The sequence below is a fragment of the Bos indicus x Bos taurus genome, chromosome 23, assembly GCF_003369695.1.
Source record: "Bos indicus x Bos taurus breed Angus x Brahman F1 hybrid chromosome 23, Bos_hybrid_MaternalHap_v2.0, whole genome shotgun sequence".
NCBI lineage: Eukaryota > Metazoa > Chordata > Mammalia > Artiodactyla > Bovidae > Bos > Bos indicus x Bos taurus.
In genome coordinates this window covers 29,029,801-29,097,937 of record NC_040098.1, presented here as the reverse complement: position 1 = coordinate 29,097,937, position 68,137 = coordinate 29,029,801, and the positions used below count along the sequence as shown (strand labels likewise).

The 68,137-nt window shown below is 51.3% G+C and overlaps 3 protein-coding genes and 1 non-coding gene across 17 annotated transcripts in view; 3 read left to right on the top strand and 1 right to left on the bottom strand.

Moving 5' to 3' along the window:
- Positions 1-22,004: 22,004 nt before the first annotated feature.
- Positions 22,005-39,681, top strand: DDR1 (discoidin domain receptor tyrosine kinase 1). Of its 10 annotated transcripts, none has more exons than XM_027524023.1 (20): positions 22,005-22,154; positions 24,548-24,649; positions 25,416-25,617; positions 28,371-28,497; positions 28,588-28,690; positions 28,903-29,131; positions 30,470-30,617; positions 30,882-30,990; positions 31,488-31,674; positions 31,886-32,132; positions 33,024-33,119; positions 33,241-33,392; positions 34,193-34,358; positions 35,126-35,236; positions 36,281-36,525; positions 36,684-36,811; positions 36,981-37,196; positions 37,645-37,879; positions 38,426-38,575; positions 38,688-39,616. In XM_027524023.1, exons 4-20 carry the CDS (start codon positions 28,413-28,415, stop codon positions 38,826-38,828), a joined length of 2,748 nt encoding a protein of 915 aa, XP_027379824.1. In that variant the 5' UTR covers positions 22,005-22,154; positions 24,548-24,649; positions 25,416-25,617; positions 28,371-28,412; the 3' UTR covers positions 38,829-39,616. The 10 variants fall into 10 exon arrangements, with proteins under 10 accessions (XP_027379824.1, XP_027379830.1, XP_027379820.1 ...); XM_027524022.1 differs by lacking the exon at positions 22,005-22,154 and adding an exon at positions 23,680-23,871; XM_027524024.1 differs by lacking the exon at positions 22,005-22,154 and adding an exon at positions 23,953-23,974.
- A 6,823-nt stretch (positions 39,682-46,504) lies between these two features.
- GTF2H4 (general transcription factor IIH subunit 4) lies at positions 46,505-53,150 on the top strand. Its single transcript, XM_027524340.1, has 14 exons — positions 46,505-46,726; positions 47,356-47,498; positions 47,765-47,869; positions 48,220-48,351; positions 48,613-48,709; positions 48,802-48,890; positions 49,325-49,436; positions 49,582-49,650; positions 49,851-49,934; positions 50,186-50,318; positions 50,510-50,640; positions 51,684-51,731; positions 51,907-51,985; positions 52,834-53,150. The coding sequence occupies exons 2-14, from the start codon at positions 47,359-47,361 to the stop codon at positions 53,004-53,006; spliced, it is 1,392 nt and encodes a 463-aa protein (XP_027380141.1). The 5' UTR covers positions 46,505-46,726; positions 47,356-47,358; the 3' UTR covers positions 53,007-53,150.
- Positions 53,151-53,282: 132 nt separating this feature from the next.
- VARS2 (valyl-tRNA synthetase 2, mitochondrial) lies at positions 53,283-65,676 on the top strand. 5 transcript variants are annotated; one of them, XM_027524335.1, is made up of 30 exons: positions 53,284-53,468; positions 53,867-54,103; positions 54,238-54,319; positions 54,435-54,535; positions 55,064-55,185; positions 55,298-55,364; positions 55,452-55,549; positions 56,431-56,512; positions 56,680-56,799; positions 57,550-57,661; positions 58,357-58,445; positions 58,947-59,037; positions 59,252-59,379; positions 59,497-59,600; positions 59,782-59,863; positions 60,143-60,219; positions 60,327-60,402; positions 60,670-60,775; positions 60,962-61,032; positions 61,163-61,288; positions 61,504-61,608; positions 61,771-61,839; positions 61,957-62,035; positions 62,145-62,272; positions 62,404-62,556; positions 63,588-63,794; positions 64,495-64,606; positions 64,752-64,927; positions 65,098-65,226; positions 65,342-65,676. In XM_027524335.1, exons 2-30 carry the CDS (start codon positions 53,903-53,905, stop codon positions 65,444-65,446), a joined length of 3,198 nt encoding a protein of 1,065 aa, XP_027380136.1. In that variant the 5' UTR covers positions 53,284-53,468; positions 53,867-53,902; the 3' UTR covers positions 65,447-65,676. The 5 variants fall into 5 exon arrangements, with proteins under 5 accessions (XP_027380139.1, XP_027380136.1, XP_027380137.1 ...); XM_027524337.1 differs by having other exon boundaries at positions 53,319-53,406; XM_027524338.1 differs by lacking the exon at positions 64,495-64,606 and having other exon boundaries at positions 53,283-53,468.
- Positions 65,677-68,070: 2,394 nt separating this feature from the next.
- Positions 68,071-68,137, bottom strand: part of LOC113882346 — a 107-nt gene continuing 40 nt past the window's right edge. The window contains exon 1 of the small nuclear RNA XR_003508355.1: positions 68,071-68,137. This exon is cut by the window's right edge and continues 40 nt beyond it. This is a non-coding gene — a small nuclear RNA (U6 spliceosomal RNA).

Below are 68,137 nucleotides of genomic sequence, written 5' to 3'. Positions count from 1 at the left end.
GAAAACTCTTTTTAAAAGGGGAAAAGGAAGTTGGGGGGGGCTGAAGTAAATAGAGAGTCCACTGGAGAAATTGAGAGTTCAGAGTTTAGTGGCTTTTGACATTGGCTGAGTTGTGACAGCCTCTCATTGGCTGAACTCTTGCCAGGAAGAAGAGGAAGTCTTTCTTCTTCCTGTTGGGTTTTGCTATTGTCATGGGGTATGAGAGCTCCCCCTTCTGGCCTCTTGACTATTTTAACTGAGGTTTCCATTTATAAATTTTTATATATCAAATTCTACTTTTAAAATTTTTAATTAATTAATTTATTTATTGACCGCACTGGGTCTTCATTGCTGCACAGGCCTACTCTAGTTGCCCTGAGTGGGGCCTACTCTCTAGTTGCGTTGTGCGGGCTTTTCACTGCGATGACTTCTCTTGCTGGGGAGCAAAGGCTCTAGGGTGTGTAGGTTCAGGAGTTGTGTCTTGCTGGCTCTAGAGCACAGGCTCGGTGATTGTGTCACATGGACTTAGTTGCCCTGCAGCATATAGGATCTTCCCAGACCAGGAATTGAACCTGTGTCCCCTGCATTGCAGGGTGGATTCTTAACCATTGGGCAACCAGGGAAGTCCCAATATACCAAATTTTTACATACAACTTAGATCTCTTTGTGGGCTTTAGTCAGCTTCATTGGTTAAGCGGTTTAGTACCAACAAGACTTGATTTTAACTATCAGGTCTTTCCAGTGTATTTTAACACCTAGTGAATGACACCCTTTCATTTCTTCTTTTTTTTTTTTCCTCAAAATCTCTTGAAAATTTATTACATTAAAAGTCCTCTTACTATTGTAGTTATCTTATATTCAAAGATAACTTGGGGGAAATTGATGTATTTACAACATTGAGGATTCACATTCAAGTACTTGGGGTATTCATATTAATGTTTATGGTCCTTCAAAAATATTTAACCTTCTTTCCAGGGATGTGAATGGCTGCCTTTATCTTGAGTATGTTTCTTACGTATTTTATATATCACTACTGTGAATAAGAATTTTCTGAATTATATTTTCCAACAGGTTGTTGCTGATAGAAAATCTATTGCTTTTATATATTATTTTGCAATTGTCCACATATCTGCATTTAGTTTTACAGTTGATACTCTTCGATTTTCTAGGCATATAATCAAGGCTGTAAGTAAGAATACTTTGATTTTTTCATCCTTTCCTGTATAACCAATATACATTCAAGTTCTTTAATTTTATATTATCTTATTGTTTTGGATATGTTTGTCTAGGAAATGTAAATAATAGTTAATGATAGTGGCTATAGTGGGAAATTTATGTAATCGTAGGAATGTTTCAGTATATATTATCTGGGTTGTTGATTCTTTAGCATGATTTTTAAAAATGTCTTTTTATTTATAGGTTCCAAGAATTTTTTTTTGTATACTTATAATATTGTTCAGTTTTATTAGCTATCAATAATCTAGATGATCCTGTGGTTTATCTCCTTTGGCTTACAGATATGATAAATTTGTATATATTTTAAAATATTAAGCTATCTTTGCATTTTTGGTTAAAATAATCTCATACTAAAATTTCATCTTCTGGATCGAGACTCTGGAAACCTTAAAATTTCTTCCAGAAATTCTATATATCCAGTCAGCTCCCAGAAAACCTCCTATGACTAACCTCTCAGAAAGAAGATATATTTCCCCTTTGTTCTTCGTCCAATATCAAAGGAAATCTCCAAATTCCAAGTAGGTCAGGCTACTTATACAAATCAATTCTGATAAAATCATCATACAACAAACAACTGTTGTTTGCTAAGTGATTACTTGGTGCTAGGCACTGGATTAAGATAAATATTATTTTATCTAAGACTTAAAATTGCCCTTAGTTTCTCATCAAACGTATACTATAGTTGAGACGGTAGGGAAGGGGGCGGGGCACAACCTTTAAAAGAATGCCATAGCTACTAAGGCTATGACAGAATCTGGTTAGAACCTGTTAGGACCAAGATGGCGGCAAGATTCAACTTACGGTAGACCTTGAGCTTCATTACATGCTCATTGTAAAACAGGGTTCTTCCCTATCCCAGCCCCCACCCCGTGTCCTCAGTCTGCCTTTTGTTAAACTTTAGCCAAAGAATAAGTTTAATCAGAGAAGTAAGAAAGCAAAGCAAAGTAGTCAAACTGGACAAAGCAATAACAGTTTAGTCATTAAGCAAAGTCAAGGATCTTTAGTTTCTCCTCAAGGACAGGCATCTGCCTGCCGCCTTCCCCCCTCCCCCCTCCCCCCATTGCTGGCCTCCAAAATAAAGCAAACTTTCCACCAACCTTGCCTCTCTAGTGTTGTCTTTAGAGAGACGAGCAGCCTGGCTGAAGCCTACTTTCAGTAACACAATGACACCCACAGTTGCCATGACAGTTCCGAGGCTGATCATCAAAAGCCGAGTGGGCTTGAGACTTTCTGCCTCTTCCCTTAAAACAATTGAAATAATCCTTCCACTTATTAGCCAATGAAATTATCCAGCCCATAAAAACTAACCACCCCGTATTTAGAGGCCACGTGTACCTTCTGAGACGGACCACTCTCTATGGACTGTGCATCTCTGCTCTCACTTTTCTATGGCTCTGATCTTGAATTCTTTCCTGCTCGAAGCCAAGGACCCTCACTTGGTGGCCCATCCCAGGAACTCACCGGAGACCTGGGACATGACCATCCTCTTGTGCCCCATTTTCCTGCAACCCCTTTATAAAAAATATTACTAAATCTACTTACCTATCATTTTGGCTGTCACTGGATTCCTTCTGTGCTGAAGGAATATAAAACATAAAGAACCTGAGCTTCATTAAGTCCTGAGATGAGCCATGTTAAAAAAAAAAAACAAACACTCTGCTTTTGATGATAATTTTCAAACCTACACAAAAATAGTAAGAGCACAGTGAGTCTCTTATCCTTCCCAAAGCTTCAACAACTGTCAAAATTTGGTCATACACACTTAATCTACCCATACTACTTCCCCTCACCCCAACCCCACCCAGGGATCTTTTAAAACAAATTCCAAACGTCATAACATTTCATATATAAATTCTTCAACATTATGCCCAACTTGTATTGCGTCCCTAGAAGCTGACAGCATCATGCCAAACCAAAATTCTTTATAAGAGATTCTGTAAAGGTTTGTAACAATGCAATCCAAATTCATAGTGCAATGAACATCTGTAATTGCACAGTCCACAGAACTGGAGGAACTGTGTACTCTTTGAGGAACCCTACATGAATTTTGTTTCCCTTAACTGAGTTTTTGATAAGAACTGGAGGGAGGGAGTGATGTTCAAGGTTATATACTCCAGCAAAAACTTAACAATGCACCGCAACTACCGGGACCTCATGCCACAACTACCGAAGCCCGAGCGCTCTAGAGCCCGTGCTCTGCAACAAGAGAAGCCATCACGATGAGAAGCAGGATTTTCTCAGTCACTGGGAGTTGTTCATGGCATCGTTATACTTTGCCAGGAAAAGGCAAGCCTGACCACAGCAGGAATTAGACGGTGGGTCCAGTGCTCCCCTAGGGGGCCTGGCGCCCCACTAGCAGTGGCGGACTTTACAGTCACTGCCTGCATGTCACTCTGAGGCACTGGGTCCTCGGCTTCACAAAACACTCCTGGCTCAAGTTCCTGGCCACTCTTGCAAATGTTTTAGGCTTCCTCTTTTCGTTCTCTCTTCTTTGGCGTCACTAATCATAGGAGTGGGTCTTGCCCACTGTTCCTGATTTGAGGGGGTGAGCCAGAACTGCCATCTTTTCATGGGTGGGTCCCTTCTTTTATTCTTTTTGGCTGTTCAGCTTGTAGAATCTCAGTTCTCTTGCCAGGGATTGAGCTTGGGCAAATGGCACTAAAAGCCTGGAATCCTAATCACCAGGCCACCAGGGAACTTTTCAAGGGTTCCTTTTCCCCTCTCTCTGTCAAGAGGTCTCTAACACCTACACATGATGTTCTCCTTTCCATTCCAACATTTTCTGTGAAATTTACTGGCATGCTTTTGGAGCTGTCCACAATTCTAAACCTTGTGTCGGTGCCACCCCAAGCATCCTGCCCCTGAGCCCACAGATACTGTTGGTGCAGCACCAATAAGCTTTGTATCAGTCCCCTTCTCTTTCTCCTATGACTGTGCTACTCCTCCAGTGTCTTAGAGGAAAGTTCTAGCCAGAATATTAAATGCTTTATTCTCTAGACTGGCATACTACAACCAGAAATCATTTTTGGTCCAAAGGCTTTGGATTTTTGGTGACTTGTGATAACCATTTACATTGTTACAACTATACACTAGGTAAGAAAAATCATGGGGCATAAAGGTGGAGACCATCAGCTACACAACAAACTCCTCTCTTCGTGGGGTACACAAACTACATTTCCCAGACACCCTTCCAAACAGGTTTGTTACACGATCAAGATATCACCAATGGAGACTAAGTTATCTCCAATGGAATGTGAGCAGAAGTGTACATACCAACCTCCAGGCCTGCTCTGTTAAAAAATCTCCCACATTCTCCTCCTTTCTCTTCCCCCTGTGGCTGACTGGGAGCTTGACACCAAGGTGACCGTAAGTTGACATTGGCAGAGCCACTATCAGTCCAAGTGCCTGATAGACCATGAGGAGGGCAGCTGCTCTTGGACTGCAAACCTTCTCAAGACTGTTATATAAGAAAAAACTTGTATTATATTAAGTGCCTTTTTTTTTTAAATACCACAGCCTAGTCTATTCTAACTAATAGAAGGGAGAATGACAAACTATTTTATTTTCATTTTTCTTTGTCCCTTTAAACCCATTTGGGGAGACTCATTCTACTTCTGCTCCTTGATGGACATTTAAAACAGGTTCCAGGCTTCCCTGGTGGTCTAGTGGTTAAGAATCTGCCTGTCAATGCAGGGGACACCGGTTCGATCCCTGGTCCAGGAAGATCCCACAGGCTGTGGAGTAACTAAGCCCATGTGCCACAACTACTGAAGCCTGAGCGCCTAGAGCCTGTGCTTTCCAACAAGAGAAGCCACCACAGTGAGAAGCCTGTGCCTTTTAACTAGAGAGCAACCCCCGCTTGCTGCAACTAGAGAAAGCCTGTGGACAGCAACAAACACCCAGCACAGCCAAAAAAAAAAAAAAATCTTAAAAAAGAAACAGATTCCACATATGTAATCAAAGGTCACTTGGTTTAATTTCCCCCAAAATCCAGTAATTAAATGGCCTGGTTTCACATAATAGTAAAAACTTCAAACTTTGTTTAAATTCAAGGCTTCTTCCTCTCTTTGTGCCACAAACAGACCAGCTGCTGTCACCTGGAACTGAAGTGTGTGGTGATCTCTCGTTTCCTGTTTCTTGCTTTGCGGCAGAAACTGCTATTGTCCCTCAATGTGCATTCACTTCTTCTTCCTTACTACTAAGACTCCCAAATTTTGGTGGACTTGTAGCCACCCTGAATAAAGACTACATTTCCCAGCACCCCTTGAAGCTAGGCGTGACCGCGTGACTAACTTCTGGGCAAAAGGGTCTGAGTAAAGTGAGTGATGGGAAGAACCCCTGGAGGAGGGCATGGCAACCCACTCCAGTATTCTTGCCTGGGGAATCCCCATGGACAGAGGAGCCTGGTGGGCTACAGTGCATGGGGTCGCAGAGTTAGATATGACTGAGTGACCAAGCACATAAGCACATAAACTGCGTGAGGAACTTTTTGGTAATGCTTTGACCTGCGGTGGGGGTGGTCCTCCCCTTCCTCTTTCCCTCTTCCCACTGGCTGGGACAAGGACCCAGCAGATGTGGTGGTGGGTCATTTAAACCTTTCAGGTAAGAATAGCATTCTAGCGAATGGCAGAACAGCCAGATAGAAGGATCCACCATCCTCAACCTGGTGCAATTAACATATGCAGCCCAGGAGTCCTCATGTCAGAAACATTCCATGAAAAATACTTCAACTTTTATCTCTAACAGAAGCTTTTGCCCCCAGCAGCTGCACTTGTATACGAACTATTCAGTTCATCCTGGATGCATGCTTCTGTCTTTCCTGCATCATCTTGCTAGCTTACCTTGGACCCCAACAGGGTTGAGTGTGAGAGGGAGGGGCTGAAAGGGACCAGGAGGGGACTTATTTGACTAGAACTCCCGTGAGATGGCCTAAGTTTTTAGGCAAAGCTGATCCTTCCTTTCATCAGGCACTTTTGTGGATTCTTTCAGAGACAACTCCTTCCCTGTGCTAGGATTTCTCACTCCGGTGATTGTTCAATGTGGGCAAGTGCCCTGCTCAGGCTAGTAAACTATATTTCTTTCTCCAGTCTCTAGGAGTTGGGCAGAACTCCATCAGTTCATTTCAGTTCAGTCGCTCAGTCGTGTCCGACTCTTTGCGACCCTGTGAATGGCAGCACGCCAGGCCTCCCTGTCCATCACCAACTCCAGGAATCTAACCAAACTCATGTCCATCGAGTCAGTGATGCCATCCAACCATCTCATTCTCTGTCATCCCCTTCTCCTCCTGCCCCCAATCCTTCCCAGCACTAGGGTCTTTTCCAATGAGTCAACTCTTCGCATGAGGTGGCCAAAGTATTGGAGTTTCAGTTTCAACATCAGTCCTTCCAATGAACACCCAGGACTGATCTCCTTTAGGATGGACTGGTTGGATCTCCTTGTAGTCCAAGGGACTCTCAAGAGTCTTCTCCAACACCACAGTTCAAAAGCATCAATTCTTCGGTGCTCAGCTTTCTTCACCGTCCAACTTTCACATCCATGTATGACTACTGGAAAAACCATAGCCTTGGCTAGACGGACCTTTGTTGGCAAAGTAATGTCTCTGCTTTTGAATATGCTATCTAGGTTGGTCATAAATTTCCTTCCAAGGAGTAAGCGTCTTTTAATTTCATGGCTGCAATCACCATCTGCAGTGATTTTGGAGCCCCCCAAAAATAGATTATGACACTGTTTCCCCATCTATTTGCCATGAAGTGATGGGACCAGATGCCATGATCTTCATTTTCAGAATGTTGAGCTTTAAGCCAACTTTTTCACTCTCCTCCTTCACTTTCATCAAGAGGCTTTTTAGTTCCTCTTTACTTTCTGCCATAAGGGTGGTGTCGTCTGCATATCTGAGGTTATTGATATTTCTCCCGGCAATCTTGATTCCAGCTTGTGCTTCTTCCAGCCCAGTGTTTCTTGTGATGTACTCTGCATATAAGTTAAATAAACAGGATGACAATATACAGCCTTGACGTACTCCTTTTCCTATTTGGAACTAGTCTGTTGTTCTATGTCCAGTTCTAACTGTTGCTTCCTGACCTGCATACAGGTTTCTCAAGAGGCAGGTCAGCTGGTCTGGTATTCCCATCTCTTGAAGAATTTTTCACAGTTTATTGTGATCCACACAATCAAAGGCTTTGGCATAGTCAGTAAAGCAAAAATAGATGTTTTTCTGGAACTCTCTTTTTCTATGATCCAGCGGATGTTGGCAATTTGATCTCTGGTTCCTCTGCCTTTTCTAAAACCAGCTTGAACATCTGGAAGTTCACGGCTCACGTATCGCTGAAGCCTGGCTTGGAGAATTTTGAGCATTACTTTACTAGCGTGTGAGATGAGTGCAATTGTGCAGTAGTTTGAGCATTCTTTGGCATTGCCTTTCTTTGGGATTGGAATGAAAACTGACCTCTTCCAGTCCTGTGGCGACTGCTGAGTTTTCCAAATTTGCTGGCATATTGAGTGCAGCACTTTCACAGCGTCATCTTCTAGGATTTGAAATAGCTCTACTGGAATTCCATCACCTCCACTAGCTTTGTTCATAGTGATACTTTCTAAGGCCCACTTGACTCACATTCCAGGATGTCTGGCTCTAGGTGAGTGATCATACCATCATGATTATCTGGGTCATGAAGATCTTTTTTGTACAGTTCTTCTGTGTATTCTTGCCACCTCTTCTTAGTATCTTCTGCTTCTGTTAGGTCCATACCATTTCTGTCCTTTATCAAGCCCATCTTTGCATGAAATGTTCCCTTGGTATCTCTAATTTTCTTGAAGAGATCTCTAGTCTTTCCCATTCTGTTGTTTTCCTCTATTTCTTTGCATTGATCGCTGAGGAAGGCTTTCTTATCTCTCCTTGCTATTCTTTGGAACTCTGCATTCAGATGGGAATATTTTTCCTTTTCTCTTTCGCTTTTCACTTCTTTTCTTTTCACAGCTATTTGTAAGGTCTCCTCAGACAGCCATTTTGCTTTTTTGCATTTCTTTTCCATGGGGATGGTCTTAATCCCTGTCTCTTGTACAATGTCACAAACCTCCGTCCATAGTTCATCAGGCACTCTATCAGATCTAGTCCCTTAAATCTATTTCTCACTTCCACTGTATAATCATAAGGGATTTGATTTATGTCATACCTGAATGGTCTAGTGGTTTTCCCTACTTTCTTCAATTTAAGTCTGAATTTGGCAATAAGGAGTTCATGATCTGAGCCACAGTCAGTTCCCAGTCTTGTTTTTGCTGACTGTATAGAGCTTCTCCATCTTTGGCTGCAAAGAATATAATCAATCTGATTTTGGTGTTGACCATCCAGTGATGTCCATGTGTAGAGTCTTCTCTTGTGTTGTTGGAAGAGGGTGTTTGCTATGACCAGTGCATTTTCTTGGCAAAACTCTATTAGCCTTTGCCCTGCTTCATTCTGTACGCCAAGGCCAAATTTGCCTGTTACTCCAGGTGTTTCCTGATTTCCTACTTTTGCATTCCAGTCCCCTATAATGAAAAGGGGGACATCAGGCTCACCAAATCCCTCCGGGTAATGCTTTTGGACAGGATCTAACATCTCACTGCATCAGGCTTCACATCTGGTCCACAGGAAACATCATAAATTCAGTGCTGGAATCTGGGAAGGCTGGCAGCTTCTCAGCCCAGTAACCTCTCTTGTTCCACCATCAGGGCAGCTAGCCAGTCTGTTTTTTATGATTTTCAGACTGAGCCAGCCACCAGTTCACCCTGTCCTCCACACTTCAGGGAACACACAGTGAACTCTCTGAAGGATACTATGAAGCCCCTTTCCCTGGGCTTGAAGGGAAGGAAAGGCCTGTCTCAGATTTCCTCAAGAAGCTGAACAGCTACCCCCTTTCTTCTCCCACCTATAGTCCCAGCTTTATAGGGACATTCCCGGCTCGGCACTGTAAAGAGGCTCTGGCCCCTTCCTCAAGATACCTTTCTTCTTGAGGAAAAGATTCAAATTTTTTTGTTTTGAAGCTCATTTGTCTTGAATAAGAGCTCATTTGTCTTGTTTTCCAAACACCAACCCCACCCACTTACCTCTTATCTTCCAGGGCATCATTGACAAATGAACATGTCCAGAAGCTCTAGTGAAACTGCATTCTGTTCTTCTGTTTGAACTTCCAGCCCACCTTACCCAAGGCTGCCTGCAGCAGGACTCCGCCACTGCCACTGTCCCCGACAGAACAAGGGACTCTCTCACCCCAGTGGTAGTCACTAGTCTGTGGTGCAAGCAGTATTTCAAGGTTGAGTTAAAACATGTAGCCTCAGTTTCCCTGGGTCTCACTAGCTTATGGGTGGGGTGCATGTTCAGTCACTTAGTCGTGTTTGACTCTCTGTGACTCCATGGACTGTAGCCCACCAGGCTCCTCTGTCCATGGGATTGTCCAGGCAAGAATACTGGAGTGGGCTACCATTTCCTCATCCAGGCGATCTTCCTGACCCAGGGACCGAACCCATGTCTTCTGCATTGGCAGATGGATTCTTTACCACTGAGTCACCTGGGATATGCAAATAGGGTCATCTTAAAATAATAAGCCAAATTTTAGCTTCTCTTTTCAACCCTTGCAAAGTCCCCTTCTCTAAGTATTTCTGGGGGTCTGAGTGAGGTCTCACAGGTCTCACAAATCTAGTCATCCAGTATATGGTAACTGTCTCCATCTCCCGCTGAGCATCACTCTCTGAACTGGAGCCCTGAAGACGTCAAATCTGCAGGAAGTGGGGGTGTCTGTGCCTAGAGGGGAGATGCTTTTCCTCTCTTTTGTGATCCACTTCATCTTGCAGAGCTTGTAGGACTACAGCTTCCAGGTTGCCATTCAGCCTTCTTTCTGCCTAGGATGCAGGCAGGACTGGACCAGGGATGCTGTCAAACATCCACTGACTCTCTTAGTCACCAGAAATTTCCTGAATTTCTTGTCCGCGCTAGTCACATGGTGAACAAGATAAATGTGGTCTCTGAAACCAAGGAGCTTTCAGCCTGATGCAAAACTGAAAACCAAACACCCCCCACCCCTCAAAAAAAAGCACTTAAAATGTAACGTTCAAGATTTTGCTTTTATTGGGTCAAGTTCATTGTACTTGGCTGTTGCTTCTGCTTGGGTGAGTTCTGTGCATGCAGCCTGTCAACCCTCAAGCAAATAGAGGCTGACAGCGGCTTACCTAAGGCACTCCTCCTCACCAGCTGCCACAGGAATCCCCTGGGGCCCAGCGCTGGAGATTAACCCTTACTGTGCTGTGAGTATCTGAAACTCTCCACGCCCTGCAGTAAAACTGCTTAAGAGACTGGCCAGGCCACTGTGATAACTTCAAAAATATAAAAGGAGGCCAGAGATTTTCTAATCCTGCGGTAAGAGGGGTCAAGTCAGGGCAGACTAGGCACGGGGAGGTGTAAGACCTTGAGAGAAGGTAAATGAAGGGGAATTTGTACAGAGAGAGGGGTCAGGTTGAAGAAGGAGGTATGGGAGAAACTGAGGGCAGTCTTGGAGGCCTATTTTCTGCTGGTCTAGGGAACCAGAGAAGGGAGAGAGAAAACCTGGAAATGAACTTATAAACTAAAATTCCAGAATACATGAAAACTAACACTGAGGAAGGCAGCCAGCAACATCAACACTCCAGAGACAGATTCATGCCAGATGAAAAGAGTAGAACAACCAGAAAGAGACTTCAGTATCCTCAAAGAAATGATTGAACATATAACGTTCATTAGAAAAAAACCCACAGCAATTAGGAAATAAAGACTAGCAGAAAAGTACCATCACAAAACAATGGAAGAAAAAAATATAATTCAACAACTATTTGGGGAGAAATGATTATTTGGGAAAATACATACATATGTGAGACATCTAATATACCAAAAATCCAAATATTTTCTATTATCTGAAAAGGAGAGGATGTTCTAAGCTGGCTAAAAGAATTAAATGGTCCAGTTAAAAAAAAAAAGGAGTATAGTCATAAATTTAACCACAATTTTGTTTTCATTTTTATAGTTTATGGAAAAAAATCAAAAGCAAACAAATAACTTAAGAAAATACTGGCCATGTTATAAGTAAGGACACAGTCTCTGAATCCAGACTTCCTGGGTAGGACCTTGGGCAAGTTCATTGACCTCTCTGTGCTTCTGTTTCCTCCATTAAGTACTAATTGCAGCTGCCTCATGGTGGGTCAGATTAACTGACCCAGTAACTACTCAGTTACTATGTGTGAAGCTCTTAGAACAGAAGCTATCACATAGCATCCAATAGCTATTTCCATTTTATTTTGCACCATGTAAGAAATTCAGACACAAACAATTCACAACAGAGAAACCATAACTAACAATTTAGTGAAAAGTTCAACTTCACTAAATAATGTAAGAAAATTAGAATTCAAATTTTACCTTTCTAGTTGATAAAGACTTTAAGATGACAATATAGTATTCCTTCTCTAACCATGAGGGTTATGTTCCTAAAAATCTCCTTGAATGAAAACATTGTGATTAAAGCATTTAGGATTTTATGCAAAGTTGGGATAGGAGAGATCAACATCTTTAGTAAACCTATGTCCTGACAGGGTTTTATGCCACTTCACCATTAGGATGGCTACTATTAAAACAGAAATAATAAGTGCTGATGAACATATGAAGCAATTAGAACCTTTGTGCACTGTTGGTGGGAATGTAAAATCATGGAGCCGCTGTGGAAAACAGAGTAGTGCTTCCTTAAGAAATTAAAACAGAATTACCATATGATCCAGCAATTCCACTTCTGGGGATATACCCAAAATAATTGAAAGCAGAGTCTCAGAGAGATATTTACACACCCATATTCATAGCAGTATTATTTACAATAGCCAAAAGATGAAAGCAGCCTGAGTGCATCAGTGAATGAATGAATAATCAGAATGTGGTTTCTACATAAAGTAGAATATTATTCAACGTTAAAAGAAAAAGAAATTCTAACACATATGCTACAACATGGATGAACCTTGAGGACATTATGTTTAGTGAAATAAGCTGCCTCTAAAAGACGAATACTTAAGATTCCACTTATAAGAAGTAGTCAAATTTGTAGAGACAGAAAGTAGGATGGTGGGTACTAGGGGAAGTGGGGAATGAGGGGTTGTTTCACGGGTACAGAACCTGTCATGAAAGATGAAAAGAGTTCTGGAGAAGGGTGTGATGATGGTCTACAGCAATGTGTACAGAACTAACACTACATTTAAAGATGGTGAAGGTGGTAAATTTCATGTTATGTGTATTTTACCACAGTTTAAATGTTTTAAGATTTTATTTTTTATGTTTAAAAAGCATTCTTTATTTTTACTAAAATAAGCTGATAAAAGATTACAACTTTTACCAGAGTAACTGCTGACCAAACAATGATTGTCCATTAACCCTCCCTTATTGGAGGGTGGCCTCCAAGTTCCTCCCTCTCCTGCAGTTTCGATGAGATGTTTGCAAATTAATTCCAGTTTATTACCGCTAATGGGCCTACAAAGAAGGATTTTGTTTGCATACAGTTCTTCATCCAAACACTCAGCGCCTTTCTAATTATCAGTAGGAACATATTATGTATTGCAATCATGTATTGCAGTTATGAAACAGAGAGAGTGTGGTCCAGGCAGAATGCAGTATCAAGGTCACAGCAGTAGAAGAGAAGCTTGTGCACTGCCCTGGGGTAGCCCGTGGTCCCAGCCCTGGGACTCCGATTTGCTGGAGGGGTGTGGAAAGAGGGCCCGGCTGGCTCTAAAGGGCACCTGCAGAAGGGGTGGGATCAGGAAAGGAGACCTGGCTTCCACTGGGACCCCTCCCTCAACCTGCAGTTCAGCCATAGATGAGAGTTTCCATTTCCTGGGTTTTAATGTCCTCCTTTTGTTATAAAGTGGAAAAGTTGGACTGAAGTCGGGTCCTCATTCCGTGACAAGACAACATGGTATGTGAGGAAAGAACACAGGCCTTAGGTGTTCTCTGTAATCCTCTTCCTCAATCTCCCCTACAGAGGTCCTTCCTGCCTGGAAGTCTGTCTCCCATCTGTCCCCACCTGCCTTTGGCGGCTGTCTTTACTCAAGCGTTCAACACTGCTCACTGAGACAGTTTCAATAGCCTCTCAACTATTTTTCCAGACACCAGTCTTGATTTTCTCCAACGCACCCTGGCACTGTCTCTAGCATCTTTCACTGTGGATGAAATTTCCAGCTTTATCGCAAGGGTGGGTTTGTTCTGCCTTATATACCATTTTATCAGATCATCAAGATATTAGCAATCACCAGAGAGCAATTTACATTTTTGCCATGTGGTTCCCATTGTGTTACTGTCTCCTTTCTTCAGCAAACACTCAATGATTTCCTTTGTATAAGAAGTGATCCAGTGGGAGTTTCTTGGTGGTTAGGATTGTGCAATTTTACTGCTGTGCTGGGTTCAATCCCTGGTTGGGGAATTGAGATCTGCAAGCTGTGCATCAAGGCAAAAATGAAATGAAAAAAAGAAGAAATAAATGAGTTAGGATGTTATCCTGCAGGTTTCCTATTTTGACTTACTGCTCACAATCAGCAGAGTTTTAAAGGAATTTTGCTTTGGCTGGAGCTGGGTCTCCATCCACACATCTGGATGTTAGGTGGTCCCTGGGGCCTCAATGAAACCTCTTCTCTTGGGATTTCAATCTTGTCCTTGGGGGGCTAAAAAACTAACTTAGAAAGCCCCTTGAAGGCTGGAGCTTCATCTCATTTACTGTTTATTCCCAACCCCTAGACAGTGTTTGGGGTATTTATTGAGTGAGTGACTCCATCTATCTAAGATAAATATTAGAAAAAGTCCTTGAAGATTCCCCAGGGTCGAAAGTGTACAGAAGCACAAAACAAGCACTGCATGCTTTTACTTTCTCAGTTCCCTCTTGTCATAACCGCTCTCACGGCCCCTCCTCCTCCCACCTCCTCAGCCTCAAAGACCCACAGCAGACTCTCAGGGACCCCTCACCTCAGACTCCAAACTCCACAAACACCAAGTCATACCCAGATGCAACCAGCAGGGACAGCCTAACACTCAGGGATCAACTGTACTCGTCCTCAGACTTCCGCAGGACTCTCAGGACTTCTCTTCACAGGTGGGATACACGTTTTAGTGCAGTAATGTTAAGATTAGCATTAATTCCTCATCGATCTCTTCACCCACTTGGAGATTCAATGGCTCAATAGTGAGGAGTTCATAGCAAAGGGAAGTAAATGTCAGATGCAGGTATAGTCAACCCATTTCCAATTCTTACTCCTGGAGCTTTCTATACACAAACAGGGAAGAAAAATCCAGGACTAAATAGGATTGCTGCTGCTGCTGCTAAGTCGCTTCAGTCGTGTCCGACTCTGTGCGACCCCACAGACAGCAGCCCATCAGGCTCTGCTGTCCCTGGGATTTTCCAGGCAAGAACACTGGAGTGGGTTGCCATTTAGGCTCATTTTAGGAATTTTAAGATGAAGAAAGGGATTTGGAAAAAAAGAAAGAATGGGATTTGTCTGTATCTTGATGGTGAGAAAACCATAGAATATCATCTGTCACTTAGAACAGAGATAGCCCCAAGGCTTGGGCAGCGGGTGCAAACCCCAGAGACTTGGTACTGTTTGGATCTGGCCTTGAAAACCTTCAGAACCATCTTTCCTCAGGGTTTTCTGTGAAGGTGAAGAGTCTCCTCAGCTCCCAAATGACACCTAAAGGAACTGTGTTCTTGCCCCACTTGCCCAGGTGAGGAAAGGACACGCCAGCAAGCACACAGCAAGACCCAGTCCCTTGCCTGTCTCTTATCCTGTCCTGGGCCTTCCCCACTGCTCAGCCCCCTCCAGCTGTGCATCCCAGAGACACCCAGCTGAGGTTCCTGCTGCATTTGAAGGTCATCCAGAGTCGAATACCAGCCCCGGAATTTAGCTTCCTGTCCAGGAAAACCAGCTACATAAATTGTTTTTTTTTTGTTTGTTTGTTTTTTAACAATTAGAATTTCAGATTTTCATTTTCATTTGCTTACTTTCTAATTGTTCTGTTGCTTGGAATACAGAAACTTTCAGTCGCTCCCTCTGTGACGTGTCTATGGATGAGAAAACACACACTATGGAAACATCAAGAGAAGATACCACTTAATGGGGTCCCATGATTCTTTTATCAAGTGTGAGATTCTTTCACATTTTGAAAGTTTTCACTGTGTCAGCAAGTAGAATATTCTAGAACTCATGTTATAACGTCAGTTCAATAAATTAAAAGGCTGATTCCGTGATGGGGAGGATAGATCGCTGCAGAAAAGTTTCTTCCTCCACCTCCCACCTCCAAACTCCTCAGACTGGGGTTTTCAGGAAGCACAAGCCTCACTCCAGGTGGGAGCCTTGCTGAGGCTGGAGGAAGCCTCCAGAAGGTGACTAATACACTGCATCTGGCTGCCGGTTGTAGGCAGTGGCAAGTGGACAGGCAAAGTTTGAATGCTATTTTCCAGAGCTATGTGAACTTCAAGCTTCAGCTGATGGTCACGTGGTTGTGTGGTGGAGGCAGACTATTTATCTGATGAACGAAGAGAGTCAGCCAGCCCAGAGGATGACGTAGGCCGCTTTGTCTATACCACTACTTGCCCTCCATTCAGGGCTCAGGTCATTATGAAGCCCTTGCCAGCGGGCTCTCTGGAATCTAGGTGATAGGGGCATGACATGCCCCTTGGACACTGCTTCCCCCAGCCATGAATATGTCACAGATGGGAGTGTAGTTTATGGCAGGATGCTTAAAATTAGACAGTTCGGAGTCTCAGGGTATGACTTTTAGCACCCTCAATGGGACACAGTGGTCTGTTTCAGGAGCATAGTGGCACAATTTAGCACTTGTGTGAGCCTCCTTTGATTAAAACATTACAGGCTCCCTCCCACCCCAACCTCTGATTGACTCCACACACACAGGGTGGTTCTGGGTCCTAGTCAGGCACTAAGAGTCCACTGTTTGTACTTAGCTTAGCCCCTCCCATGGCTGAAGAGTTGTGAAGTTCACGGTGGAAGGTCTCCAACAGGTGCAGTTTTTGCTGCCCTTGTGATCTAGAGGGCATGATGAGCTATCCATCGATCTGCCAGTTCTTGTTTCCTGGTATGTGTATAATTTAGAATTAGAAGCACATAAAAAAAAATAGCCTTATCACTGGCAACTCTGCCTCTAATTCCACTTTGCCTTTATTTTATTCTTAATGCATGCGTGCTAAGTCGCTTCAGTCATATCTGACTCTTTTTGACTCTATGGATTGTAGCCTGCCCAGCTTCTCTGTCCATAGGATTTCCCAGGCAAGAATACTGGAGTGGGCTGCCATTTCCTTCTCCTGACCCAGGGATCGAAACTTCATCTTTTACATCAGCAGGCAAGTTCTTTACCAATTGCACCACCTGGGAAGTCCCTTTATTCTTTATAACATTATGCAGTGGGGGCTTCACCAGCTGGCACTAGTGGTCAAGAACCTGTGTGCCAATGCAGGAGACATGAGAGACACGAGTTCGATCCCTGGGTCAGAAAGATCCCCTGGAGGAGGACATGGCAACCCACTCCAGTATTCTTGCCTGGAGAATCCCATGGACAGAGGAACTTGGTGGTCTACAGCTCATAGGGTCACAAAGAGTCAGACATGACTGAAGCAACTTATCATTATGCGAATCTGATCATGTCCAGACTCAACTCTTAAAAACACTTTCCAGAACCTACTGGATAAGATCCAAATCTCTAGGCGTGGTGTGCAAGTCCTTTCAAGAAAGCCTGTCCAATCTCATGAACACGTTTCACAGAGGACAATTTTGGCACTCACAAAACGGCCACCCTAATTTCTTGCTAGCAAACCTTTTAGAAATTTTATTTACTGGTTCAGTGTTGTCCTTTCATATATTCAGAGAAGGCGGTCTCTTCACAGACAAAAGAGCTATATTACTATGATGGCTGTCCAGCCACACCATTCCTCTTGCCTCAATGGATTTAGGTGCATGGTTCTGGACCCATTGTGACATGGTGGGTATTTAGTGGGGAGTTGGCTGGGGCACTTCCAGGAAAGATTTTATGCCTCTGGACATTATTTTTTTTTTCTTAATTTTAATTGTTAATTTTTTTTGGCTGTGCTAGGTCTTTGTTGCTGCAAGCAAGCTTTCTCTAGCTGCAGCAAGCAGGAGCTACGCTCCATTGAAGTGCATGGGTTTCTCACCGCAGTGGCCTCTCTTGTGGAGCACAGGCTCTAAGGAAGCAGGCTCAGTAGTCATGACTCGAGGACTTAGTTGGTCCTCAGCATGTGGGATCTGCCTGGACCAGGGATCGAACCTGTGTCCCCTGCATTGGCATGTGGATTCTTAACTATTGGACCACCAGGGAAGCCCTCTGGACATTGTTGAGGATGCAGTATCTACAGTTGAGGTGGGCAACCAAAGTCTATGATGCTGAGCCCTGACACACTGAGGATGGGAAAGCAGACAGCTGGAAAAAAACTGGTCCTTGATGATACTAGAAAGCCACTACATTAACTGAGAGCTCTTTTCTCTGGGAAACTTTTTAACTCAGAGCCTTTTGTTTATTTTGTTTTTTTTTTTTTTGTTTACCCAGCATCATCTTTCACGATTCACCTTTCCTTCTACTTAAAGCCTGTGGTGGTCTCTCTCACACCTTCATGTTCTCCCCCCAATTCTCAGAAGTCCAGAGGTCCCAGGCTCTAACTTCCTTGCACTGGATCTTCAGGGGAGGGGAGGGTTTGGACTTTAACAGAGATTCCAAAGCTATAGCTTTCCTTTGGAGACTTCTGAAGGGCCAGGTTTAGCTCTGCTCTGAGGGACCTTTTGGGAAGAAATATAATTCTCATGAACTTAAGTTATTTTTATTACAATTATGTGCAAATGCAGCTAACTATGAACGCTTCATGCTTCAGGACTTAAACAGTCATAAACTCAAAACAAAGCTGCAATAAATACAAACACCAGTAGAAAGATAAATTAAAATAAAAGTAATTTGATGTGATGGGGACTTCCCTGGTAGCTCAGATGGTAAAGAATCTGCCTGCAATGCAAGAGACCCTGGTTCAATCCCTGGGTTGGGAAGATCCCCTGGAGATGGGAACAGCTACCACTCCAGTATCTTGCCTGGAGAATTCCATGGACAGAGGAGCCTGGTGGACTCCTCTGGGGGAGTCTATGGGGTCGCAAAGAGTCAGAAGTGACTGAGAGACTAAGCACAGCATAGCAATTTGATGTGATGAACAGTGTTTTTCTGAAATGAAGTTGCTGTTGGCAACATGAACTCGTACAGGTACAGCCTAACTGGTTCTTTTGCAGCTGACATGATATTCCACTGTGTGCCCAGCATGACTCAGTTCTCCCCCGACTTGTGTCTATTCAAATAACTAAGAAAATTTTGTCAGTACATGCCCCCTGGACTTCACTTGGTACAAACGCAACCCAGACAATCAAAGAAGTGCTAACTTGACCATCAGCAGGTAAACATACAACAGGAATGCAGGTACTAGCACGCAGGGCCCTAGATCAGTTACGTAGTATCCAGACATGCTTGAAACACTTTCCCCAAATTACCAATGAGACGAAAACATGGGATTTAATAATCTTCACAGACAATTCATGGGATCTCAGTTTGAGAAACATTATCCTACGGCTGACCTTGACTTCCAGTATGACTTTGAGCAAATTGTTAGCCATTGTTCAATCTCTGCACACTGTTTGTGCACAAATGAGAATAATTTGGGCCCCAAGAATAGAAACATTCTTGGGAGACAAAGAAAGTTATAGAGGAGTTAAGGACAATGTCCTAGGGTCTTCAAGGGCGATAAAGGAAGGGGTGAGGGTTTATGACAGATCCCTAGAGTTGAACCAATAATGATAGCTGAGACACTCCAATCCAACTTTGACTTTGTAGTCAAAAGGACTTGGGTTTGAACTCTAGATCTGCCAGTTGCCTGGAGAAGGCAATGGCACCCCACTCCAGTACTCTTGCCTGGAAAATCCCATGGATGGAGGAGCCTGGTAGGCTGCAGTCCATGGGGTTTCGAAGAGTCGGACACGACTGAGCGACTTCACTTTCACTTTTCACTTTCATGCATTGGAGAAGGAAATGGCAACCCACTCCAGTGTTCTTGCCTGGAGAATCCCAGGGATGGAGGAATCTGGTGGGCTGCCGTCTATGAGGTCGCACAGAGTTGGACACAACTGAAGCGACTTAGCAGCAGTAGCAGCAGCAGCCAGTTGCCATGTATATGTCTTTGGGCAAGTTCCTGACTTCTCTGATCCTGTTTCGGCCCCTGTAAAACTGGAAGTATCTCAAAATGCCACATCACAGAGCTGTGGTGAGGGCCAAGAGAGATGATTCTGGCAGGTGCTGAAGACAGAGCCTGGCACCTACCTAGCAAGGCTCAGGAATCAGCTCTTATCAGGCAGAGGCCAGGGGTGGCTGAGAATGCCACAGGCTTTGGCAAAGGATGATAGCAAAGAGAAAGTGAAGATTCTAAGATTCTGTCTATAAATAACAATATTTCTGCTATGTGACTGTGAAGATATTTCGCCCTAATGAGCCCCGCAAGCTACGCTGAGCTTCCGCTCAGCCTTTGTCTTTTCTCCTCCTTGGCTGCCTCTCCAGAGCTCGGCCCCGCCGGGTTCCGCGCCCGGGCTTGAAACTCCTTCCCTCCAGGCTTTCACAATTATTCTAGTGTTGGTCACCTGTGCGGCGAGCGCCCTCCCGTGGTTTTCCTGTTCATTGCTGGGACCGTGAGGTCCACAGAAGACAGAAGGAAGGTGGGGTTTCCAAGGCGGGCAGGAGTCCAGCGGCTCCGGCCTTTGCCTAGCTGGGCTACTCCGGGAGCCATTCGGCACCTCTCTCCTGGCCCCCGCCCCGCCCGCTCTTGGAAGAGAGAGGCGGAGGAATCTAGAAATCCTGGGTGAGAAGCAGCAACTCACCACAGATCTAAGGCAAGTTACAACCTCCCCGGTTGCCTTTTTATGAAGCGCTCTGCCCCATACAACCTCAGAGGCCTCAAGGGGACTACCAAGTGATCGGTGAAGACGCGGGGAGAGTGCCTAGCATGTGCTTTTCTGTAGGATCTCACTATTTGCGTATGGCATTCCTGGCTGGGCATCTGGTGGGGGGAGACCCCAAATGGAGGTGGACAAGAGAAAGGTGTTAACTCCTCCCTCCTCCTCCGTAGCCATTACTCTGTGCTGTGTATCCGACATGTTGTTGCCAGAAACCACATACCTCACATCTAATCATGCCATGCGGTGTTCCAGCTCAGAAGCCCAACGCCCTGCCTCCTCACCTTCAGAGTAAACCAAGCTGCTACTGAGATTACCCACCTCACTCTACCTCTCTGGATTTACACGGGCAGATTCTGTCTTCCAGTTACAGCTGCATTTCCACATAACCCACTTTTATATCTCTCTGCTATTGTTCCCGAAGTCTCTTTGGCCAGGGATGGCCTGGACTCGTTTCTGCAGATCTTTGTCTGATTTAAAACCCACTTCAAGCTCCAGCTCATCCATGATGTTGTCCTTGATCTTGCCTCCTCCAGAACTCAGGAGGACCTGGCCTGCCCCTCTCCTGGGTTCCCACAGCCCCTTCCAGCTCTGACTATAGCACTGGTCAGGGTGTCTTCTGTGATTCTGTACATATACAAGCATACACACATATATATATAAATACATATTTTACACATGTATATACTTGTCTGGCTCCCCCTCTAGACTGTAAATGCCCAGAGGATGCAGAGGGGGTTGTATTCCTCAATATATCCTTCACAGCTCTTACTGTCAGAACCCTGCCCTACACAAACCTTTCATAACTGTGGGATGAATTGGGAGGTGGAACTCAGGGACCCAAGTGACCCATAAGAAAAGCCACAGATGGAGATCCTGTTAGTGGGTTTCGATGGTTGTCTCCATCAGTGGGGCCTGTATGCCATCCCACATTATCATCCCAGCAGACCCTGGGAGTGGGTACTTAATGCCATCTTTCTGATGAGGAGACTGGGAGGCTGTAGGACTCAGCCAGAGGAGCTAGATGGCAGATGGCAGTTTGGATCCTTGCTTCTCAGCAGCAAAGCCTGGCTTTCTCTCCTTCCCTTTTGGTACTTTGCTTTCTCTCACGTGAGACCTCATCACTGCTCCCTTCTGGCTCTACTCCCTCCAGGCCTAATCAGGCCCCTTTGGCTTTGGGGAGCATATTTTACAGGTCAAGAGTACATGTTGACTGATGTTGATGTTTGTACTTCAAAGATGATTGGTCAGAATATGTCTGAAAGTGGGATTGTTCTTGAAAACCTGAGTGTGCCTATAGGGCCTGGGTGCTTCTTACGCTTTGGTGTAACTGGTGGGGGGCACTCACCGTATAATACTTTGGGGGTAGCCAACTAGGATGCTGGTATTCTCGTTCTCCCCAGAAGGGAAGAGAGAATTCCTGAGGGAAGGAAATGAATTGCTAGGGACCCAGGAGGCGGCCTTGGATGGACCACTGTTAATCTCTTCTCGCACTTCCTGTCTGTCTGTCTGTCTGTCTTGCCTGGATTCTCCCCTTCAGCAGGACGTATGCCTGTTGCCTAAGCTCTCAGCCTCAGGCTGCCGTGGCTGCTTTCTCCCTCGCTGCCTCGTGGCCTCCCTTCGCCTCCCTTTGTCTGGGGTCTTTGTCTGTGGTCCCTGCGGTCCACAGTCCTCGGCCTCCCCTCCCTTTCTCCCCGGCCTGGCTGCTCCCTCCCTCTCTGCGGGGGCCGGGAGGCTCGGCGAGGGGAGCGGGCTGGGTTGCCATGGTCACATCGAAGCCTGCCGCAGCTGGCCCGGGCAGCTGCTCCTGGGGCTCCGGATGGGCGGACAAAGCCAGGCGGCCTTGGCAGCCCCAGAGCCGGAACCCCAAAGCCCTGAGGCAGGGGGGGACTGCGACCCAGGAGAACCCTGAGCTGGAGGTGAGAGGGAGGAAGCCAGAGCCCAACCGGGAGGGCAGGAGTGGGGACTGGCGCTGGGCCCTCCCTTCTCAGGGAGGGACCGGGCAGTCCAGGCTGGAGGTGTAGTGGGAGGAGGGGAGTGCGGCCGAGCCCACGGGGTGGGGAGGAGGGAAAGGATGGAGAACAGAGTTGGGGCCGAGGTGTGGCAGATGGGCTAGGGCTAGGCTGTTTCCAAGGGGAGTTCTGGGACCCTCGTGCCCTGACACCCAGAGGCAGATTCACTTCAACCTTTGGAATTGGGGCCCCTGAGCCCCTGGTCTGTCCCTTAGTTTTCCCTTTCCATTTCAGCCCCTTACTCTTCTCTTCTCCCAGGTCCCTTCCTTTCAATCCCTATCTTTCCATCTTCCTCTTCTCCCATCTCTGGGTTCCAGCCGCCTTTTTTCCCCTTGGTGTATCTGCTCCCCTTTTGAGGCCCCCTCTTTTCTCTGTCCTCCTCTCTGAGCATCCCTCTCACCCTTTCCTGCCTCCGCTCCAGTTCTCTCGCTTGCCCAGCCCTTCTCCCCAAATTCCGGTCTTGGTCTTCCCATCTTCTGCTATGCACCCTCTGTCTTCATTCTCCCTTTCCTCTCTCTGATCCCCAGTTCCCCTCTACCACAGCCTAGTTTATCCCCTGCTCTCAGAGTTCTCTCACTGTGGCCTCATCTCTCTCCATCCCCTAGGCTGCCCACAGCTGAGCTCTGTCTCATCTTTCTCCCTGTGCTACATCATCTCTTCCTCCTCCTCTCAGGCCTCAGTTTCCCAAGTGGACTTGCTGGCATCAAGCTCTCACACCCGGGGCCTTCTCCACCCCCTCACCCTGCCTCCCACCCCCCAGAGGATTCTCGCTCTCCCCAGCTGCTGACCCAGCCTGCTTGTCCCAGAGGCAGCTGCCTCTCCCAGGAAGGGGACAGCGACTTGTGTGGAGGGCCCATCCTGTCTCTCACTGGTCCTGCTGGGCTTCCCTGTAGTGGCCCGGTGGTCTTCAGGCCAGAGCTGCTCTCTCCTACGTGCTTCTCCTCACATTTTCCCCAGCTGTTCCTCCGCTTTCCTGGGCAGCAGGAGGCCATTGGCTTGAAGGGGAGGGAAGCCCAGAATGGAAGGATGGAGGGAGGAGGGTTAGAGGGTCCTCTGGGGGCTCAGGAGGACATGGGGGCCTACTGGAGTTGGGAGTGATTCAGGAGACGTGGGCGGGCTCTGGGGACCACCGACGGCTGTGTGGATACACTAGGTGTGTGGATACACTCGGTCTTGGGTACTACTCTGGGGGCCTGGATGGCAGGGACTTCCCTCTCTGGCCCCTGAGAGTCTCGGCTCAGAGCCTTGCATTCCAGCCGGCTCCAGCCCCCTCTCCGCTGTCACTTGACTCCACTGGGCCCCAGTCCCGCATCCCTCCCACTCCTTTAGCTCTGGGCTGGGATGAGGTGGGCATCACCAACTAGGAATGTCTCCTGGGGGACAAGAGGGAGCAAGGGTTTCAGGAGTCTATGGTTTCTTTGACTCTCTGCAGTGGACTCCTCGGTCTGGCACCGCCATGCCACCTGGCCAGGGTCAGCGTGCGCCTGGGGTGTGGAATGTCCCACTGGGGTGTGAGGGCTGTGGCTCCTTCCCTGAGGGATCTGGCGGCAGTTCAGCCCGGCTGCCCGCCCGGGGCTTCCCGGGAGCAACAGCCCCGGGAAGGAGGGGCCGAGAGTCCACCCAGGTGAGGTTACCCGGGAAACCTTGGCCCCACCCCCGGCGGGCCCCACCCCCGGCCCTGCCTCTCCGGGCCCAGATTCCCCTGCGGCCGACTCCGGAGGGGGAAAGTACGCCGGGGAAACCTGGGGCTTTGGTGGGAGGGGACGGAGAGGCAATTCTACGGGGCTGTTTGTTAGTGAGTCCCTTAGCAGTTGGGGTTCCCGAAGGTTTGTGGGTTGACCCGGGGTTGCAGTACGTGCCCATGTGTGCCTTCGCCTCTCCCAAGGGCCCATCTCTTCCTGGTAGTGCCCTTGTGTACTTATCCGGGACGTCGTGTTTCTTTCTTGGGACTGTTGTCTGGGTCTGCACGTAGGGTGAGTTTCTATCTACCTGCTGTGAGGTGCAATGGGGCAGAGATCTGCAGTGGCGTGAGGCCCCACCCTACCCTGCAGGTGATTGGCAGGTGTGGGGTGTGGAGAGAGGTGGTGGGCCCCTGGTAGCCCCTGAATGGGGTGGAACACCTCCCCGCACAGCTCTTGTGTCCTGCCCACCTCACCCAGCAGCTCTCTGCTCTTTCTCTCACACTGGATCTGTTTACTCGTCTCTTGGCACCCAACTTCTCTATACCGCTCCTTTTTGACTGTGTGATTTTCTCTTTGCCTTTCTGTCCTCCTCCTCACCCCCGCCGCTCACCCGTCCAGGCCTGTCCTTGCCAGCGATCAGACCTTCCGACCCCACCAGGGTCAGAGCTGCCTGGGCCTGAGGGGGCCCTGCCCTGAGGAGGACGCCGAGGCTTTGAGCAGGTAGCCAGGGGAACCAGGGCCTCGGAGTCTGGACGCTAAGGTCCTTGAGAGAGACTGGGAAGGGCCTTGCTGGCTTATGGCGGGGAACTGGAGGGTGGAAGTCGAGGAAGGGGCTGGGAGAGGAGGAGCCAGCCCTCAGGCTGGGCTGGGTGTAGAGGACCGGAGACTCAGAGCGGTCAGAGAGAAGCCGAGCCTGGTGATGTGAAAAGAGTAGGTCTAGGAGGCCGGGTTGGACAGGTGAGCCCCGCTCCCTTCCCCCATTCAAACTCCGGCGCAGCGCCGGGCCTGTGGGAACGCGCTCCTTCCCTGTGCCCTGGGGCTGCTCCCCTTCACCTCCCTCTCTAGGAACTGAGCCCAGAAAAGGGGGGTGGGTGGGAGGAACGGGGGGCCGTCCCGTCGTGGGGGCAGGGAGAGAGGGAGGCCCTGAGCGGTCCACAGCTGGCCCTCGCTGCGGCGATCCTCCTTTGTGGGGCTCCGGGGGGTGGGCCGTGGGCGGGTGGAGAGGGGTGGGCGAGCCGAGCTGGTTACCTGGGGGAGGCCGCGGCGCGCGGGGGAATGCGGGTGGGCGTGGCGGGGTGGAGGGGAGCGCGGGGCCCGGCGGGCGGCGCCGGGCGTGGGAGCGGCAGGCGGGGACGGTCCGGCCCGGGCGGGGGAAGGGAGGGCCGCGGCCCGGGCGCGCGGAGAGCCGGCGGAGCGGGGGAGCGGGGAGGGGGAGGCGGCGCCTGGGCTCGAGCCGCCCCAGCCCTGGCTCCTCTCCCCGGAACAGGCCCCCGACAGCTGCTCGCGGGAGCCGCCTCCCGACACCCGAGCCCCGCCGGCGCCTCGCGCTCCCGGCTCTTGGCTCCCTCCGCCTCCCCCTCCCCGCGCCCCGCCGCCGCCGCCGCCGCCGCCGCCGCCGCCGCCGCCGCCGCCGAGGAGGCCCCGCTTCGGGGTCGGACGCCCGGGTCTGCGGCGAAGAGCGATGAGAGGTAGGGAGAGCGGCGGGAGGACCCCAGCGGGGTGGAGGGGCGAGGGCGGCGGCCCGGGACTCCGGGGGCGTACGGTGGCCCAAGGATGAGGGCCTGGGCGGGAGGCAGGACGTTCCCGGGCTGGACTTGGTTGTCCAGCGTTGCTAAGTCAGTCCCTGCCCGCCTCCCCAGCGCTCTGGCTTACTGCTCGGAAAATGCGGGCGGGGGGCCGGGGGAGTGGGGGGACCCCTAACCTCCTAGAAAGTGTGTTCCAGTCTTGAGGAAGGACCCCCTAACTCAGTCTGGAAGGAACTGCACCCCAGGAAAACAGGTGTTCATATGTTCCCCCCGCCCCCCATCATCTCCCAACTTCCTGGAGAAGTGGGCCTGTCCTCCCACTGGGCCAGTCTCTGCGGGCATCTAATCACTGTTAAGCCTGCTCACCCAGCCAGCTCCCAGTTGGGCAGCCTGGCCTCAGGCCAGCAGAGAGAGGGGCCTGACACCCTAACCTGCCAGCGACAGGCGCTCATTCAGGCTGGATGGTCAGCTGGTTCTGCCAGGAGATACTGTCATTGCCCAGTGAGCACCATCCTCAGTGTCCCTCCCCTACTCCCTCCTCTCCAGCCTTCACCCTACAGGTCCCCTGCTGGTGGACATTCCTTTCCAGCACCTCCACCCCCAGCCAGACTCACTGTTGCTTTTGGCACATAGGTGTGCCCAGAATTGAGTGGTACAGTGGAGACAGGTGAAAGCTGAGCCTATGGGAAAGCAGAGAAATGGCTTTTCTTATCGTCAGTCCAGCCACCCAAGTTTCCTTCTGTTCCCCACTCTCTTGACTTCCTTATGGTCACCTTGAGTATTAGTGGGTGGGCTGCAGTTCACTTGGGATCCTGTGCCTGGGGACCCGAGTGTGTGTGTCTCACACTGTCCTCTGATCATAGGAACATGTCTATCATGTCAGGTTCACAGGTGTCGGAGGATGGCTAGTCACTAAGTGGACTTGAAAGAATGCAGAGGTGTGGATGGAGCTGATGTGTGCACAAGTGTCTGTATTTGCCCCGGGTTGGGGGGATGTCTATGTATGTAATGGATTTATGAGACTCTCTGGAAGTCTGTGAGACAGAGGTTTGTGTATGTGTGTGCGTGTACCCTACATCTAACCCCAGTGTTTACATCTGGCTCTCTAAGTTTGAGTGACCACGTGTGTATGTGTGTGTGTGTGTGTGTGTACAGAGCTCTGTGGGTGTTGTCTGGAGTCGGGGTTGGGGGTTGGGAGAAGAGGGTGATGGGCTTGCAGCAGAGTGTTCCAGCCCCTGACTTGTAATTGGTTGTGATGGGGTTGGGAAAGGTCTTCTGGGCCTGTCCTTGGTGCTTCTGACCCAGTGGAGAGAAGTGGGGTGACAGGGTGTCAGAGAACAGATTGCCCCAGACGCCTCTGTGCATTTCTCCGCTTGGCTCTGTGCCCTGCGCTTCGAAGCCTGCTCTGTTTACCTCTTGCTTTGTGTTTCTCGCCCTGTCTCCCCCTGCCTTCTTTCCTCTGCCTGTCTTTGTATCTCTGCCCCAGGCTCCTCTTGCTTGCTCCGTCTGGCTGCGATGACTCATCTGGGGTAGGCATGAAGGTTACTCAGGGGAACAAGGGCCCCGCTGTTCCCTGGGGAGGTGGGGGGTGGAGAGCAGCACCCAGGAACGCCAGGCTGCCTGCCTGGGGCTCCGGCAGTCTGCTCTGGGTGTTGGCTCCCTGACCCCCAAGGGACCAGGTGTGATGCTTCTGGTTCCAGCTCTCTTTTGATAGCTGGGTCTCCCCACAACTCAGTAGCCCCTCAGCTGCTGCTGCAGCAGAGCTGTGGGGGTCTCAGCTGCCTCTTACATTCCTGCCCTAGAGCATTGTGGGAGCAGCTGGAGGAGGACAAAGGGATGGGGGAGTGTCCCCCCACTCCTCCTACCTCCTGGGGTGACCTGGCTTCCCTGTCTTTAGAACCGCCCTCATCTCCAAGGCAACTCAGCCTTTCCCTCTGCCCTGGGCTCTTCCTTCTGAGGCAGCCCTCTTCAGAAACTGGAACTGGGGGAATAGGATGTCAAGATCTTAGGAAAGGAAGGCAGAGCAGGCAGAGGGGACCTGATGGCAGAGAGGGTAAAGGTCGGAGGGGTGGCACTAGGAGTCCCAAAGAATTCCACAGCCTGGAGAACTGAGTGCTGACCTCTGCTGGGAAGAAGACAGGTCAAGATAATTTGGTCTGGCTCTGGGCCTGGGACTGAGGCTGGGGAGGGTAGGTACCTGGGTTCATAAGGAATTGTAGTTGAAATGGTTTTCAGGGGTGGGGTGGGGCAAGCTGCCTGGGGCCCAGTGAGGAAGACCCAGGATTCTTGAGCTGTAACAGGCACAGGTCACCTGGGGATTGCATTAAAATGCAGATTCTGATTGTGTGGGTCTGAGAGTCTGCATTTTGCCAAGCACCCAGGTGTTGCTGAAGCTGCTGGGTCAGGGGCCAGCATGGCTGTGGCGGGCACTGCGATCGGGAAGTGCTGGGGTCCCCCACTTGTTTGAGAATTCTGGTCTCCTAAGTGGGGAGGGAAACCAGCGTTTAGCTCTGTGTCTGGCACATGGGGAGCATTCTAAAAATACCGCTGATGCTGTTAAACAGCGACTGTTGTGGTCATTTTGCTCCAGTTATCCCCAGAGCAATCCATTCTGTCTCTCCCATGCTGTTGGCCGTGAGCCAGTCTCCCTGATTGCCCTTACACTAACCTTCCCCCCACCCTTATGTCCCTTGCAGAGATGCTGCCCCCGCCCCCATAGGCCCAAGGGATCTGGAGCAATGGGACCAGGGGCCCTTTCATTTCTACTGCTGCTGCTCTTGGTGGCAACTGGAGATGCTGACATGAAGGGACATTTTGACCCTGGTGAGGAGACTGGCTGTTGGGTCCCTGATGGATGGGGCTTGGGAGACTGAGTCGGTGGCCTTGACCCTCCATATGCCTGTGTTCACCCAGCCAAGTGCCGCTATGCCCTGGGCATGCAGGACCGGACCATCCCAGATGGTGACATCTCTGCCTCCAGCTCCTGGTCAGACTCCACCGCCGCTCGCCACAGCAGGTACCTGGCACACCTGGGGCTGTCCCGGAGGGAAACCCCTGGGGCTGCTGCTTGTGCTTCCAGCCCTCTGACCAAGTCAAGAGGCTTCTGAGAGGGCCAATGCCAATGGCAACCCCCCGGCCCAGTTTCAAGTGTCCGGGTGGGGATTAAATACTGGAGACAGAGGCAGACCTAGGGCCAGGTATCCCCTGTGACCTCCTGCCCCCTCCCAGGCTTGAAAGCAGCGACGGAGATGGCGCCTGGTGCCCTGCAGGGCCGGTGTTCCCCAAGGAGGAGGAATACCTCCAGGTGGACCTGCGGCGGCTGCACCTGGTGGCACTGGTAGGCACCCAGGGACGGCACGCAGGGGGCCTGGGCAAGGAGTTCTCTCCCAGCTACCGACTGCGTTACTCCCGGGACGGCCACCGCTGGATGGACTGGAGGGACCGCTGGGGCCAGGAGGTGAGGCTGGGGGGATAGCCCTGGAAGTCTAGGTCCCCTCTGTGCCCCAGCTGTGTGCTGTACACTAATGACTCTGCAGTGTGTGCCCTCTCTAGCCTGGGCATCTCCCCTGAGCTCCATCAAGTGTTGCAAACCTGACCACTTCCCACCTAGATGTGTAATAGGCTTCTCAAACTTACCATAAACTTCTCAGGCTGAACTTGATCCCCATTCCCACCCCAAACCTCCTCCGCCTCCAGCATTCTCTAACTCAGGAAATGGTACCACTGTAAGCTAAGATGCTATCCCTGATTCCTCTTTTCTTTCCACCTCCTACTTTAAAGCATCAGCAAAGCAAGTCTGTTCTGCCTCCATGATATTTCCTGAAATCTGCTCACTTCTTAGCACCTCCATCTCTACTGCCCCAGGCCAGGCCCCACCATCCCCTGCTTAGACGAATGCAATAGTCTCCAAATGGCTCTCCTTGCTTCTTTCTTTCCTGAAGTCATCTCCACCTGGAGGCTACATCCAGGGTGCCTGAGAAAATGCCAAGCAGATGCCTCATGCCTGGCTCACTCCCTCTGCTGGCTTTCCTCCCCGCCAGCACAAAAGCTGAGCTCCCTCCTGGGTGCAGAAGCTCAGCCCAGGCTGGCTCTTGTCCACACCCCTTAGTCCTCTCCCTGTTCATACAGGCCATGCTGATTTTCTTGCTGTTCCTGGAACATTCTAGGGCTCACCCCACTGTCTCAAGATACCTTCACTTGCCAGTCTCTGTGCCTGGAAAGCTCTCTCTCCCCAGCTGTGCCCAGGCTTTCCTCCCTCCATTCAGTTCTCCCCCAAGATATCACCTCCTCAGAGCCTTTTTGGACTCCCCACCTCCTGCTGCCTCTTGCTTGTAGAGCTGCCTCTCCTCTTGGACTCTACAGGGGAGGGATGGATGCTCACCCCCTAGAGGCTGTGCCTGGCTGGTGCAGAGTAAGTGCTCAGCCAGTGGCTGCTGAGTGAACAGAGGGATTGGGGTGACGGAAGAGGGAAGCCAGAGCAGGGGTGCAGAGCTGCGAGGGCCTGGGTGGAATCCGGGCACAACAGGATGAGCAGAGCCAGGCAAGGAAGGGATGGGAGAGCTGACGCTGGAGGTCAGGACAGACGGTCAGGCTGGGAGGGGTGTCAGAGGGCTCTGCTGCAGCCCCTTGACTTATTGAAGGCCCGGCTGTACTCCACGGCCCCGGGTGCTTGGTGCCACCCTTTGTGGGTCTCTCTGTGACCACTATGGGCTGGGCCAGGAAGCCACTGGTGGCTGGGAAGTTAGATCTGATCTGGAGCCTTCTTCTCTCATCTATCCCATGTCCTGGCCCACAGGTGATCTTAGGTAATGAGGATCCTGGGGGAGTGGTGCTGAAGGACCTTGGGCCCCCCATGGTGGCCCGACTGGTTCGCTTCTATCCCCGGGCAGACCGGGTCATGAGCGTGTGTCTGCGGGTGGAGCTCTATGGCTGCCTCTGGAAGGGTGAGTGTTCAGACCCCAAGAATTCATTCCTGTCCTGGGGATGGGGGAGCGGGGACAGGGGAGCGAGGCGTCAAGGATCCTCTCTCCTGTTGGGAAGCTGTCCCTATGAGTGAGGAGGGGACAGGCAAGCATTGCCTCTGCCATGCCAGTGGCCTATGGCAGCACTTGAGAGAGGGGCCTGAAACCCACCCAAGCCTGACACCGGGGTGGGGGAGGGAGGCTAGAGGTTCTGTGCCCCTAACGCCCCTCCTACCCCCACCCCAGATGGACTCCTGTCTTACACGGCCCCTGTGGGGCAGACGATGTACTTATCTGAGGCCGTGCACCTCAATGACTCCACCTACGATGGATATACCACGCACACTGTTGGCGGGTGAAAGAAGCGGGCCCCGCAGGACACGGAGCCTGGGGTGGGAGGGTGGATGGGGTGGGTGGGGCAGGGGTGTGGTTAGCTGTCTGGGCAGGGAGAGGGCAGAACTGCAGAGAGGCATGGCTTGGGTGGGGCCTCCAGGGACAGGACCAGGATTGAGGGGTAGCAGGGTGACCACTAGCTCATGTGATACTTGGTGCGAATTAGGAAAAGGCGAAGACACTTAGCTCCATTGTAAATCGTCACAGTAAATACACACATTGTGGGTTGAGCGATGTCCCTTAGAGGCGGAGCCTTTGTGTAACATGTGACTGCAAGGTGCTCCACCCCACCCTCCTCCCCGGGTGTGGAGAAGAGAGAGCTGTGTGAGGCTGGGGCGAGGGTGAGGGGGTTGCTGGGCCAGGCTGGCCAGATCACTGGGAAGCAGGGCTGTAGAGCACGCAGACAGGTGACACTTTCTTCTCTTCCAACCTCTTCTTCCTCGGCCCCCTGCTTGCCAGGCTGCAGTACGGAGGGCTGGGCCAACTGGCAGATGGTGTGGTGGGGCTGGATGACTTTAGGAAGAGCCAGGAGCTACGGGTCTGGCCGGGCTACGACTATGTGGGCTGGAGCAACCACAGCTTCCCCAGTGGCTACGTGGAGATGGAGTTTGAGTTTGAGCGGCTGAGGGCCTTCCAGGCCATGCAGGTGGGTGCGGCCAGCTCCCAGGAAGGGCTCTGAGACCACGCTGGGTTCCCTGGGGTGCCCGCTTGGGCTCTCCTTGCCTGAGGGCCTTCCAGGCCATGCAGGTGGGCGTGGCCAGCTCCCAGGAAGGGCTCTGAGACCAGGCTGGGTGCCCCGGGGTGCTCGCTTGGGCTCTCCTGGCCTTGACCTTGTGTCCCTCCTCCCCTTCCCCCAGGTCCACTGCAACAACATGCACACGCTGGGAGCCCGCCTGCCTGGTGGGGTGGAGTGTCGCTTCAAGAGGGGCCCGGCCATGGCCTGGGAGGGGGAGCCCGTGCGCCATGCTCTGGGGGGCAGCCTGGGGGACCCCAGAGCCCGGACTGTGTCAGTGCCCCTGGGCGGCCGCATGGGCCGCTTCCTGCAATGCCGCTTTCTCTTTGCGGGGCCCTGGCTACTCTTCAGCGAAATCTCCTTCATTTCCGGTAAGCCCCTGGTCTCTGCCCAGTTCCAGGCCCCTGGGATTGCTAACCCGTAGTGACCCCAAATAGTCATTCTTGGCAGCAATGAGCCTTTCCAAGCAGGGCTGTGCTTAGTCACCCAGTCGAGTCTGACTCCTTGCGACCCCTTGGACTGTAGCCCACCAGGCTCCTCTGTCCATGGGATTCTCCAGGCAAGAACACTGGAGTGGGTTGCCATCTTCTTCTCTAGGGGATCTTCCCAACCAAGGGATTGAACCCAGCAGGGGGCCCTAACTAATTTGAACCCCTCTTCCCCATTTCTCCCTGCCTATCTCAGTCTTTCCTTTATGAGCTCCTCACTCTTGACTGATCGTGAGCAGTATGACTGTGGTTGTTAAAATATTGAAATATTCTGTGCTGTTTGAGAAGTAGCCTCTTCTCTGAGCCTCCTGAGCCCCACCCTGGGCTCCCCCTGAGTCCAGCTTCTCCCCACAATCCAGCAACTAAAAGGTTAACACCTACCACAGCCACAACCCTCCAGGATCCTATTCTACCACCCTTCCCAGTGGGTTGCTGCATACACTGAGTATCAGCCCCGCTGCCTGTTGTTTAGTTGTTCAGTCGTGTCTCTTTTGAGACCCCGTGGACTGCAGCCCACCAGGCTCCTCTGTCCATGGGATTTCCTAGGCAAGAATACTGGAGTGGGTTGCCATTCCCTTCTCCAGTGGATCTTCCTGACCCAGGGATCAAACCCTGGTCTCCTGCATTGCAGGTAGATTCTTTACTGCTGAGCCACCAGGGAAGCCCTGCTCCTGCTTCTAACCAAACAGCAGATCATTCCTGGCTCTCGTGCATGTGTGCCTCCCTTTGGTTGCCCCCTTATCTGACTCCCTCTTTTTTCTCCCTTCTCCCTAGATGTTGTGAATGACTCCTCCCTGGCTTTGGGGGGCACCTTCCCACCAGCCCCCTGGTGGCCACCCGGCCCCCCTCCCACAAACTTCAGCAGCTTGGGTGAGCCGCCCTCGGACCCCCTTAAAGGCGTGTGGGTCCTGTGCCACCAGTCGTCCCTGGGGCCCCCGCAGCATGGGTGGGGGGTCTCCCATGGTCCTGACCCTTGTGCTCCCCCCGCCAGAGCTGGAGCCCAGGGGCCAGCAGCCTGTGGCCAAGGCCGAGGGGAGCCCGACCGCCATCCTCATTGGCTGCCTGGTGGCCATCATCCTGCTGCTGCTGCTCATCATTGCCCTCATGCTATGGCGGCTGCACTGGCGCCGGCTCCTCAGCAAGGTGGGCGATGGGGGGACGGGTGGGATGTGGGGGCAGAGAGTGGGGCTCCCGTGTTAGTTTGGGGTCCAGCAGGGACCACAGAGCGCAGTCGAATGAGAATAATTAGAGAGAGGCTTAGTAAGAAGCCCACATCAAGAGACTTGGGCAGGGGGTATGTAAATCAGAAGCAGTGCAGTTCCTAGGGCCTGCTCACCGCAGTGCTGCCCTCATCCCTGGGCCTGTGGGTGAGAGGAAGAGGCAGTGACGGGAACCCAGGAGGAATCTAGGAGGAGTGTGGACAGGGCGCCTGAGTCAGGCAATGGACATGGGTGCCGGGAGGCGGCTCACCTGGGTCCATCCCTTGGGGTGAGGCTGGGAGGCTAAACTCCCTGATCTCACTTCCTGCCTGTTCTCCAGACTCCTGCTGGGGACCCTCTCTGGCCAACCCAGACCCAGCCCGCTGATGTGGCCCACACATCAACCTCTTGGGGCAGAAGCCCAGTGGGAAAAGGTGGCGAGTGGAGCTAGAGGGGCGACTGGAAGAAGTGGGGCACACCACCACCCCTGCCCACATCTTCTGGGCGAGAGTCCAGTGGTGGTGATAACGCGTTAAAGTTGATAGTTATGAACTGGTAGGATTTGGGTTGGAACCACATTGTGGGACTTAAATGCACCGAAGCCTGTTTCTTTGCCGGTGAGATGGAGTAATAGTAGACACAATACAGGCCTGTAGTGAGGCCTGAAGGAGGGCACACGTGTAGAGCATTTAACAAACAGCTGAGCAGTAGCTGCGCTTAATGTTTCCTGTTCCCCACGACAAGGCCGAGCGTAGGGTATTAGAAGAGGAGCTGACGGTTCATCTCTCTGTCCCCGGGGATACCATCCTCATCAACAACCGCCCAGGCCCCCGAGAGCCACCCCCTTATCAGGAGCCACGGCCTCGTGGGAATCCACCCCACTCTGCTCCCAGTGTCCCCAACAGCTCGGGTAAGACCTGCCTTTTTCCAGTCCCACCTCCATCCTCTGCCTGTCTTCCTAGTGTGTCCTTTCCTCTCTCCTTTACCGTTCCTTTCTTTTCCTTTACCAAACTGTCTTTCCCAGTTTCAACTCATTTTTTTATTTCTGTGTCCCTGGTCCCAGCCCTCTACGTTACTCATGTCCCTAGCGTATAATTTCCCTTCGGAATTTCCCACAGTTCCTAGCGCTCTCATCCTGTTACTGTGTCTCCCACACACCCCACTCTCTTCTCTGTTGTGTCTTTTCATTGTGTCTTCCTGGCTCCTCTCCTCTCCTAGACTCACCATGTTCATTCTGTCCATCTATCTGTATTTATATATCCATTCTGTCATTTTTCCATCTGTTTGTCCATCGATCCATATATACTCATGCATCCATTTGTCCATCCATCATCCATTCATTAGCCATTCATCATCTGTTTGTTCTTTCATCATCTATCCATGCACTCACTCTCCATCCATCCACATACATTCATCCATCCATCTACCCGTCCATTCATCATCTATTCATCCATCCATCACCTATCCGTCCAGTTATCCAGCACCCTCCAGATCCTTGTTTTACACAGTCTCTCTCAGTACATTCGGTCTCATCAACCCTAGTCTTGCCCTGTTCTGTGTCTCCCTGTCTGTCTAGCCTTGAGTCTCATCCCTTCCCCTTGTCTCCCCCCGCCCGCCCTCTGTCTAGCCTTGAGTCTCACCCCTTCCCCGTGTTTCCCCCCCTCCTTCTCCCGACAGCGTTGCTGCTCTCCAATCCGGCCTACCGTCTCCTTCTGGCCACTTACGCCCGCCCCCCTCGAGGCCCGGGCCCCCCCACACCCGCCTGGGCCAAACCCACCAACACCCAGGGTAAGCCCCTCCACCCCTAGGCTCTGCCAGGCTCCTGGTACCTCTACTGGGGCAGGGAAAGTCCTCAGACCTTGCTCTCCCTCCTCTCCCGACTGTGGCCTCTTCTGCTCTCCTGAGCTCCCAAGGAAGAAGCTTTTATGCCCATAGTGCTGTTCTGCTGCTGCTTGGTCCTTTTTAAGGCCGTTCCCTTGAGCTGAGGAGTAGAAAGCTCCCTGGTTCTCAGCTTGGTTCCCCTCCTCCTGTTGCGCCCATCTCTTGAGCTCCCAGAGCCAGAGAGGAGGATGCTGCGGTGGCTCCAGGCTCTCTGTAAGCCCCCCTTCACACTCCCCTCTCTAGAGCCGCAAGGAGGCCCTCTCCCCAATGTGTCCTCTCTCTGCTCCCGCCCCCGCCCTTCCGTCTGCTCCTCCTCTCCCCTGTGTTGCCTTCTTGTCGCCCCTTCCCCAGGGCTAAGCGGGGACAGCTCTGCCTCCTCTCCTGTCTGTAGATTCCATGTTGTGCGGGCTGGGAGGCACTGTTTTCTCCCTCCATGTGCCCCTGTCTCTCCTTGTCTCTGAGCTTGGTGTGTTGGGCCAGGGAGGGTTTGGGTAACCATGGCAGAGAGGATGAAAGGATGAAAGCAGGGGGTAGCCCAGCAACGTGAATGGCAGTGGCCGGTGGTGAGTGGGACAAGGGTTTGGAAACTGGAGAGTCACCAGATGGCTGGGACCATCCTTCTAGTGGTGGGTAGAGGAATTCCACTTTCAGCCAAGACTTTTTCATGGTCCTGGACTGTGCTAGGATCCCTAGAGAACATGAGTTCATGACCTTCTTTGCTTATCCATTTCCACTGCCTTGAAAGCTCTCTAGCAGCTCTTATCCCATGCCAGCACCTCCTCTGTTTTGAGGCTGCTGGGTGGAATACCAGGAGGTGGAGGGTAGGCCCCATCTCTCGCCCACCTGAGAGGCAGGGGATGGGGCCTCTGGGCGGCGGGGGATGTGGAGAACCTTGGCTCTCAGGGGCTGTTCTTGATGCCTCTTTCTGTCTTCTTTCCCTCACCCCTCCAGCCTGCAGTGGGGACTATATGGAGCCTGAGAAGCCAGGTGCCCCGCTTCTGCCCCCACCTCCCCAGAACAGCGTCCCCCATTATGCCGAGGCTGACATTGTCACCCTGCAGGGCGTCACCGGGGGCAACACCTATGCTGTGCCCGCGCTGCCCCCAGGGGCGGCTGGGGATGGGCCCCCCAGAGTGGATTTCCCTCGGTCGAGGCTCCGCTTCAAGGAGAAGCTTGGTGAGGGCCAGTTTGGGGAGGTAAGTAGGATTCCTTTCCAGCCGTCGGTAGTGGGGCTGCACGCCACAGCCAGGCCTCCCCTTGGCCAGCAGCCTGTCCTCCGTGGCTGTGTTGTTCCAGTTGGCCCTGTCACCTTGGTGAACCTCGAGGCTCCTAGCAAATCGCCTTCTTCCTCTAGGTGCACCTGTGTGAGGTAGAGAGCCCTCAGGATCTAGTCAGTCTTGACTTCCCCCTCAGTGTGCGCAAGGGACACCCTTTGTTGGTAGCAGTCAAGATCCTACGGTCAGATGCCACCAAGAATGCCAGGTGAGGACCAGGGATGGCGTCTGGAAGGTGAAGAGTGAGAAGTGATTGAGAGAAACGTGGAAGAGTGGGGAGAGTGGCTAGGGGCTAGTGAGCAGGGGTGCAGGGGTGCTAGATTAGAAACTGCAGGGCAGCCCCTCGGTGACCTGCCACCTTCTCCCTGCTTCTCCAGGAATGACTTCCTGAAGGAGGTGAAGATCATGTCGAGGCTGAAGGACCCAAACATCATCCGGCTGCTGGGTGTGTGTGTGCAGGACGACCCGCTCTGCATGATAACCGATTACATGGAGAACGGCGACCTCAACCAGTTCCTCAGTGCCCACCAGCTAGAGGACAAGGCGACGGAGGGGCCCGGGGATGGGGAGGCGGCCCAGGGGCCCACCATCAGGTACACACACAAGGGGGTCTCACCTGCTCCCCTCGCCCCAGCTTAGAGGGAAAGGGGAAGCACGGGGTGGGCAGACAGGCAAGGTTCCAGGAGGGGGCCTGGGATGAGACACACGTGGCCGTGTTCATCTGGAACTCGAGGGGCAGGAAGGCCGGAGATGACGACAGTGAGGGTGGTGCAGGTCAGGAACTGCCCTGTGCTCTCTCTCCCTCACTCTCTCTCTGCCCCTGAGTGTAGACGGGAGCATAATAAACATGGTATCTCTTTGGGGTCAGATGAGCGTAGAGAAAGGTTGAGTGGGCCTCCACCTGGACTTTCCATCTCTGCCCCAGGAGGAGGGAGAACCCAGTCCTGGGAAGCGGGCTCTCCTTCATCTCCCAGCAATCTGTGAGGTGGGCACGGGTCTAGGGCTGCCCCATGACCCTCTGTTGTCGGCTCCCGTACCCAGCTACCCGATGCTGCTGCACGTGGCGGCCCAGATCGCCTCGGGCATGCGCTATCTGGCCACACTCAACTTTGTGCATCGGGACTTGGCCACGAGGAACTGCCTGGTTGGGGAAAATTTCACCATCAAAATCGCCGACTTTGGCATGAGCCGGAACCTCTACGCTGGGGACTATTACCGCGTGCAGGGCCGGGCGGTGCTGCCCATCCGGTGGATGGCCTGGGAGTGCATCCTTATGGTGAGAGGCCCTTACAGAGGTGTGCAGGGAGGGGAGGCTGGGGCAGCACTGACTGCCACTCGGAGCCCTGGGATCTCATTCAGTCACCTGCCTTCCCTGGACTGCAGTCTTCCTCATCACTAAAGTGAAAGTTTGGGCTAATGTTCTACAAGGTCTCAAGGGACTTGAGGAAGAGGGAGTTATGGTGTGATGGGGAGCAGTCCAGGAGCCAAGATCGAGTATGAGTGATGGAGTCAGGGTAGCAGAGAGAAAGGAAGATAAAGAAGCTAGAGACAGATTGGGAATCAGGACCAGAAAATGGAAAGAAAGATGGATAGAAACGGGAAGAGGTGAGGCGAGGACTAGAGCAGCAGAAGGAAGGCAGAGCCAGAGGAGAGGAGTGGGCTTTGTGGGAAAGAGGGCCAGCTAAGGAGGGTGGAGTGTCGGCGGCGGGGGAGTGAGTGGGGTGGGTGGTGATGCTGAGTGGACAGGGTCCCAGTGGGGAGAGGAGGAGGGTCTCTGTCATCTGATGGCTTTCTCTGCCTCTGTTGCCTTACCACACACCAGGGGAAGTTCACAACCGCCAGTGACGTGTGGGCCTTTGGGGTCACCTTATGGGAGGTGCTGATGCTCTGCAGGGCCCAGCCCTTTGGACAGCTCACTGATGAGCAAGTCATCGAGAATGCAGGGGAGTTCTTCCGGGACCAGGGCCGGCAGGTGAGAGCAGAGGGGAGGGAAGATGGGTCCGAGGGGCCAGAAGGGCCAGAGCCTGTCATCTTAGGGACTAAAGACCATTTGCCTGCCTTTCATCCATGCTGCCACAATGCAGGTGTACCTGTCCCGGCCCCCGGCCTGCCCGCTGAGCCTGTATGAGCTGATGCTCCGGTGCTGGAGCCGGGAGCCTGAGCAGCGACCACCCTTTTCCCAGTTGCATCGGTTCCTGGCAGAAGATGCGGTCAACACAGTGTGACTCACAACACCCAGCCGCCCCCATCCGGGGGATTCAGGGGAGGCTAGTGGCACTAAACAAGAGGAGCTTACGGCACCCCCACTCCATTCTCCCTCCTGACCTCCCTTCACCTCTGAGAGGCAGTGTGGCTGAAGGTGGGCTGGGCCTGCCAGGGAGCTGATGCCCTCCCTTCCCCGGACACGCTCTCATGCCTCCTTCCTGCTCCTCTCCTAGAAGCCCCTGCCGCCCACCCAGCTGGCCCTGTGGATGGGATCCTCTCTGACCTCCTTGAGCCATCCCTTGGGGAGGCTGGGAGAAGATATAGGGCAGACACTGGACCTGGCCCACTGGCGCACCTGGGCCCCACTGGACAACACTGGTACCTGGAGAGAAGGCTGCTGCCCCCAGCCTCTCTCTTTCCGTCACACACTGGACCCCACTGGCTGAGAATTTGGGAAGTGAGGAGGACAAGAAAGGGAGAAGGGGGTTCCCTTGTATCTCCTCCTGGAATTGCCCTCAGCTTTGGCCTTTCCCTCCTCCATCCTCTGAAACACTGGACTTGGGGGTGATCCCCACCCCCACCCTTCTGCCTCCCCACCTCCCACCTGCCGTGTTGTAGCTAGAACTTCTCCAAGCCTGTATGTTTCTGTGGAATAAGTATTGGGATTAGCGGGGAAACAGAGAGCAACGGCCTGTGGCCCTGGGGTTGGACATCTCTATCGTAGCTGCCACATTGGTTTTTCTATAATCACTTGGGGTTTGTACATTTTGGGGGGGGAGAGACACAGATTTTTACACTAATATATGGATCTAGCTCAATGCTATTTTAATCCCCTGCACTAGGCAGGTAATAATAAAGGTTGAGTTTTCCACAGCTGCGAGTGGGCTTCTTGGGGTTTTGTCAAAATTTGCCTCCCACTCCCCCACAACCCATTTCCTTTCTTCCTTCCCCCCTTTTTTCCTTCTTCTCCCCATTCCATTTCCTAACGTGTTTTGCCCAGCAGAGTGTTCTGTTTCTTCAAAAGCCAGACCCTTGCCTGTGGGACCTAAGGGAATGAATATGGAGGTCTGCAGGAAGCCTAGAGGGAGGCTGACCCATGGACCCCTTTGGCAGTCTGGAGAGGTCTACTGATTCTTCCTCAGAATTATGTTTTAAAACCTGTTTAAAAAACATTACATATATATGTACATACATATATGTAATATATATACACATATACAATTATGACTACATGTATATAAAACAGGAAAGCAATTGAAAGTTGACCAAAATGTTAATAAAAGATACAGTAATGTGTGCTGCTTTAAAAAATACTTAAGAAGAAGACCTAGCAGCAGGTATAATAATTACTGACATTTTCAAAAAAGTAATGAGCATAAATGATATTCTGAGATTTCTACAGCTGTAGTGGGAAAGGAAAATAGCCATGGTGTCTATCAGTGACAAGTCACAGGTACTGCTAATATACTGGGGCTTTTGCTCAGTCATACTTGGAGGAAATGCTAAGTTTCAGTTAGAGGATAATAAAAATAGAGGTGTAATTTTTTTCTTGCCGAGATTCTAGGAAACCCTCCCACATCTTAGATCCCTGGGTCTGGAAGCCACAAGTAGAGAATCCCTGGATTAGACTGATCAAGTGTGCAAATAACCCAACAGGTGTGAACTATTTGAGAGCCAAACCAAGAGCATAAATGATCTCAGAGGCCTGGAAGAATGAGTCACAGCCACCAGGAAAATGTTTAACAAAGAGTTCAAATTTGGTTGGAATGAAAACAAAATATTCACTGTAAATATTGTAAAAGGCAGACCCATCTTGATGGCAGTTCATGTGAAATAAAGACACTGGGTCTCAGTTGATGACATTCACAAAATGAGTTAACTGGATAATGGAGTGACAATAAAGATAATTTAGGTTGTATTAATAGGCCCTTGGGGTTCCAGGTCACAGATCTGAGACCTGCTGGAAACTACACAGGTCAGATCACTATGACCCACAATTTAAGATAAGTACTGACAGAATGAAGAACTCCCAAACCTCTGACCTTGTAAGTCTTAAGCTCTACACCTATGCAATCACCTTGGGTTCATTTGAATTTAAGTCTCAGCAGGTTCAAACCTGCTGCTTGTCTGTGGTTTTCTGAGAGCTGCACAAGACCAAAACCTGGGGATCATCCTTACACCCCTTTTCCCCTACTCTCATCTCCCAAGTCCAGTCTACCAAGAAGCTCTGTTGCCTTTGCTTCCCCAATTCCCCTTAAATATATCATTTCTGTTTCCATCCCCATCGGGACACATGCTACCTCCGTCTTGCCTGGACCACTGCAGTAATCTCCCAGGATCTGTTTCTGTTCCTCTCTGGTTTGTTTAAGCCAGTGTGATCTTTAGGCATGCAAATCTAAACCCACTCCTTTATTCCAAACCCTTTAATGGCTCCCCATGGACCTCAAAATAGAACAAAATTTTGGGCAAGTTTGCTCCCCTACCCCTACTTTGTGCACTACTGGCCTTCTTTCAGTCCCTCCAATGGACACAGTCCTTCCTGCCACATGGCATTTGCAGCTTGCTGTTCCTCCACCTGGAACATACTTCCCTGGTGTTTTTGCCTTGTTAACTCCTGCTTGTCCTTCAGTAACCTTCCCTGACTTGCCCAACCAGGTCAAATCCCCGCTTGATGGTCTCAGAGCACATGACTCCTTTGTAGCACTACAGGTATGAATTTACATGTTTTTAGTTATTTTTTAGAAAATAATGACAATGCTACTTACTGAGCACCCTCTATGTGCCAGGCTGTTGTTCAATTGCTCAGTTGTGTCCAACTCTTTGCCACCTCGTGGACTGCAGCACGTCAGACTTCTTTGTCCTTCACTATTTCCCAGAGTTTGCTCAAATTCATGTCCATTGAGTAGTGATGCCATCCAACCATCTCATCCTCTGTCGTCCCCTTCTTCTGCCTTCAATCTTTCCCAGCATAAGGGTCTTTTCTGGTAAGTTGGCTCTTCACATCAGGTGGCCAAAGTATTGGAGTTTCAGCTTCAACATCAGTCCTTCCAATGAATATTCAGGACTAATCTCCTTTAGGATTGACTGATTTGATATCCTTGCAGTCCAAGGGACTCTCAAGAGTCTTCTCCAACACCACAGTTCAAAAGCATCAATTCTTCGACACTCAGCCTTCTTTATGGTCCAACTCTCATATCCATACATGACTACTGGAAAAACCATAGCTTTGACTAGATGAACCTTTGTTGGCAAAGCAATGTCTCTGCTTTTTAATATGCTATCTAGGTTGGTTATAGCTTTTCTTGCAAGGAGCAAGCATTTTTTAATTTTATGGCTGCAGTCACCATCTGCAGTGATTTTGGAGCCCAAGAAAATAAAATCTGTCACTGTTTCTATTGTTTCCCCATCTATTTGCCATGAAATAATGGACCAGATGCCATGATCTTCACTTTTTATATGTTGAGTTTTGAGCCAGCCTTTTCACTTTCCTCTTTCACTTTCATCAAGAGGCTCTTTAGTTCCTCTTCACTTTCTGCCATAAGGGTTGTATTATCTGCATATCTGAGGTTATTGGTATTTCTCCCGGCAGTCTTGATTCTAGCTTGTGCTCCATCCAGCCCAGCATTTCAAATGATGTACTCTGCATATAAGTTAAATAAGCAGGGTGACAATATACAGCCTTGATGTACTCCTTCCCCAATTTGGAACCAGTTCATTGTTCCACAGCCAGTTCTAACTCTTGCTTCTTGACCTATGTACAGGTTTCTTAGGAGGCAGGTCAGGTGGTCTGGTATTCCCATCTCTTTAAGAATTTTCCACAATTTGTTATGATCCACACAAAGGCATTAGCATAGTCAATGAAGCAGAAGTAGATGTTTTTCTGGAGTTTTATATCTTAGTTAATTCAACATAGGAAGTAGTTATTGCCATTTCGCAGAGAAGAAAAACCTCTGTTAGGTTAGCAATATGCCCAAGGTAGCACAGCTGGGAAACAGAAAAACTGATGGCGAACAGCCTGTCAGCTCCTGTCTCTGTTCCTTCTCTCCGGGTCACCTGAGGGGGAAAAGACATGAGCTCTCCATTACCCATCATAGGAAGTTTTCATACACAGAGTGGATAGCCCTAGTCAGGGAGCTCTTTCCATAATCGCAGCTCCAAGGAGCCCAGGCTGATTTTCCTCCTGAAGACCGGTTCTAGGAACTCAGACTGTGCTCAGCTGGACATCGGACCCCTTGCATCCCTTAAAGCAGGACTCTCCAAGAGAACTCTGTGATCAAGGTCTACAACTGCACCATCTAATAGGTAGCTGCTAGCTACATGCAGCTATTATTTGAAATGCTGCTAATGTGACTGAGAAACTGAATTAAAAATTTTATTTTAGTTAATTTAAAGAGCCACAGGTGACTAGCAGCTCCTGTTCTGGACAGTGCAGACTTAGTTTTCCCTACATGTAATGTAGGGAACCATGATCCAGTCCACCCAGCTCCCCTTGCTTGTTCTGATTAAAATGAAGTATACGGCCTATTTCAGTTTTACACACACGTAAATGCACACTGGAGTAGGTGTGCCACTTTGTAATCTACTTTTCTCTCTGCCATTATAGGTGGTCCACAGTTCAGGCCAGGACACAGTGACCTCCTCTGCAAGTGTTGCCTGGTATTCTATATTTCAACTACCCACATTTTATCTAACCAGTTCCCAGTGATAAACATTTGGGCTGTTTCCAATGTTTTTAGGCTACAACAACAAACACAGTTTAGTAAACATCTTTGCATGTATATCTCTCTACACATGTCGGAGAATTTCAGTGTGCTACCTTCCTAACGGGGAGTTGCTAGGTCAAAGGATAATCATTAAAACCATTGGTATATACTGCCAAATTACCCTTAGAAGGGTATGCCTATGTCAACTTTCCACAAAAGTATTATGAATATGGTCAAGTGCTCATGTATACTGAACCAACAGTGAGGTTGTCATTATTACTATCATTGCTAACTGGACATTATTTATTTAATTGACTTTTCCTTAATTAACAGTGAATTCCCTTGTGGCTCAGACAGTAAAGAGTCTGCCTGCAAGGAGGGAGACCTGAATTTGATCCCTGAGTTGGGAAGATCCCCTGGAGAAGGAAATGGCAACCCACTCCAGTATTCTTGCCTGGAAAATCCCATGGACGGAGGAGCCTGGGGGCTACAGTCCATACGGTTGCAAAGAGTCGGACAAGACTGAGTGACTTCACTTTCACTTTCAATTAAGAGTGAAGGTGAGAGTTTCTTGGACTTCCCTGGTGGCTCACCTGGTAAAGAATCTGCCTGCAATGCGGGAGACCTGGGTTTGATCCTTGGGTTGGGAAGATCCCCTGCAGAAGGGAAAGGCTACCCACTCCAGTATTCTGGCCTGGAGAATTCCATGGACTGTATAGTCCATGGGGTCACAAAGAATCACTTTTGAGAGTTTCTTCATTTGGTTACAAGGCACTTGTGTTTATTGCATTTACCATCTGTTATTTCTTAGTATTTCTATTATATTGTTTCTTTTTCTTACTGCTTTTGAGAGATAAGTGCTCTTTGTATTTTGGCTATTTTATCAACCATTTTTTCCCAGATTACCAATTCAGTTCAGTTCAGTTCAGTCGCTCAGTCGTGTCCGACTCTTTGCGACCCCATGAACTGCAGCACACCAGGCCTCCCTGTCCATCACCAACTCCCAGAGTTTACCCAAATTCACGTCCATTGACTCGGTGATGCCATCCAACCATCTCATTCTCTGTCGTCCCCTTCTCCTCCTGTCTTCAATCTTTCCCAGCATCAGGGTCTTTTCAAATGAGTCAGCTCTTCATATCAGATGGCCAAAGTATTGGAGTTTCAGCTTCAACATCAGTCCTTCCAATGATCACCCAGGACTGATCTCCTTTAGGATGGACTGGTTGGATCTCCTTGCAGTCCAAGGGACTCTCAAGAGTCTTATCCAACACCACAGTTCAAAAGCATCAATTCTTCGGTGCTCAGCCTTCTTTATAGTCCAACTCTCACATCCATATATGACTCCTGGAAAAACCATAGCCTTGACTAGATGGACCTTTGTTGGCAAAGTAATGTCTCTGTTTTTTAATATGCTGTCTAGGTTGGTCATAACTTTCCTTCCAAGGAGTAATCGTCTTTTAATTTCATGGCTGCAGTCACCATCTGCAGTGATTTTGGAGCCCCCAAAAATAAAGATTATAATTTGTCCTTTAACCTTATTTAACGTCTGTCATAAAGCAGCTTTGCCAGTCTTGTGTCACTCTTTGAGGATTTTAAACATTGCTCAAGAAACAGACCAACAAAACATGCATGGGCTGGCTACAAAGTGTAACAAAGGCTTAGTCTTACCATTTTGATTCCTGGTCACTTGCAAATGTACTTCAAATCCCAGTTCCAGCACTTTGTAGCTATCTGATTACAATCACAAATTTCTTAATGTCAATGAGTTTCCATTTTCTAGTCTGCAAAGTGGGAATAACAAAACTTGAAAGTGAAAGTGAAAGTCATTTAATGGTGTCCAACTCTTTCCGACCCCATTGACTATACAGTTCATGGAATTCTCCAGGCCAGAATACTGGACTTGATAGCCATTCCCTTCTCCAGGGGATCTTCCCAATAAAACTTGCCTTTCAGGAATTTGGGGGAACGTGTAGCTCTGGCTTTTACTGAAGAAGTTCCCTCACCCCATAATAGTTTCATAAATCAAATCAGGCTAAACAATTTTTCTTTTAAAAACTGCATTTATTAGGATATTCAAATTAAACAGGAAGTGCTGAAACCAATACTTTGGCCACCTGATGTGAAGAACTGACTCATTGGAAAAGACCCTGATGCTGGGAAAGATTGAAGGCCGGAGAAGGGGATCACAGAGGATGAGATGGCTGGATGGCATCACCAACTCAATGGACAAGAGTTTGAGTAAGCTTCAGGAGTTGGTGACTGACAGGGAGGCCTGGCTGCAGTCCATGGGGTTGCAAAGAGTCGGATACGACTGAGCGACTGAACTGAACTGGGGAGGTGGGTGGAAGCATGAAGGATATGAGAACATTTGTGGAGGACTTGGGCTTCCCTGGTGGCTCAGACGGTAGAGTTTGCCTTCAGTGCGGGAGACCCTGGTTCGATCCCTGGGTCGGAAAAATCCCCTGGAGAAGGAAACATTCTTGACTGGAAAAATCCCATGGATGGTGGGGCTTGACAGGCCCCAGTCCATGGGGTTGCAAAGAGTCAGACACGACTGAGCGACTTCACTTTAGGTACTGAGGAAGGCGCAATGGATTGAATTAACTCCTAATTCGAGAAAATGCTCTGGAAAGTGCATTATTCCAATTTTATGGGAAGCAACTGAGCTCAAGGAACCCAGTTTCCTGCGTCTCGACACGTAAGTGCCTCACCACCAAGCAGTTTCTGCACCTCCGCCAGGAAGCCCTCGGGGTATTTCTACTCCCAGAGTCCCCACTCGAGTTCAGTCAGACTCCGCCGTTAGCCGAGTGGGTAGATAGGGAGGCGGAACCAAGCAGCCAGACCTCTGGTGCTCCCGGCTCTCTTAAGTACAAGCCAGCCTCTCTCCGCTAGGCTTCCTCGCGGTGCCTTTTGGGAGTTGTAGTCAGACGCGCCTCAGCTTGCTCCCGGGTGAGGAAGGACAAGACTCCAGTTCCCAGCATGCCCTGCTGTGGGCGAGTGCAGCGCCGATTTTTATCCTCCCCACTTCGCCACTCCTTCCCTTCTCTTCTGAATCCTCCAATCTGAACTCCAATCGGTGAAATTTTTCGTCTTCTCCCATTTTTTTCCCTGTCATTTTCCGCCATCCTTTTTCCTCTTCCCGGGAGCCACTGGCTCCGTTTAAGCGACGGCTTGTGACTCGGAGTGCACGAGGAGGGGATCGACACTGAGTTACGGTAAGGGTGCAGGGAGAAAAGGGGTGGTGGAGATAGGAGGGAGAGAGTTGAGAGAGGCGAGGACTGGGAAGAAAGTAGGGGACAAGTTGGGAGATCGTGCGGCGTAGATCAGGGTGAATGGGATGAGTTGGTCTTCGGTGAGAGAAGAGGAAAGAAGTGGAATTGGATTTGGGAGACATGGAGGGGAAAAATAGTTACTGCTGTGCTCAGCACGAGGTGGGGCCAAGAAGTAGATGGGAAGAACATACAAATTTGGAACTTATAGGCTGATCAGACCAAAAGAGGCAGAAGGGAAAGAGGGTTGGGCTCAAACAAGTATCTTTGTCACTGCTTAAGTAAAGATGAGACAGTTCATTGAAATATCAAGTATTTTTGCAAATATGGGACAATTGACAATTTTGTCATCTAGAAATTGAGAGAAGACTGGTGTTTAGGCCAGAAGTGAGGTGAGAAGGCAGGAAAAGGGGAGGCTGGTCAGGACTGGGAGAAACAAGAGGAGGTGAGTGACATGAAAAAGGAAACCATAGATGAGTTTTCATGGGGGCCAGTGGATCGGGAATCAGAATTAGAAAGGTGAGGGGTGACACTGGCATGGCTTGTGGGGGTACACTAACACTTGGATCTCTCAGGTGATGGAGAGCACCCCTTCCAGGGGTGGACTGAATCGAGTACACCTACAATGCAGGAACTTGCAGGAATTCCTAGGAGGCCTGAGCCCTGGTATATTGGATCGATTGTATGGGCACCCTGCCACCTGCCTGGCTGTCTTCAGGTGAGGACCCCCCTTCATGGTAGGGTCCATGGCAGGGAAATGTAATGGGGCCTGCAGATTGAAATAAGTTATTGTGGGTAGAAGCTTAGCCCTGGTGGGCTTGGAGAGTAAAGTGTGTCAGGCCAAGCCAGATAGAGGATGTGGGGGCAGCAAGACAGGTAAAAGTGTTGGGGGGTGAATGTGAGAAGTTTGAGAGGCCATGGATGGCAGGGATGCAGTTCTAAGACAGTCTCTGATATTAACATTGTCCCTCTCCCTGCTTATAGGGAGCTCCCATCTTTGGCTAAGAACTGGGTGATGCGGATGCTCTTTCTGGAGCAGCCTTTGCCGCAAGCTGCTGTAGCCCTGTGGGTGAAGAAGGAATTCAGCAAGTGAGTCTCTCCTGCATTTTTAGCCAGATACAAATTTCTCAACAGCTAGGCTTCCCAAACTGCTATTCTTGGACCACTTCTAGGAAATATTAATGGGGACACCAACAACTTACAATTAAACACATTTGGGAAATTCTCATTACTGTATTTTGCCTCTCGGAGAGTTGTGATGTCTGTTACAAGGCTCTGGTAGGTGTTACAGTAAAGAAGCATTGCCTTAAGACACATCTCACTCTGTGAAATGGTGTTCCGAGGACCACCAGTTTAGAAAAGGCAGAAACTGACACCTTTGTGGGTCTCCTTCTTTCTGTTCCCTAGTCTTCTCTCTCACCTCTCTGCTTCTGTTCCAGAGCTCAGGAGGAAAGCACGGGGTTGCTGAGCGGCCTCCGTATCTGGCACACCCAGCTACTCCCTGGTGGTCTCCAGGGCCTCATCCTCAACCCCATCTTCCGCCAAAACCTCCGCATTGCCCTTCTGGGTGGGTATGTCACTTCCGTCTTTTCCTAAATTGGGTAGGGGACATAGTGATTGAATTGCTGGCCGGGGAGCTCCTGAGGGGCCTCTCTGCAACCTTGCAGGCTCCACTTTTGGAAGCTCCTTTAAGAGTAAGTTGGACCAGATGGAGCTACATGGTGTAGAAAATGTCTCCCACTCACGGTCCCTGGGGATGAGGGTCAACTAAGGGCAGAAGCGTGGGTGGGGAACACAGGTAGGGTTCCTTACTGTTGGCCATCCTGGCATAGGGGCAAGGCCTGGTCTGATGACACAAGTCAGCTGGGACCAGACAAGCATGCCCGGGACGTCCTCTCACTTGACAAGTATGCCGAGGAGCGATGGGAGGTGAGGACTTGGGACTCTGTGGGTGTCTCTGCTTTTGTTCCCGCTTCCCACAGCCTTTAAGGCATCCAACTCTGTTCTCTTCCGTTCCTCAGGTGGTCCTGCACTTCATGGTGGGATCCCCCAGTGCAGCCGTCAGCCAGGACTTGGCTCAGCTCCTCAGCCAGGCTGGGCTCATGAAGAGGTGAGGCAGCCAGAGGTACAACAGCTCTGTTTTGCCATGTCCTTGAGTCCCTGCTAAATTGAGTCCACCTTGGGTCAGGATTGGAGGGGATTGACTGAAAAAGGTGGGCTGAGGGACGTCCCCGGTGGTCCAGTGGCTAAGATTCCACGCTCCCAATGCAGGGGACCTGGGTTCAATCCCTGGTCAGGGAACTAGATCCCACATGCCACAACTAAGAGTTTGTATGTCACACAAAGATACTGCTTGCCTCAACAAAGATGGAAGATCCCGCATGCTACGACTAAGACCTGGCATGGCCAAATAAATAAATATTTTTAAAAGGAGAGTAGAGCAGAATATGGCAAGAGATAAACCAAAAAAACCAAACGTGGGCACACAGGTGGGACGGTGGCCTTTCTCTGCACACCTCTGCCATGAGCCCTGTCTGTCTCCAGTGCCGAACCTGGAGAGCCACCCTGCATTACCTCTGCCGGCTTCCAGTTCCTGTTGCTGGACACCCCAGCCCAGCTCTGGTACTTTATGTTGCAGTATCTGCAGACAGCCCAGGTGAGCAGGTCAGGGGTGCCCGCCAGCACGCTCTACTCTTCCCCAGACCCACTGAGGGACTGCTGCCCACAGACTCTGTTCCCTGATTTTCTCTCATTTCCTCCCTCACACCCCTCCCCCTTTGTGTCTGCCCATTCCTCCCTAGAGTCGGGGCATGGACCTAGTGGAGATTCTCTCCTTCCTCTTCCAGCTCAGCTTCTCCACTCTGGGCAAGGTAAGCAGGGGGCCTGAGTGGGCGAGATGGGAAGAGAGTAAAGAGATGGGAAGGGGAAATGAGGTAATGGGGCAATACAGTGGAGGATAAGAATGAACAAAGAACATGCAGAGATGGGAAAAGAGGGAGTGAGTGTATGGGATTGAGAAAGGGAGAATGGGATGTGTTTTGGACCCCAGCTGGCCACTCCTTTTCCCCAGGATTACTCTGTGGAAGGTATGAGTGATTCTCTGTTGAACTTCCTGCAACATCTGCGTGAGTTTGGGCTTGTTTTCCAGAGGAAGGTATGAACACCCAGACACATGGCCTCTACTGAAGAGACAGGGTGGGATGGTGCCTTGGCCTTTAAAGGAGAGTGGGGTCTTGGGAGGCAGTCACAAGAAGCAGTTGCCAGGACTGAATACTTATCTCCCTTGAGGGAGAGAAGTTGGGAGCTGAGGTCCTGGGCACTGGGAGGAATCTGATGTTTCAGGAGGAAGATGTAGGGCAGTGAGGCCTGAGAGAGGGCCTGTGGCCTTTCCCTTCTCCTTTTCAGAGGAAATCTCGGCGTTACTACCCCACACGCCTGGCCATCAATCTCTCGTCAGGTGTTTCTGGGGCTGGGGGCACTGCACATCAGCCAGGCTTCATTGTTGTGGAAACCAATTACCGACTGTATGCCTACACGGGTGAGGCTGGACAGAGGGCCCCTGGAGAGCAGGCTGGTGGGGAGGGGAGGAAGAAGCGGGAAGAAGCAGGAGGGACTGCCAGCTTCTGGTCACGTACACTTGTAACTTGGCGGTTTACAGAGCTCTCTGAGGCTTGGGGGAGCCTAGATGGTGGGAACCCTCCTAATCCTCTTTTCCTATCTTCTGGTCAGAGTCGGAGCTGCAGATCGCCCTCATTGCCCTTTTCTCTGAGATGCTCTATCGCTTCCCCAACATGGTGGTGGCACAGGTGACCCGGGAGAGCGTGCAGCAGGCCATTGCCAGTGGCATCACAGCCCAGCAGGTATCCCTGCTTGGGGAAGGTGTGGGTGGAAAGAAAGGCTGCACGTGGGTTGTAGGTTACGGGGTGGTCACCTTCCAGAAGGCTAGCGTGGAGTCTGTTACAGAAGGTGGTGGTGAGTTGTCTGCGTGTGAACATCAGGTCATGAGAAGTCAAGGTTCTCAGTGTGGGGAGAGGGAGACCCTCCTACAGAAGACACGTAAGGAGGAGCTATAACTCTGCATTTGTATCTCAGCACCACCACTTCCTAGCTGCACTGGTGGCCTAGTTGTTTCTCTTATCTGAGCCTCAGTTTCCTCATCTGGAAAATGGAGATAATGACAGTTCTCACTCAGGGCTTCTGATAGATCTCACTTCAGCTATCAGGGCTTCCCTGCTAGCTCAGTTGGTAAAGAATTCACCTGCAATGCAGGAGACCCCAGTGCAATTCCTGGGTTGGGAAGATCCACTGGAGAAGGGATAGGCTACCCACTCCAGTATTCCTGGGCTTCCCTTGTGGTTCAGCTGGTAAAGAATCCGCCTGCAATGTGGGAGACCTGGGTTCGATCCCTGGGTTGGGAAGATCCCCTGGAGAAGGGAAAGGCTACCCACTCCAGTATTCTGGCTTAGAGAATTACACGGACTGCATAGTCTATGGGGTCGCAGAGTCAGACAAGACTGAGCGACTTTCACAAAGGGTTGTTGAACCAAGTCAGTGAAATACAGGTAAACCATTTAGTTCAGAGCCTGCCATGCAGTTAGTGCTCAAAAATAATAGTTGCTATTACTTTAAAGAAAAAAAAAAAAAAACTATGGAAAGGGAAAATATGCCAAAGAAGCAGCAGCAGACATCACCAATGGGAGCAATACCTAAAGACAAGAGCTATGGGATGTGTTGAATTGATAGGCATATGCCTATGAATTTTTAAACAATCAGTTGATGTTCAGTGACATTAGAAGACAGGTAGCTTTTCTGCTTTCTTATTTGAGAATTCTGTGCAATGAGAATTGCACTCATTGAGAATTTATTTACTGCCATTGATCCCAATTCTTGTCTGTTTTCCTAGATCATCCATTTCCTAAGGACAAGGGCCCACCCAGTGATGCTTAAACAGGTACAAAAATGAGGCTGGAGGGACAACAGCTGCCGGAGGCTGAGAGCCCTTGGTACCTGGTGATGAAGTGATGGAAAAGAGAAATGGAAATCCAAATCTGGGGAATGAGCGGAGGGCTGGGGCTGCCTGGAGCAGTGCTTCTGAACCTTACAAGGGCCATCCCTTGCCCCTGCAGACACCGGTGCTGCCTCCCACCATCACAGACCAGATTCGGCTCTGGGAGCTGGAAAGGGACAGGCTCCGGTTCACCGAAGGTGAGTGGCTTCTGGTGGGTTTTTTTGGTCATTGGCCAGAAGAAGGACAATTCAGTCTTGGTGAGCTGAAAAAGCTGTTCATGCATTTTATTTTTTGTTTACTGCATGGGCTAGTAAACCCATGCATGTTTTATTTCGGGATGAGTTGATGGCAGTAAATAAATTCTCGAATGAGTGTGATTTGGATTCAGCTAGAAGAGGGAAATTGGAAGGGATTCAATTCAGTTCAGTTGCTCAGTCATGTCCGACTCTTTCTGACCCCATGAACTGCAGCACACCAGGCTTCCCTGTCCATCACCAACTCCCAGAGCTTACTCAAACTCAGGTCCATCGAATTGGTGATGCCATCCACCCATCTCATCCTCAGTGAGTCAGTGCTTCACATCAGGTGGCCAAAGTATTGGAGTTTCAGCTTCAGCATCAGTCCTTCCAATGAATATTCAGGACTGATTTCCTTTAAGATTGAGTGCAATTGTGCCGTAATTTGAACATTCTTTGGCATTGGAATGAAAACTGACCTTTTCCAGTCCTGTGGTCACTGCTGAGTTTTCCAAATTTGCTGGCATATTGAGTGCAGCACTTTCACAGCATCATCTTTTAGGATTTGAGGGATAATTCATAGGGATAATTTCTGTGGTTTTGGTTAGCAATGGGTTTTCTTACTGTATTATACTGCCTTCCTGAATATGGCTGGGTCATGCTAGTGTTAAGATTTAAATGTGGGTGGCAAGCCGAGACCGCTGGTTCCCTGAGGCTGGTTCCCTGAGGCTGCCATCGAGGGGCTCCCACCTCCCGTTCTCACCTCCTCTCTCTCTCTCTCCCTGCTGCACCTGACTTGCGGACCCCAGGCGTCCTGTATAACCAGTTCCTGTCACAAGTGGACTTTGAGCTGCTGCTGGCCCACGCGCGGGAGCTGGGCGTCCTGGTGTTCGAGAACTCGGCCAAGCGGCTCATGGTGGTGACCCCGGCTGGGCACAGCGACGTCAAGCGCTTCTGGAAGCGGCAGAAACACAACTCCTGAGAGTGCAGGACTGGACCTGGGCGGGGCGCACCCGGGAAGGCGGGCTGCGTGGAGGCTGGCGCGGCCTCAGAACTCAGGTGTTTTTTTTAATTCACACGTCGGGACTCTTCTAGTTTAATAAAATTGTGAAAGTGAACCACACTACCCCCGCCACCTCCCTGGGAAGCCTCCTCTCTCCGCGCCGGCAGCGCTCATCTCCGCGTCGACAGCCATTGGTTCGCGAGAAGGAGGAGGTGTGGCCGAGGCCAGCTAGTGCGCATGCGCCCGGGCGGGGCTCCGCCTCAGCGCCGCGCGGCTAGCGAGTCACGCTCGGGCCGGGTTCGCTGGTTCCTCAGTACCTGCCGCCGCCCCCCTACGCTCCACGCCGCGGGGCGCCCTGGGATAGCGGCGGGCTCACCGGGTGAGCGCGCAGCGGGCCGGCGATCGGGGAGTGGGAAGTGCTGGAGGATCAGGACCCGCGCGGTGCGTCGGGCGGGAAGGCAGATCAGCACGCGGGCTGGGGGCAGTGCAGATGGCCTTTGAGGAGGCGGACAAGTAGTGATCCTGGTGGGACCTCTTGCTGGCTCTGATGTCCATCATCTGCCAGAATCCCTGAGTCCTTTCCCTCTCCTCTGTGTCTACGGTCACCCCCACATCTCAGCTGAATAGGTTGAGGGCCTGAGACTTACTCTGTCCCGGAAGAGCGCTGCTAATTAGAAGACCCTGTCTACTCTAGTCCTCACAGAGGGAGGGTTGTGAGGGATGGGCTAGATACTTTATCAATCATTGCTGGAGGGAGGCGGGAAGAGGCGGGGGTAAGAGGGTGTGACTTTGGGAGTTGTGACCCTCCCTCACCACCATACCCTCCCAATGTGCTGTAGCTGGAACAGACTTTGGCCCCTTGCCAAGCACTCCCGATGCCTCATTTACCTCTGACCTCTTTTCGACCACCGCTTTGGGGCTTGAGGCCCTCACGGGGCCTCCCCAGGTCCCGTCCCCTTTCCACCCAGTCAGAGCCAAATGGATCAGCCATCTCCCGGAGGAACCGTGAAGCCAAACAGAAGCGCCTGCGAGAGAAGCAGGCATCGCTGGAGGCTGGGATAGCCCCCAAGAGCAAGGTTAGGAGTCCCGACAGCTGGTCCTTGGTTCTCTGAGAAATCTTGGGAGAGCACTGGAGGACAGACTGGCTGGATTCCAGATGCCTGGGGTATCCTGAAATTGCAGCCCGCATTCTGGTTCCTCCTCTCTGCAGTCACCTGCAGAATCCAGTAAGGCCTGGACCCCTAAGGAGAGAGTGTTGTATGAAATCCCCACGGAACATGGAGAAAAGAAAGGTAACTAGGAAACCTGAAGGCCTTTTCCCTCACATTTTGGTTGCCCATTCGGTCTGCTGAAATGCAACCTGGGAACAGAAGTCAGGAGTTAGTGGGGCTCTCCTCTGCCTCCTAGATGTCTCCCGACCCCTGCCTCCTGCATACAGCCCCCAGTACGTTGAGGCTGCCTGGTACCCTTGGTGGGTGCGAGAGGGCTTCTTCAAACCAGAATATCAGGTTAGTACCTGGCAGGGAGGAGTGCTAAATGATCCCCAGGACAGAATGGCCCATAAGATTGGTGGGCACGAGTCTGGAGCTCACAGCCAACCACATTGCTGCTGCTGCTGCTGCTTCTAAGTCGTTTCAGTCATGTCCGACTCTGTGCGACCCCATAGACAGCAGCCCACCAGGCTGCCCCGTCTCTAGGATTCTCCAGGCAAGAGTACTGGAGTGGGGTGCCATTGCCTTCTCCAATGCATGAAAGTGAAAAGTGAAAGTGAAGTAGCTCAGTCGTGTCCGACTCTTAGCGACCTCATGGACTGCAGCCTACCAGGCTCCTCCGTCCATGGGATTTTCCAGGCAAGAATACCTGCCGAAAAGCAGGGAAAGCTTATCTTCTCCCCCTGGTGTCTCAAAGGTTATCCTCTTCCCTGTTACTTGCCAGACTTTTTCCTATAGTTCTTTCTGCTTTGGAGACACCAGAGGGTGCTATTCCCCAGGGAACATCCAGTCCTCTCTTGCCATTTGACTTTTCTTTCCTTCTAGGCCAGGCTGCCCCAGGCCACAGGGGAGACCTTTTCCATGTGTATCCCACCCCCTAATGTCACAGGCTCCCTGCACATTGGGCATGCGCTGACCGTGGCCATACAGGATGCTCTCGTGCGCTGGTGAGAGGGGAATGGGGCTGCATGAGTTCTTGGAGGAGAAAGAAATTGGGAAAGGATGAGGCTAAATGAACATGTAAAGCCATGGATTCCCATGAGGGTTTTTCTTTCGCAGGCACCGGATGCGTGGGGATCGGGTGCTGTGGGTCCCTGGCTCAGATCATGCAGGGATTGCGACCCAAGTATGTCTTTTGCCACTCATCCCTTTACTTGAGTGAGATTTCTTCCCCCAAAGTGACCTGATTCTCTGCCCCCTCATCTTACTGTAGGCTGTGGTGGAGAAACAGCTGTGGAAGGAGCGAGGCGTGAGGAGACATGAGCTGAGCCGGGAAGACTTCCTTAGGGAGGTGTGGAAGTGGAAGGAGGAGTGAGTATGGGGGGCAGGGCAGGAGGGGCTGAGACAGCAGGTTTGGATCTGGGCTTCCCAGCCCCTCTCCTAACTTGTAGTCAGGGCTTTTCCCATTCAGCTCTAACTTCCCGTGGGAGTGTAAGCTCTGAAGTCCCTTAGCATTTGGTGGGGTCTCCAAGCTTGGTGTGTGTGCATTTGTTGTGTATTGTATATGTTAAAATGCATATATTTATGTGTAAGTGCATATATATATATATATGTACACATATATATGGGCTCCCCAGGTGGCTCAGTGGTAAAGAATCTGCCTGCCAATGCAGGAGCCACAGGAGACACATGTTCAGTCCCTGGTTAGGGAATATCCCCTGGAGGAGGAAAAGGCAACCCACTCCAATATTCTTGCCTGGAAATTTCCATGGACAGAGGAGCCCAGTAGGCCGCAGTCCACGGGGTGTCAAAGAGTTGGACGTGACTGAGTAACTAAGCATGCATGCGCTCCCCCATATATATATATGTGTGTGTATATATATATATGTTTTTTCTTCCATTTATCCCATTTTCCTTTGCTTGGATTTCATCATCTCTCCTCACCTGTTCCCACTTTGCATCCTCTTGAAATTACCCTTTTTCTTCCAGGTCTGTTATCACATGCTGTCTTCTCTGTAAAGCTTCTTTGTGTTTCCCACAAATCGGCTGCCCCTTCCCCTTTTACTAGAAATGTTATGTTTCTTTCAATATCACAGAAAGCCATATACTGGGCCTGTGTGTCTCCATTAGCTTCTTGAGGCTAGATCAGTCTCGAACTCACTCCAGAGTCCAGCACCGCTGGGGCTTCACTAGGCCCGGGACATAGTTGATGTCTGGGACATGTTTGCTGACCCAAATCTGTCTGGGCACAGGAAAGGTGGCGAGATCTGTGAGCAGCTCCGAGCGCTGGGGGCCTCCCTGGACTGGGACCGAGAGTGCTTTACCATGGATACCGTGAGTGTTCGGTGCTGTGGTCCCTGTGGGTGTCAGGGAGGTGTTCAGAGTTCTGTGCAAGGAGGCGGGTTGCTGTGTATGCTAGGGGGGCCAGGGGGACGCCTGGGCCCCTGGCAGGGGGTGGGCTGAGAGGAGGCTGTTGGATGTGGACACTCAGGTCATCCTAGGGCTCCTCAGTGGCCGTGACAGAAGCTTTCGTGCGGCTCTACAAGGCTGGGTTGTTGTACCGGAGCCGGCAGCTGGTCAATTGGTCGTGTGCCTTACGCTCCGCCATCTCGGATATTGAGGTGAGGCAGAGGAGAGGCGGGTTTGTGAGAGCTCTGAGCCCGGGGGAGAGCTCGGACTCTGGAGCCAGCCTGCCGGGATTCACATCTGAATCTGGCCACCTCCCAGCGATGTGGCTCCTGACAGGCTGTTAGCCTGTCAGCCTCAGTCTCCTGGGTCTGTAAAATTCAGGGCTGATGGAAATACCTGCATCACAGGGGTGTTGTGAGAATTCAGCGAGAACTCCTAGGAGGCTGGCATAATACCTGCGTGTGATTTAAGTGCTCAGTGAATATTTACTTCTGTATTTTTTGCTGTGCTGGGTCTTCCTTGCTGTTTGTGGGCTTTCTCTAGTTGTGTCGAGTGGGGACTGCTCTCTAGTTGCGGTGCCCAGGCTTCTCTTGTTGCAGAGCACAGATTCTAGAGCGAGGGCTTCGTAGGTGTGGTGCGTGGGCTTAGTTGCCCTGCAACATGTGGAATCTTCCCACACCAGGGATCAAACCCATGTCCCCTGCACTGGCAGGCGAGTTCTTAACCCTTAACCCATGGAAGGGTGATCCCTTCCCCGGACCACCAGGGAAGTCCAGTGAATATGTTCTTTAACTGTGACGGCACAAGGATTAGGTGAGGGGAAGGAAGTGGCTCCCAGGTCCTCTGAGTGGCTTTTTGATGGATGGCAGGGAGGCCGGGGCTATGGATGAGTGGAGGTGGGAAACCAGTTGTGAGCCTTGCAGAGAGGCTGCTCTCTGACCCTGCCTCTTCCACGCCCCCAGGTGGAGAGCCGGCCCCTCCCTGGCCGCACGGAGCTTCAGTTGCCTGGCTGCCCCACCCCCGTGTCTTTCGGCCTCCTCTTTTCCGTGGCCTTCCCCGTGGATGGAGAGCCTGGTGAGGGTAGTCCTTGGAAGGGTCACCCACTTAACCTCTGCTTCCCCTGTTTTCTTGAGCCCACCTTGGGCTTTTGGAGGCAACCCACCAGCCTGTCTTCCATGTGACTTGGATGGAGGGGCATAGGGAACCTTGGAAGTATTGCGTCCTGGAGATACTCACCCTGGGTATCCTGGGCCATGTAAGAAAAGTGCACACAGTCACTGCCCTGAGGGAGCTTAGTGTAATTCCACAGCAGGCTGCTACCCCTAAAAGAGACAAAGGGTTAGTTCTGAAGTGTGGTTTGAGCAGTAAGTATTCCCAGGGGTTTGGAGAAGGGAAGATGGATGAGCTGGAATAGTCAGAGGTTTCTTACAGGAGGGACTGGTGCTGCGTCCAAGAAGGCACAGCATTTATGATAAGGGCACCAAGCAGAGATTCTAGTTGGATTTATTAACATTCTACTCTTGTCTCCCAAGCGGGCTGTTGAGGAATTCTGTAGCCCCAGACATCCCCTTAGGCCTCTGGTCATTAGCTTAGCAGAAACCCCAGGGTCCTATAGACGTTGGTCCTTGTTTTCTCCAGTTACTCCTGGGGGCCTGCTCTACCTTGACCATCCCTGCCTCCCACCTTTTCCAGTTCTCCCGACTTTAGCTGTGTCAGGAGTACAAGGTGAGGGCGAGGACCACCTTTAAGTGATTGAATTTCGTCTTCAGATGCAGAGGTTGTGGTGGGAACCACGAGGCCAGAGACGCTGCCTGGAGACGTGGCTGTGGCGGTCCATCCTGATGATTCCCGCTACACGGTAATACTCAGTGCTCCCTGCGGCCTGGCCTTCCACCCCCATACTTTCTCTTCCCTTCCTTTTGGGATCGCAGCTCCTCCTCTCTGCTCCTTTTTCCTTTTCCTGAAATTTCCCTTATCTCAGCTCTCCAGTGGCTCTGACTCAGGTCCCTTCTCTTCCTGGTGTTACACTTCAGCTCAGGGCTGGCAGACTGTGGCCCGTGGGCCAGATCTCCTGTTTCTGTATGAGCACCCTCGTTCCCTATGTATCATCTGCAGCTCCATCTTGTGTTGTCTAACTCTGCCATGGCAGTGGAGCAGAGTTGTAGAGACTGAATTTTCCTCCTGGCTTGCAAAGGTTAAAATTCTTACACTCTGGCCCCTTAAGAAAATGTTTACTGAGCCCTGCTGTAGGTCTTTACCTTCTGGTTTTCACCCTCGTATTTCCAGGGTTCTCATGCCCAGCCCAGACCCTTCTACCCGACACATGTGTCTGTCCTTGATCCCTCTCCCTTCCCTTTAGCATCTACATGGGCGACAACTCTGTCATCCCTTGACGGGGCAGCTTCTCCCTCTTATCACAGACTGCACTGTTCAGCCACACCTGGGCACAGGTAAGTGGGGGCAGGGCAGAGACAGGAAGTCAGGGCTTCTGGGGGAGAGGGGAGGGGCGAGAACCAGGAAGAGGCAGAAAGTAGGGGAAGGGTGGTCTCAGTGGATAGTGGGGGATGAGAGGGAGGGATGGGGTAGCGTGGGCGATGGTGACACGTCTGGAAAAGCAAAAGCCAGGGTCAGGGTCCAGTGCTAACGGCAGTCCTGCTCCCTTAGGGGCGGTGAAGGTGACTCCAGCGCACAGCCCTGCCGATGCTGAGCTGGGGGCCCGACACGGCCTGAGCCCCCGGAGTGTCATTGCGGAGGATGGGACCATGACCGCCCTTTGTGAGGACTGGCTGCAGGTGGTACCAGCCCAGTGATACCCCGTCCTTTGAGGGCACCCTCTGCCCCATCTCCCCTCCCCCACCCTCTTATTTTTCTAGTAGCCTTTAAGCTTTACTTTTGCTACTTTTCTGCAGGGTCTTCACCGATTTGTGGCCCGGGAAAAGATTCTGTCAGCACTGAGGGAGCGGGGCCTGTTCCGGGGCCTCCAGAACCACCCCATGGTGCTGCCCATTTGCAGGTAAGCCTGTTTTCACTCCTTTCCTCTGACCGCCCCCAGAAGGGGATGGGCGAAGCTTAAGAGTGACTGCAGGATGGGCTGTGCACCCCTCAGGCTAGAATACAAGCTCTGTGTCTGTGTTGTTGGCTGCTATGTCCTCGGCACTGAGGGCCTGCGCAGTCGGGTCCTGTGTCCCTTTCAGCCGTTCCGGGGACGTGGTAGAGTACCTACTGAAGAGCCAGTGGTTTGTCCGCTGCCGGGAAATGGGGGAGCGAGCCGCCAAGGTGAGGCTGCAGTGTGGGGAGGGCCTGGGGCCTGGGCGGGAATGAAGAAACAGGGAGGCTGGGGCCCTCTCTAGCTATGCTTGTTGAGGGGAGAGCTGGGGGGATGGAGGCAGGGTGCCCAGAAAGGGCTGGCTTGCATCTTCACTCAAGTCCAGACTCTTCTCAGGAGGCTTGGGAGGTTCTTTCTGAGTTTCAGAACCATCTCAGAGACCACTGGTCCCATTCATGGGGATCGGGGGTGCAGGTAGGGAACCACCATTAAGGTCCTTCCCCCTCCAGGCCGTGGAGTCGGGGGCCCTGGACCTCAGTCCCTCCTTCCACCAGAAGAACTGGCAGCACTGGTTTTCCCACATTGGGTAAGAAGGGGAGCTCTCAGGGGAGGGGGAAGGGGGCCCACTGATCATACTAAGAAATCACTCATAGGAAAAAGGAAGAAAAAAAATCACTCCTATCCTCTTGGCAGGGACTGGTGTGTCTCCCGGCAGCTGTGGTGGGGCCATCGGATTCCAGCCTACCTGGTTGTAGAGGAACATGCAAAGGTCAGTAGGAGAAAGTGGAAGGGAGGGCTGGGTTTGGCCAGAAGAGCCTCAGCACAGGAGTCAGAGGGCTTCCAGCGCTGGTCCCAGCTGTGCTTCTGATCCCACACTACTGTTGTGAGAGCTCAGCTTCTGAGATGGCATTTCTCCATCTCACCACCAGAGGGCGCCAGCCTTTCTCAGCCCACCAGAGACCATGAACACTCAGTGCTGTCTCACACCTGTCCCGTGCTGTTCTCTCTCACTGCCCCCTACTCCTTACTTCTGCAGGGTGAAACGGAGGACTTCTGGGTGGTCGGGCGGACAGAGGCTGAGGCCAGAGAAGTAGCTGCAGAATTAACAGGGAGACCAGGGGCGGAGCTGACCCTGGAGAGGGGTGGGTATTCCACCTGAGGTGGGTTTGGGGAGGGAGCAGGTACTGAGGTGGGAAAGGTGGGGTCGGGGAAGCTGGGAATGGGGCAGAGCCCTGGTCTCTGTGAATGAGGGTCGGGCTGGAGAGGTGGGCAGCAGTGGGCTGAGGTCCTGATGCTGAGGTTCCAATTGTTTCCATTCTGTATTCCAGACCCTGATGTCCTGGACACGTGGTTCTCCTCCGCTCTTTTCCCCTTTTCTGCCCTGGGCTGGCCCCGAGAGGTGAGGTGGGTTGAGAGGAAGAGAGTGAAGGTGGGGATGAGGAAATGACCCCCAGGGCCCCTCAGAGAGTCTTATGAAGAGCTAGAGGCCCCAGGCTTGGGCCTCTCACTGTTTATCTCTTTCCTCCAAGACCCCGGACCTGGCTCGTTTCTACCCCCTGTCACTTTTGGAAACGGGCAGTGACCTCCTGCTCTTCTGGGTGGGCCGCATGGTCATGTTGGGGACCCAGCTCACAGGGCAGCTCCCCTTCAGCAAGGTAAAGACCCTTTGGTGCCCCGCCCTTCTCTGAGACTCCCCAGTCTCCTCTAAGCCCTGTCCTCCATTCTAACCCCTTGTATGGGGTTTTCTGGGTTCCCAGTTCCTTTGTCCTGATTCACTTTCCAGCCTAACCTCTAATCCCTGAAGGACAGCCAAGGGCCCTCCAGAGGAAAGTTCTTTAGGCCACACTTCTGACCCCCTCCATGCCTCCAGGTCCTGCTTCACTCCATGGTCCGGGACAGGCAGGGCCGGAAGATGAGCAAGTCCCTGGGGAACGTGCTGGACCCACGGGACATCATCAGTGGGGTGGAGCTGCAGGTCAGGATGGAGGGCCCCAAGAGGCATGGGTTTTTCCAGATAAAGGAAGGGGAGCTGAAGGGAGGGGCTGGCAGGAGTGCTGGAACTGGGAGGGCCACTAGGAGGGACCCTGGTAGGGGCAGGGGCTTCCACTGAGGCCAGTGAATTACTCACCCACCCCAGGTACTGCAGGACAAGCTGAGGGATGGAAACTTGGACCCCGCAGAGCTGGCGATTGCAGCCTCAGCGCAGGTGAGTCTGACCTGTTCCAGCCTCTAGTTCATGGCCGCCAGTTAGTTCCCTGTGCAACCTGCCTTCTGGCCCTGCAGCCTCACAGGCAGCTGCCACCCTTCTTCTTTCTCGTTGCAGAGAAAGGACTTCCCTCATGGGATCCCCGAGTGTGGGACAGATGCTCTGAGGTTCACCCTGTGCTCCCATGGGGCCCTGGGTAAGCCTGGGTGAGCGCAGCGGGCAGTGGCCTCTGTGTGGTGGGGCAGAGCCGCGGACTCCCCTGCAGCTGCCACCAGTACATGCTCCCTACCTCCACTCCCTCCCAGGAGGTGACTTGCACCTGTCCGTCTCTGAGGTCCTGAGCTTCCGACACTTCTGCAATAAGATCTGGAATGCCCTGCGCTTTATCCTGAATGCTCTTGGGGAGGAATTCATACCCCAACCTGCGGAGGAGGTAAGACAGAAAGAGGAGATGCTTGGGAGCTGGGTAGTCCGACATCTGAGTCCTGGAGGAGGCGTCTGGAAGGAAAGGAGGCAGTTGGGTGGGAATCGAGTTGTCCCAACCTGAAGCCCCCTCTACCACAGCTGTCCCCCGCCTCCCGCATGGACACCTGGATCCTCAGCTGCCTGGCCCGCACGGCCCAGGACTGCGAGCGGGGCTTCCTCACCTGCGAGCTCTCGCTCGTCACCCACGCCCTGCACCACTTCTGGCTGCACAACCTCTGTGATGTCTACTTGGTGAGTGAGGCGGGGGCAGGCCCCCTGCAGCCCTGCTCCCTGTCCCCTGGCAGAGAGCTCTGAACTGGGTTTTGAATTCCTCCCTCAGGATAGGAAGAGAGATGAGATTGAGAAATCCCAGTTCCCCTCTTCTCTGGGACTGGTCTGGGCACTGTTCCCTGCCTGTCACCTGAGGAGCAGGGAGAAGGGGACACTTCTAGAAAACTGAGTCTGACAACACAGGGCTGGGAGGCTTGCTGTTCACTTGCTAAGTTGTGTCCATCTCTTTGCGATCCCGTGGACTGCAGCACGCCAGGCTACCCTGTCCTTCACTATCTCCCAGAGTGTAATCAAATTCATGTCCATTGAGTTGGTGATGCTATCTAACCATCTCATCCTTTGCCTCCCCCTTTGACTGAGCGATTTTCACTTCACTTCTCCTTTTGTCTTCAATCTTTCCCAGCATCAGGGTCTTTTCTAGTGAGTCAGCTCTTCGTATCATAGATGGAGATTGTTTTCAGTTCCTGTAATTGCTGCCTTCGGACCCTAGGCAGGCTGGGAGCCGACAGGGAGCAAGAGTACCGGTCTTTAGACCCAGGGATTCTCTCAAAGGAGGGCTTGTTTACCATGGAGTGTCAGGTCCCACCCCCAGAGCAGCTCAGGCAGGCAGGTTTGGGGGAGGGTGGTGAGCGTGTTCATTTCTTGTCCCAGGTGATCCTGACACTGTTGGCTGAGGACCCCTGTCCTAGATTTCTGTTTCTCAACTTAAAAAAAACATTTCTGTCTCTGTGGTTAAAAAAAAAAAAACACAAAACTCAATGCTTTTCATTCTAAATGCAAACGTCCCTGACAGTTTTATTCCTCACCCACCCCCGAGTCCCTGCCCTGGATTTCCCCTTGTCGCATGCTCCCTACTGTGTCTGGGGACAGCTCATGGTCTCAGAGATGCTGGGTGCTCCCGTTTACCCACAGCATCCCCACTGGCAGGGCAGCGAGTGTGTGGAGGAAGGGGGTGGCCATGGCTGCCCCCTGACCATTGGCTTCCTCCGTAGGAGGCTGTGAAGCCGGTGCTATCACACTCTCCCCGCCCTCTGGAGCCGCCTCAGGTCCTGTTCTTCTGCGCAGACGTCGGTCTCCGCCTCCTCGCCCCGTTGATGCCTTTCCTGGCTGAAGAGCTCTGGCAGAGGCTGCCCCCCAGGCCTGGTGGTCCCTCTGCCCCCAGCATCTGTGTTGCCCCCTACCCGAGTGCCCGCAGCTTGGTGAGTCACACCCATGGAGTCTTGGAGTGGGATTACTGGTAAAGATTCGGAGGGAAGTCTTCTAGAAGGGCTTGCTGCTGTGGGGTCATTGACAGTGCTGGTCTGTACTTTGCTGTGGAGTCTTGAGGAAGACGGATTGTTCCTGCAGGGCTGGAATAACTCTAAGGTGTCGGGGGCAGTATTAGCAAGTGGTTGAGAGCAGGATGCTGTCACCAGACTGACACTAGCTGTGTGACCTTGTGTCAATTTCCTCTATCTTTAAACCGAGGACAGTAATAGTACGTATCATGGTTGTGATGAGGATTAGATCTTGGTAATAGGATATCCCAAAAATCTTAGTGTAGTTTTAAGCTTTCAAATGCTACAAACTCACCCAAAAATCATTTTCAAGTTTAACCAAGTTTCTTTTTTTGCTTACTGGGTTTTATGAGCTTTGAATAATACCTTTTAAATTATCATGTATTTTTGGTTGTTTGTCATCTTCGGTCTAAACATTGTCCATGGATCATCTAAGACCTTCTTAGATGATGCCCTAGTTTTCGCCATGTTCCATTCCTTGAGGTGGTGAATTGTGTGTGTGGTGGAGAGAGCAGGTCATTGCTCTAAGGAGATGGGGGTGGGTGGGTGGAGGTCAGAGCCAGGAGAGTTGAGACCGAGTCTCGGGGGGTCCCACTTACCGACCCTGGATGTACACCTCCAGGAGCACTGGCACCAGCCTGAGCTGGAGAGGCGCTTCTCCCGGGTTCAGGAGTCCGTGCAGGTGCTCAGGGCTCTGCGCGCCACCTACCAGCTCACCAAGGCCCGGCCCCGAGGTGAGGCGGGCCCCAGGCTCCTGAGTCCCTGCAGACAGGAGGATCTGATGGGGAAGAGGGTGGAGCTGGGAGGGCAGGGCCCAGAGTTAGGAGGTGTGGGAGGAAGACCTGGGCCCTCCACCTGACGGCTCCCGTTCCTCCCCAGTGCTGCTGCAGAGCTCAGAGCCAGGCGAGCAGGGCCTCTTTGAGGCCTTCCTGGAGCCGCTGGGCATCCTGGGCTACTGTGGGGCGGTGGGCCTTCTACCCCCTGGTGCAGCAGCCCCCTCAGGCTGGGTCCAGGCCGCCCTCAGTGACACCAGTCAGGCGTATATGGAGCTGCAGGTGAGCAGAGGAGACTGGAGGGGGCAGGGAGGGGCTGAGAGGATGTTGGGAGGAGGGCAAGGGGTGGGTTCTGTAAAGTGAGGAGGGGTCTTGGAATGGTGGTGGGTGAGCGGGAGGGAGTGTTGGGTGGATGGCAGAGGTCTCAGCCTTCTTCCTCTGTTCTTCCACAGGGCCTGGTGGACCCCCAGACCCACCTACCTCGGCTGGCTGCCCGAAGACACAAGTTGCAGAAGCAGCTTGATGGCCTCCTAGCCCAGCCCCCATCCGAGGGACAGGCGGAGACTCAGAGGCAGCAGAGGGTGAGGCTGGGGGAGCCACTCAGGACGCCGGACTCCCTGAGGGAATGGGGTTAGGGGCACACAGTGTCGGGTGGTTCCCCTGCCTCCATTCTCAGCCACTTCTCTCCTCGCCCAGCTTTCTTCCCTCCAGTTGGAGTTGTCAAAACTGGACAAGGCGGCCTCTCACCTCCGGCAGCTGATGGATGATTTTCCAAGCCCTGGGAGCTCACCATCCCCGTGACTTTCCTTCCTCCCAGACCCGCCTTTGAGGCCTCTGGGGACAGACCGGGCAGCGTCGGGGTGTTCTGTGGTCCAGCCCCTTCGTTTTGTCAGTGAGGAAACAGACTGGCTTGGTCAGATGACTGGGTGACCTCGAGACACTCACGTGTGTGCCCTGGCCTCCCTCCTCTGCAATCCCACCTGGAAGTTTGGGAAGGAGGCCACTCAGATAAACTTAAAATCCCAAACGTGTCTGCTGTGGTCCTTTTATCCTTTCCCTTAGCCCTGACTTTCCCACCTCTTGGTTGTTCCTGACTCTGGTCTGGGAAAAGCGGGATGGCCTCCTCATGCTCTGGGCCATGGTGGGAGTGGGTGCTGGGCGGGGCCTCCCTCACTGGAGGAGAGATGCTCCCGAGTAGGGCCTGAGCACAGTGACCCGGGTTCCACTTACTTCCTGCACTTACGGACAGTGGCCCGACTTCTGCAGGCTCTTCCTCTGCTTTTCACCAAAAGGGAGCTTCCCCGCTTCTTGGCCTTATCTCCAGAGGTGCTGAGGGGATGGGGGACTTTCCACAGGCCTGGGGAGCTGCAGGCTGCTCTGGGGATCGAGTTCCTCCCGCTTCTGTGTACCTGAGACCTCAGTGCTAGGGACACACCGCCCAGCCTCAGACAGGGGTACACACATGCAGACGCCCACCTAGCCACCTTACACACCTTGTCTCGTTGGTGGAATTCAGGGGCCTGCCACCCAAGTGACATTCTGTCTAGCAGCTCTGAGAATTACTGTATGTGGTGGGCCTGGCTGGGTCCTCTGTGGTGCCATTTATTCCTCCTGAGAACCTCATGAGGTGGGTGTTTGGTCCATTTTAGAGCTGAAGAGACTTGCTCAGGGAATAAAAGGAACTAGTCCACAGTGTCAGCTGGAATTACTGGCGTTCAGCCCAGTAAGTTAGGTGTCAGTTATCTGCCTGCTGTAACCAAGCTTCAGAGATAGTGGTGGCTAATCTACAAAAATATTGAATCACTATGTTGTACATCTGAAACTAATATTATGAATCAGCTATACTTCAATTGAAAAACAAAAAATAAGTTATTTTTAAAAAGCAACAAAGATAATGGCTTAGACGAGATAGGTGTTTCTTTTGCTGGGCGGAAGCAGTGCAGGACTCCGCAATGGAGGATTCCGTATCCCCTTTGATCTTACATTCCTGCCATCTTGATACACTCTTCCCAACTCTGGGTCTAAGGAATGCTCCCACCGGTATACCACATCCCACCAGAGGGGAAGGAAAAGGAGGGAGTGAGCTCCTTCCTTTTTCTTGAACACCTATTACATGCTGGGCTCTATTCTGAACCCTTGGATTTATTAATGAGAGAAACAAAAATCTTTGCTCTTTTGTACTTTGATTTAGGCTTCCCTGTGGCTCAGATGGTGAAGAATCTGCCTGCAATGCAGGAGACCCAGGTTCGATCCCTGAGCCGGGAAGATGCCCTGGAGAAGGGAATAGCAACCCACTCCAGTATTCTTGCCTAGATAATTCCATGCACAGAGGAACCCTAGTGGGCTACACAGTCCATAGGTTGCAAAGAGTCTGACACGACTGAGTGACTACACTTTAACTTTTTTTTCACTTTGATTCTAGCAGAGAGAGAGTCAGAAAAATACACATGTAAAATAAATAAAAAATTAAACAACAAAAACTGTACTGTCTGCTCCTCCATCCTTTTGGAGATCCGGACATTCAATCCCTCAACTTGTTTGGGGTCTATTCACCTGACCCACCAGCCCACTGGTGCAGCCTAGGGGTCAGTCATGAAATACTGGGGTCCTACAGAGCCCCCAGCTACCTCTCCTCCTCCAGGGGTAGTAGTCGCAGGACAGTTGTCAAGGAAACGATAGAAATTTTGTTTTGTTATGCTTTCGTATCTTCAGGGATGCTCCATTTGGAACTGTTGCCTTTCCCTTGCTCCAAAGGAGTCGGCCTCTAGTTCCATGTGGTGGTGAGGCTGTGCGGTTGGGAGCGGGCTGGTAGGACAGGTACTGTGGAGAGCAGGAAGCAATCATACCAGTAGCCCTTCATGGTCAAGTCTGGGCTGCATGCTTGCATTTAGAGTCAGCCAGTAAGAGGTCAAGAGCATCTTGAGTGTGGAGTAAGATGAGTGCCTGCCTTAAGAACAGCAGGAGGTGGGGCTTCCCTAGTGGTCCAGTGGTTGGGACTCTGTGTTTCCACTGCAAGGGGACCAGGTTCGATCCCTGATCTGCGAACTGGGCTCCTGCATGTCGTGCAGCCAAAAAAAAAAAAAAAAAGCAGGAGAAGGAAGAGCCCTAGGGGACTAAGACTTTTATACTGGGGCCAGGTTTCCACCCTAATAAACGTTCCTACCACCCAGACCCACTTATCTGACAGGTACCATGGTAAGTGTCCTTGATAGCTTATCCATGGAATCCTCAGGACAATCCAAGGAAGCAGGTACTACCATTATCCTCATTTTGCTGGTAAAGCAATGGAGACTGGGATTTCCCTGGTGGTCCAGTCTTAACAGACTTTGAGCTTCTTTTTTTTAATGGCTCTTAAAATCTTTTTTTATTGAAGAATAATTGCTTTATAGAATTTTGTTGTTTTCTGTCAAACCTCAACATGAATTAAAAATAAGGAACATGTCACGAATTTGCATGTCATCCTTGCACAGGGGCCGTGCTAATCTTCTCTGC

Coding starts and splice junctions, on each gene's coding strand:
- DDR1 (XM_027524019.1), top strand. CDS start 28,413: ATGGGACCAGGGGCCCTTTCATTTCTACTGCTGCTGCTCTTGGTGGCA. Junction 28,498..28,587: donor GAAGGGACATTTTGACCCTG/GTGAGGAGACTG, acceptor GTGTTCACCCAG/CCAAGTGCCGCTATGCCCTG. Junction 31,675..31,885: donor GGGCCTTCCAGGCCATGCAG/GTGGGTGCGGCC, acceptor CCCTTCCCCCAG/GTCCACTGCAACAACATGCA.
- GTF2H4 (XM_027524340.1), top strand. CDS start 47,359: ATGGAGAGCACCCCTTCCAGGGGTGGACTGAATCGAGTACACCTACAA. Junction 49,437..49,581: donor AGTATCTGCAGACAGCCCAG/GTGAGCAGGTCA, acceptor ATTCCTCCCTAG/AGTCGGGGCATGGACCTAGT. Junction 50,319..50,509: donor CCGACTGTATGCCTACACGG/GTGAGGCTGGAC, acceptor TCTTCTGGTCAG/AGTCGGAGCTGCAGATCGCC.
- VARS2 (XM_027524335.1), top strand. CDS start 53,903: ATGCCTCATTTACCTCTGACCTCTTTTCGACCACCGCTTTGGGGCTTG. Junction 55,550..56,430: donor GTGTGGAAGTGGAAGGAGGA/GTGAGTATGGGG, acceptor GTCTGGGCACAG/GAAAGGTGGCGAGATCTGTG. Junction 60,776..60,961: donor GGAGCTGACCCTGGAGAGGG/GTGGGTATTCCA, acceptor TCTGTATTCCAG/ACCCTGATGTCCTGGACACG.